Raw genomic sequence first — 72,089 nt, forward strand, 5'->3', positions numbered from 1 at the left:
TGAGGATCAGCTGGCCACCTCCAAAACTCAAATCACTGCCCTTAAGAAGAAGTTGGAAAAGGCCGAGAAGGCAAGGGAACTGGCAGAGAAAGCTTGGGATCAAGCCGAGGATACGACTTAGGAGTGGTGAAGACCAAAGAATCCCTCAAGGCTGAGGTCTCAGGGGTGTGCAGGATCTACTGTTCCTAAGTATGGGATGAAGCTCTCAACCAAGCTAGGGTTGAGGCTTCATCTGCATTTAGGAGGGCATATAGTGTGTACTACCCCCTTGCAATCCAAGAGTATGTTCCCTCTAGCTCGAGGACTGATACCACCTCCGTGGTGGGCAAGGATAGTATGGTCAATGCTCCAACTTCTTTTGACAAAGCCGCCAAGGAGGACGAGCACCCCAGGGTCACAGAAAAAGAAAAGAACGCTAACCAGGGAGTGGCCCCCGATGCTGTGAAGCCTCCAGTTGTCACCCAGGACCCTCCTACCGAGAAAGAATCTTCCAAAAAGATGGAGATCATCCTGGCCACTCTTCCCTTGCCTGCCAAGGCTGATCCAGCAAGCAAGGGCCCCAAGGCCTCAGAAGCAGCCTCCACTCAACCTATCCATGGTCCTCCTAAAGACAATATTGTAATAAAGAATAAATAATTCCTGGTGTAATTTTCTTTCTTTCTTTTGGCGTTGCTTGTACTTTCAAAGTTTGTACTTAGTGTGACCTCTTTGTATCTAATCTACCTCTTTCTGAGGCTTTATTTATTGAAAGTTATGAACATTTTCCTTATCTCTATGATTCTAACACAAGTTTTGATATAATTCCTATCTTGTTTAACACTTAGTGAATATGGAAATTAGATATAACTTCATTCATATATACAAATGGTAAGACACCTATTCGTGCCAGACTTCATATAAATCTCTTCCCATTACTAAGGTAAAAGACCTGAACATAATAATCAGACCTAAAACAGATCATGGATATACTTTCAAATGCTTTCAATGATGCTTACAAGCATGTAATTGATTATGTCACTTTAATGAAGATCTGCACCATTACTTAGGGCTAGCCCCATCAGACACTTAAATAACCAATAGGAAACGTTAACATGCTCAACAGGAAACAGATATATTGGAAGTTCTGTTTGACACCTAGATAGATATCAAGGAGCATTAATTTACCCAAAGCCGATGGTTTGAGGAACCAAACATAGCTAAGATTCTATTTAACACTTAGGAAAATAATTGGAAGTGTTAATTTACCCAACACAGGTGGTTTGAGGAACCAGACATAGTTAAGGTTCTGTTTAACACTTAAGAAAATAATTGGAAGTGTTAATTTACCCAAAGCAAGTGGTCCAAGGAAACAGACATAACTAAGGTTCTGTTTAACACTTAGGAAAATAATTGGAAGTGTTAATTACTCAAAGCAGGTGGTCCGAGGAACCAGACATAGCTAAGGTTCTGTTTAACACTTAGGAAAATAATTGGAAGTGTTAATTTACCCAAAACAAGTGGTCCGAGGAACCAAACATAGCTAAGGTTCTGTTTAATACTCAACAAAATAATTGGAAGTGTTAATAGATAATGTAATCCATGAGAAAGTGACAAAGAAGACTTTCATTAATAATAATATCTTTTGAGATTATTTATATTCTAGGGGCGTGGTACAGTCTTTTCCTCTAGATCTTCGAAATAGTACGCACCTATTTCAACCACTGATGTGATACGATATGGCCCTTCCCAGTTGGGTCCCAATTTTTCCCATGCTAGGTTCTTTGCAGTACCCAAAACATTTCTTAAGACCAAGTCTCCAATTGTCAGTAGCCTTAACTTTACGTTGGCATCATACCCCTACTTTACCTTGTGTTGATAGTAGGCCAATTGGACCATGGCATCTTCTCTTCGTTCTTCAAGTAAGTCCAAGCTCCTCTCCAATAGCCCATCATTGCTGCTTGGGGTGAAAGAACTTGTTCTCAAGGTGGGGAATCTAGTTTCTAGAGGAATAACAGCCTCGACCCCATAAGTCATTGAAAAGGACGTCTCCCCTGTGGATCTACAGGGCGTAGTTCGGTATGTCTAAAGAACATGTGGCAGTTCTTCCACCCATCTTCCCTTTGCGTCGTCCAACCTCTTTTTAAGCCCACTAACTATGACCTTGTTGACAACTTCGGCCTGCCCATTCCCCCGTGGAAATGCCGGGGTGGAATATCTGTTTGTTATGCCCAGATCACAACAATACCTCCTAAAGGTCTTGCTATCAAACTGCAATCCATTGTCTGAGATGAGTGTATGAGGGATTCTAAACAGAGTGACAATATTCTTCCAAATAAATTTCTTAGCGTCTGCATCTCTGATATTTGTCAAAGGTTCCGCTTCAACCCACTTAGTAAAGTAATCCGTGCAGACCAACAGATATCTTTTATTCCCTGCTGCTTTAGGGAAATGACCTACAATGTCCAATCCCCATTGAGAAGAAGGCCAAGGGCTGAACAATGGATTAAGGACTCCTCCCGATTGATGAATGTTTGGTGCAAATCTTTGACACTGATCACACTTCTTCACATATTCTTGTGCTTCCTTCTGCATGTTCGACCACCAATAGTCTTATGTGAGGGCCTTGTGAGACAAAGACCTGCCCCACGCGTGGCTTCCACAAATCCCTTCGTGTAATTCTTCTAGGAGAAGCTCGACTACTTCTGGGTGTATGCATAGTAGATATAGGCCAGAAAAGGATCTCTTGTACAACTTTTGGTCCTCAGACAGCCAAAACCAAGAAGCCTTCCTCCGTACCTTTTCAGCCTCGAACTTATCATCGGGTAGGACATCCTCCTTAAGGAACAATATTATAGAATCCATCCAGCTAGGTCCTACCCTAATTTGATGAATGTGAACCACATTGCTTCCTACCTCAGTAGGCTTATACAAGTCTTCCAGGTAAACTTTGTGCCAAGGAGGTTGCCAGTGTGGCAAGAGAATCGGAATGTGTATTTCTACTTCTAGGGATTTGTGATAAGTTAAAAGATTCAAATCTTGATTGTAAATGTCTAACCTGGCTCAAGTACTCTTGCATTCTAAAATCTCTAGCTTCTAACTCTCCTCGAACTTGGCCTACAACCAGTCTTGAATCAGAGAATATTTTCACTGCTTTTCCACCCATCTTCTAAACCATGGTTATCCTGGCCAACAGAGCTTCATACTCTACCTTATTGTTTGTGGCCGAGAAGCCTAATCTCAAGGATTTCTTAATTATAATCCTCTCAGGAGATATCAAAACTAGTCCCACTCTCAAGAGATATCAAAAGATTTCACCAACCGATTTTTCATCCATGTTCTGCTTTTCCATTCTCTCTTCTAACGGGGTTTCAGTAAACTCAGCCACCAGATTGGCGAGGACTTGGCCCTTGACAGAGGTGTGAGGCAAGTACTTGATATCAAAGGCTCCTAGGATCGTACCTCATTTGGCAATTCTCCCAGTGTAATCAGCACTCCGAAGTAGAGATTTGAGTGGGAGCTAGGTGAGGACAACAACCGTGTGTGATAGGAAGTAATGGGAGAGCTTACGTGTCCCATGCACCACTACCAAGATGGCTTTCTCCAGTGGTACGTAATGGACTTCAGCCTCATATAGTGACTTGCTCACATAGTAAAGTGGCCTCTGTACCCCACTATCAACCCGTACCAGCACCAAGCTCACCACGTGAGTGGCAACAGCAATGTAGGCGAACAAAACCTCGTCCACCTCGGGTCTTGACATAATGGGTGGCCGAGAAATGTATTCCTTCAGTTGCTGGAAGGCTAAGATGCACTTTTCATTCCATTCAAACCTCTTCCACTTGTTCAACAACTAAAAGAAAGGCTTACACCTGTCAAATGACAGAGAGATGAATCAGTTTAAAGCAACAGTCATTCTTGTCAGCTTTTGGATCTCCTTGGGATTCCTAGGTGGTTGTAAACTGTTAATTGTATTAATTTGGTCAGGATTAACCTCAATCCCATGGTGAGTGATCATGTAGCCCAAGAACTTTTCGGAACCAACACCAAAGGAACACTTAGAAGCGTTAAGGCGTAGCTTGTGCCTCCTCAAGACCTCAAATATATTCCTGAGGTCGTTAATGTGTTTGGAATCCATCTTACTCTACCATGTCTTCTATGTAAATCTCAATGTTTTTTCCCAGTTGAGGCTCAAACATCTTGGTCATCATCCTCTGATAGGTAGATCCCACATTCTTTAAACCGAAGGGCATCACTTTGTAGTGGTAATTCCCGATCGGAGTGACGAAAGCTGACTTTTCCTGATCTTCCAAAGCTAGTGGTATTTGGTGGTAGCATTGGAAGGTATCTAAAAAGCTCATCTGAGGATGGCCTACAGTTGCATCCACTAGTTGGTCTATCCAAGGCATAGGAAAAGGGTCTTTTGGACAAGCCTTATTTAGATCTGTGAAATCCATACAAACTCGCCATTTCTCACTCTTCTTCTTCACTACCACTGTGTTGGCCAACCACTCAGGGTAAAACACTTCTTTGATAGCCCCAGCCTACTTAAGCTTCGTCACCTCGTCTCTTACAGTATCAGAGTAGTCCTTAGACGAGTGTCGAGGCGGTTGTTTTTTGGGGATGACGGAGGGGTTGACATTCAAATGGTGACATATAAAGCTCGAATCCACCTCGAGAGCTTCGTAAGCACTCCATGCAAACACATCTATGTTCCTCCTAAGAAACGCTAATAACTCTTCCTTCTCCTGAAGGGGCAGCTGGGCCCCAACCTGAAAAAACTTCTCCGGATCATCCCCCACAGCAATCTTTTCTAAATCTTCACACTTCGCCTCCTCGGCCGGTCCATCAACAGATAAGACTGAGGTCTTTGATTGCTATGAGCCCCCCTCAGTAGAGGCCGAGGACTCAGCCCTAGGTTAACGCAAAATGGCGGCCACCAGGCACTGCCTAGCCATGGATTAACTCCTAACAAGCTCTTCGATCTGGTCCCCGGATGAGTATTTCACCTTCTGATGCAGAGTGAAGGAAACAGCCCCCAGGGTGTGAAGCCAAGGTCTTCCCACAATGGCCGTGTATGGGGAATAGGCATCCATCACAATAAAATTCACCTCCACCACTTTTGACCCTGCCTTCACGAGTAGTCTAATTTGACCCTTTGGAATGACAACTTTTCCATCAAAGCTCATCAAGGGCGAATCATAGGCTGTTAAATCCTCGGGCCTCAGGTTCAGCCCTTTGTACAAGTCGGGGTATATGATCTCTACCCCACTGCCTTGGTCCACCATCACCCTCTTCACATCATACCCTTCTATCGTGAGGGTGATCACTAGAGCATCATCGTGTGGCTGTATGGTTCCTATCTTGTCCTCATCCGAAAAGCTTAATGCTGGTCAGGCCTTCATTCTTGCCCTCTTCGGCATTTTGTTAGATTCCTCAGTGAGTAGCAGAGTTACAAACATCACCCTGGAGGGCTGCGAGCCAATTCTCCCGGGAGCAGTGAAGATGACATTGATTGTGCCTAACGGGGGCCTTGAAGAAGCATTCACTTGAGTCCCTAACCTGGATTGGTCCCCCTGCCGGTTGGGCCAGTACAAAAACTGTTGTAGCCTTCCCTCTCTGACAAGCTGCTCTAGATGATTCCACAGAGTTTTGCAGTCCTCCATGGTATGCCCCTGCTCCTAGTGATATTGGCAATGAAGGCTCTGGTTGCACCTTGAGGAGTCTCCTCCCATTTTGTTCGGCCGTTTGAAGTATGGTTGTTCTTGATCTTCTCCAAGACTTGATGCACTGGTTCTCAGAACACCACGTTAACTGCCTAAGGAGCCGTGGATCCAGACTACCCAACAAAATCCCTCCGGGGTCTGTTATGGTTGTATCAATCCGACCTGAAATCCCCCCTCTCCTGAGAGATAGCCTTACCTTTCCCCTTGCCTTGCTGTTTGTCCTCCTCGACCCTTTTACACTTATCAATCCTCTCCATGAGCTTGCGTACACTGGTGGCAGGCTTCCTAGTCAAGGACTTCCTTAACCCATGCTCAGTAGGCAGGCCGACCTTGAAGGTCCTGATGGCCACATCGTCAAAGTCACTGTCTATCTCATTGAACATTTCCCAGTATCTGTTCGAGTACGCTTTTAGAGTCTCCCCTTCTCGCATGGACATGGACAACAAGGAATCTAGGGGCTAAGGGACCCTACTGCAGGTGATGAAACGGGACCCAAAGGCTTGGGTGAGCTCTTTAAAGGAATTAATAGGACCTGCAGCTAGGCCATCAAACCAGCTCATCGCCACAAGCCCAAGACTGGAGGAGAACACCTTGCACATCAGGGCCTCATTTTGGAGTGCACAGCCATCCTCTGATTGAAGTGGCTCACGTGTTCCACAGGGTCAGTTCGACCATTGTACATGGTGAATGTGGGATGGGTGAACCGTTGAGGAAGTACCCCCTCCTCTATTCTGTGCGTGAAGGGTGACCTAAAGATCTGGTTAACCACCTTGCTCATCGCATCGTTTCCCCCGCTTTTGGAGAATGAACTCTTGTTTTTGCACTCAAGGTGGTGATCTTCGACATACGAGAAAGATTTGCTGGGAAGGGTTCTTGATCTGCGTCTATAGCTACCATCCTTTTCACTGTCAGAAGAAGAGTTAGAACTGGAAGGAGTTCGCTTTCGCCGTTCATGGCGCAGCTTTCTCTTTAGATGGTCAATCTCCAGTTGTAAGGCTCTAGTATCTTCCTCATAAGAGAGGTGGGTCTTCCCCCGGGACTGGTTCCTATTGGTCTGTGTAGTATGCACACTCCCCTCCCGGTCCCTTCTTCACTCGAGGTTGACAAAATGTTTTACACGTTGAGACTCCATAGATTCTGCCTAGTGTGGACTTGAACCTACCATATTTGAACGTTAGACTCACTATAACACCAGAAATTCCCATAGATGGTGCCAATTGTATGGATCAGATTTGTCCCTTGCCCAAAAGGTAAATGGACTTAGGCCCAAACAGTCCAAAAACAATGAATTTGCTGAGAGTGGGTTGGAAAACTGGGTTAAAATGAGTTGGATAACAAGTAAAGCGGACTCAAATGACAAGAACAGAAAGATAGATTGAATTAAACTAAGGAAAATTGTCCTCGGCTAGGTCCGATGAGATCAGTTCTTATATATTTCTTAGTGGTTTGATTACAAGTTTGATTCCTGATTGCTACAGTGTTTCTCCCTTGATTTCTCGATGCCCTTTTCATGAAGGGTCTCCTTCATTATATAGTTCTCTTTAGATGATCTTAGCCCTCCATTTGTAGACCATCCAAGTTTCTACTTGAACACTTGTCCCATCGAACACCCTCTCAGGCCCTCCATGCGTTAGGATAGCCAATGTAGCACTATTCATGGGTCTTCTCCACATTTAATGCGGTGGTAGCAGCTTTCCCTTTGACTATTTTAAGACTCCCCTTTGTCCTTTGTTTCTACAATGCTTATTCGGTTCGACAGAACTTCCTAGAACATTTCTGTGAATGGCAGACCACCTCTATGGACCTCGGCCTGGGTTGGCCGAGGAGACATTCATCCTTGGACAAAACTCCCGGGCCGTTATGATCAAAACTGACTTCTTCATTCACTAACATGGGCTCCCTTGACAATGTTTACCCCTCTTCGAGACATAATACTGAGCTCTTGGCCCAATACCCCTACAAATACAATACATGGATATGTCCTTTTGTTTACACATGAACAAAAAATCTATCAATCTAATGGGTTGGTTGTAAGTTGTAACCCATAGGCATTTTATAGTTAATGGGTAGCTATACATACAACAACAACAACAAAAATTAATAAATTGTTATATCATCCTTCATAAGTTATAACTCTTCGATTTCTTTAACATCTGTGTAAGTTGTAACCCATAGCTACTTATCTCTTAAAAAAAAAACTTTAACTTTCGTTAATAAATGATAATTGAATTATATATAACAAACTATACTATGAATTCCAATTGCAACAAAAGTATTCTCACAAAGGTATGACAACTTTAACAGATTGTTAACTTTTTTATTTATTTTTTTCCTTTTTTAAGCTATTTACTCTTTTCTTCGAATTCTATCAATCTTTTTCCTTTTTGAAGTTATTTTCCTATTTTCTTTGGCAAAGAAAATGGTTAATCTTAATGTTGATGATATACTCCATAGATAGAAAGTCTAGAGGAATTGAACAACTCTTGAAACCTAGAGAGAGAGAGAGACATGAAAACTGTGGAGTTCCACTTCTCTTAATGTTGATGGAGTTTTATCGTTGTTGATGTTCTCAGTAGATAAGCTTCCAATTGCTTTTGTTTTTCATTTTTGTTAAATAGCAAATCTAATATCATTGTTGTTATTAACTATTGATGTGCAGACCTTTTCTTTTTATTAGTTTACATTAGTTGTTAATTGAAATTGATGTGGTTTTCTCATTCTAATATTTACAATTTATGCTTTCAAAGGAGGAAAAAGACTAATCAAATTTAGTCACAAATTAAAAGAGGTCAACAAAAATTAATTTAAAAAAAAAAAAAACCCTCTTAATAATTAAAAAAAAAAAAATCTTCTAAATGAAGCATACTTTTTATAAGATATCTACTTATAATAATATTTAAAAAAAAAAAAACCCCTCTTTGTATAATAATAACTAAAAAAAAAAAAATCTTCTAAATGAAGCATACTTTTTATAAGATATCTACTTATAATATTTATGAATTGAAGAAAAAATCGGCCAATAACTAGTTTGGTTATGGCAACTCAAAGCACCCCACCTGTCTCTCTACCACGTCCCTCCAAGTCCAACAACCCAAACCCGTACCCGCTCTCCCCAACTGTCAATAACGACCGGTATCCAATACAATCACTGATCAACCAATGCAACAGTACGAAGCAGCTAAAGCAAGTCCATTCCCAAATGCTCCGTACAGGTCTGTTCTTCGACCCTTTTTCAGCCGGCAAGCTCATCACTGCCTCTGCTCTCTCACCCTTCTCTAGCCTCGACTACGCCCGCCAGGTGTTCGATCAAATTCCTCAACCAAATCTTTTTACTTGGAACACTTTCATTCGTGCTTATGCATCCAGCCGACCCCACTCAGAGCCTTCTAGTCTTTCTGCAACTGCTTCATCACTGTGAACATTTTCCTGACAAATTCACTTTTCCTTTCCTGATCAACGCGGCTTCGGAGCTCAAAGCTTTTCGGGTTGGGAGAGCGTTTCACGGGATGGTGATTAAAGTGTCGCTTAGTTCGGATGTCTATATTCTGAATTCACTCGTGCATTTTTATGGTTCGTGTGGGGATTTGGATTTGGCGTATGCGGTGTTTGTGAAAACTCCACAAAAAGATGTGGTTTCTTGGAATTCTATGATCACTGCTTTTGCACAAGGTGGTTGTCCTGAGGAGGCATTGGAGTTATTTAGGGGAATGGAGAAGGAGAATGTGAAGCCGAATGATGTGACAATGGTGGGTGTTCTTTCGGCTTGCACGAAGAAGTTGGATTTGGAGTTTGGGAGGTGGGTGTGTTCCTATATTGAAAGGAATGAGATTAATGTGAACTTGACTCTGAGTAATGCAATGCTGGATATGTATATGAAATGTGGGAGCTTTGAAGATGCAAAAAGATTGTTTGATAAGATGCAAGAGAAGGATATTTTCTCTTGGACAACTACGCTTGATGGATATGCTAAGTTAGGGGAATATGATGAGGCTCGACATGTTTTTGATGCAATGCCTAGTAAAGATATAGCTGCATGGAATGCACTGATTTCTGCTGTTGAACAAAATGGGAAGCCAAAGGAGGCTTGGCTGTTTTTCGTGAATTGCAGCTCAGTAAGGATGCAAAACCGGATGAGGTCACTCTTGTTTGTGCTCTATCAGCTTCTGCTCAGTTAGGAGCAATGGATTTAGGCAGGTGGATCGATGTGTACGTAAAGAAGCATGGGATTAAGTTAAATTGTCATCTCACAACCTCTCTTATTGACATGTATGCTAAGTGTGGGGATCTAAAGAAAGCACTTGAGGTATTTTATTCAGCAGAAAGAAAAGATGTGTTTGTTAGGAGTGCCACCATTGCTGGTCTGGCAATGCATGGCCATGGGAGGGCTGCATTAGATTTGTTCTCAAAGATGTTAGAAGCCAGGGTCAAGCCCAATTCTGTGACTTTCACCAATGTATTATGCGCCTGTAGCCACACAGGATTAGTAAACGAGGGACAAAGGTTATTCTATCAAATGGAGCCAGTTTATGGGGTTGTTCCTGGAGAGAAGCATTACGCTTGCATGGTTGATATTCTTGGCCGTTCAGGCCTTCTGCAAGAAGCTGTCAAATTGATAGAGAAAATGCCCATACTTCCTACCGCTTCTGTATGGGGGGCTCTGCTTGGGGCCTGTAGACTTCATGGGAATATTGAGCTTGCTGAGCAGGCTTGTAGCCGTTTGCTTGAGTTGGACCCTAGAAATCATGGAGCCTATGTGCTTTTGTCGAACATATATGCTAAAACAGGGAAATGGGATAGAGTTTCAGGGTTAAGGAAGATTATGAGAGATTTTGGACTAAAGAAAGAACCAGGTTGTAGTTCAATTGAGGTCAATGGAATTGTTCACAAGTTTAGTTTTTTGACTCATTTTATGTTATTAATGTAGAGATTTTTTCATTCAATAGACTCTCGAATTACTAGAGCATTGAAGACATTTCATCTAGTATAAAAGATGTCAAATTAAGGAGCATTGCCATACATTTACATGTGGATACTGGACAGAAATTGTGAAGCAAGAGGAATTTTACGGAGGATAAAAATTGCACAATCTTATACATATATGAGGTACACTTAATAGAGCAAGATACTTGGGAAAGTAAAACTTGAAAAAAGAAAAAAGAGAGAAAAGGAAAGGGGGGAGGGGGTGGGGGGTGGGGAGAACTAAAGTAGAAAGGATAAGAAAAAGCGAACATATATACATGTCTTTACTCATAAATATAACTTGGAAATGAGTTTCAATAAAATTCCAATCATTGATGCTTTTCAGAAATTTTACTTGTTGACGGAGCTTTGGATTTTCATTTCATGAGTTTCAATCGAAAGGAATTTTCCTTTAATTGAAAGCAATTCCAAGGCAACTCTTCTCATGTCTGTTCTGTCTCCTGGAGATTCTGCTGAACATGCAAGTCCAATTTTAAAGACCAATATCAAGCATTTAGTCTGTTCACATGTCCAGTCACTCCAACATGTAACTATATTCTTATTTTCTCCTGCTTTGTTGAAAACTGCTTGGTCCACAATCTCCATCGCTCGTCCTGGCAATGCCAACTTGACAAAGTTGTGAAGGTTCAAGTCATCTTTAAACAATTCGTCAATGGGTCGTCTTCCAGTGAACATTTCCAACAAGAAAATCCCAAAGCTGTATACATCCCCATTAGTTGAAAGCTGACTACCCATTCCGTACTCTGTAAAAAGGAGCACTCTCATACACTAAGAACAATTCTTACTCAATCCTATGATACTACTTATTTGGTTAGGGTGTATGTAGATATTCTATAATAGGCTTCCTTGCTTTGATTATTGATACATTCTTTTAGTAATTATAGAAGGAATTAATTGCCAAAATTTTCTCTTAAATTCCTCTTCTTCTTTTTTTCCTTATCATTGAATACTTTTAAAAATGAGTGAAATCATGACTCATTACCTGGAGCAACATATCCGATAGTTCCCTTTATTCCGGCCGAACTTAATTGATTAAGAAAAGCTTCCTTTCCAGATTTCGAAAGGAGTCTTGCCAAACCAAAATCACTTACATGAGCAGTCAAATCATCATCGAGAAGAATATTGCTTGGCTTAAGATCACAGTGAATGATAGGGGTTTGGCAATGGTGATGAAGATAAAGCAAAGTTGAAGCCACATCTATTGCAATGTTCATTCTCTGGAGAAGATTTAAATTTCTCAGTTGGCTGAGCTCATCTTCAGGATGTAACCACATCTCCAAGCTCCCATTTGGCATGAACTCATACACTAAAGCTTTAAAATCTTTGCCCCCAAAATCAATACTTGAACAAGCGGTCACAATCTTAACAAGATTCCGATGCCGGATGTTCCTCAAGGCTTCGCATTCAACAATGAAGGTCTTGGAAGCTCCTTGCTTCTGAAGGTTGAGTACCTTGTCTGCAACATTTGGTTCATCTGGACCAAGTTTTCCTTTGTAGACACTACCAAAATTACCTGAACCAATCAAATTCCTCAAAGAGAATCCATTAGTTGCATTGAGTAATTCTTCATAAGAAATCTTTTGGTAGGTGCGTCCAAAGGAGGAAATGGAAAGGCATTTCTTCTTCGACTTTCTCAACAAGGAAAGAGTAAATAAAGAGATTGATGTCAAGCAAAAAGTAGCTGCAATGCTTATTGCCAGTATCAACTTAAAAGCAACATGCCTTCTATGTTTCTTGGATCCTTGACTGGGGCATGCTTGCATATGCAGCTCTTTGATGCCCCCACAAAGAGCACTGTTACCATAGACTTCAACTGCGCTAGCATTTCTGAAGACCCCTTCTATAGGTACCTCTCCCTCAAGATTGTTGAAAGACAGGTTTAAATTTTGCAACACGGGAAAATTTACCATATAGCTTGGGATTTGGCCGAACAAGGTGTTGTGGGAAAGATCAAGATATTGAATACCTTTTAACTTTCCTAGGTCAGGAATGGTTCCTTCGAAGAAGTTGCCTTGCATGTAAAGTGTTTCTAAGGACAAACAGTCCCCTAACTGGTCTGGAATCTTATTGGAAAGTTTGTTGTATGAAACGTCTAGTGAAACAAGAAGTTTCAGGTTTCCAACTTCTGATGGTAAAGAACCTGTCAAAGAGTTATGAGTCACATTAAGGACTATAGAAAGAGATGGAAGACCAATAAGTTCCGGGGGTATGGTGCCATTTAATTTATTATGGCAAAGGAGTACATCTAGGAGGTAGCTACAATTTCCAAGACTCGAGGGTATGCTCCCTTCCAAGCTGTTATTGTACAAATGGAGGAGCAGCAAATGAGTTAAGTTGCCAAAGGAAGATGGGATCTCCCCTGTCAATTTGTTGCACCCATGGACAGAGCGTTCAAGTTTGAGAGCTTCCCAATTGAAGGTGGAAGATTTCCTGTCAATATGTTTTGTTCCAGGTAAAGTTCAGATAGATTGACAAGATTTGAAATGTACGTAGGTATGCTCCCACCAATTAAATTCCCTCCTAACCGTAGCGACGTTAATTGGATTGAAAGGTTTGTTATGGAGTTAGGCAGCTCACCTCCAAGTTGGTTGTAGCTAACATCAAGCTTCTCTAAGTGGCTGCAATTGGTCAAAGTACTCAGAAAACTCAAATCATCAACTGAATAATTTCCCAGATAATTTGAACCAAAACCAAGCTTTTGAAGGTTTTTTAGATTGCCAAAACTTGTAGGTATGGTTCCTGTGAAATAGTTATATACTGTATCAAGGTGTTGAAAGTGTGAGACATTGGATAATGAAACTGGAATGGTTCCTGTAAATTGGTTTTCTCCCATCCAAAGTATCTGGAGATTTTGAAGAGCAATGCCTAAGTCAGGGTTGAGGTTACCAGAGAAGATGTTATCAGTCAAGGCAATATATGTGAGCGATGATAAATTGTATAGGGAAGGTGGAAAGACACCAGAAAGATTATTCGTGTCTACATCAAAATATTTCAAGCTTTTCATTTGGGCTACTGTATTTGGGATTTCCCCCTCCAAATTGTTAGATGCAAACGAAAGGTTTTGAAGAGAGGACAAGTTCCCCAGAGAAGGTGGGAACCTTCCACTTAAATTATTGTTGTCAAGAATTAGTATCTCAAGTTTTGACAAAAAGCCAAGTTCTGAAGGGATTCCTTGTACTAGCTGGTTCTTCTGGAGGTCAAGATTCCGGAGGTTGGAACAGTGAGACAGATTGACTGGAATTTCCCCTCCCAACAATAGATTATAACTCAAGTTCAAATTTTGAAGTCTGGTCAAGTAACCAGCTTCCGAGGGAATTTCACCGTGGAAAGAGTTACTTGAAAGATCGAGGGATTGAAGGAAAGAAAGATTTCCAATATAAGGTGATATGTTGCCAACCAACCTTTTGTTTTTCTAGTCCAAACCGATGACTCTTTGGTGTTTGTTGCCACAGGTGACCCCAACCCACTGGCAGAAATGGAAAGACTCGTTCCAAGAAGCCAGGACACTGAGAGGGCTATCTATTATTTGGTACTTGAATTCGAGCAGTGCAAGTTTATCAGTCTCATTTGAAAGTGTGAAAGCCAAGGAAAATTTTGAGACCGATAAGGGGAGGAACAGAAGAAAGATGGCGCGGAAGGTTAGTGTGAAGAGTTGTGTTGTGGTCATAACTGGATGCTCCATCTGAGAGGAAGAAAGTAACTTCTTCAGGGAGAGGGAGTGATGCTGAGATTGGCAGGGAACTCTCACACGTATATATGAGAACAAACTTAACAACCTTTTAGATGGGTACAGCTCGTATTAATTAATCAGATTACCCATCTTCAATCTTTGACCAAGTCAAGTGGTCAAATCAAAGATTGTCATACAAATTTTTATTACGTAGTACGTATCTATCTCTTTGTATTTATGTGCAGCTGATTTGGTCATAGAAATTAATTTACTGGATCATTGTTAAGGGGAGTGCTCAATGAAATATGGAGGTCTCTCTCAGCAGTGCGGTACATTTTCAATTTGTCTTCTTTATTTTTTTTTATTTTATTTTTTTTTTCATTTTGAATTGCTGAGCTTACTCTGATTTTCAGTTTATAATACATAATTGAAAATTTTCTACGTAAGTTGTCTGCTATCATTCATTTTTTTGAGTTTCAACTCAGTATTACCTCGCTTTGTTCCACCCCACACCAGATCTATCATTTACTGTACTAGTTGAAGTTTCTAGAATAATGGGGCAAAAGAGAAAAACATGAGACATCAGAAAAAGAAGTAGGTATTTCTCTATGTTTGGATGGAGGGATTGGAAATGAGAGTAGCGGGAAAGATTGCTGGAAAATATTAAAATCAAGTAAATCCCAGCCACCTTTCCCTGTCATTTCCTCTCCTCGCCCTCTGTTCCAAATATGCCCTTAGAAAAAAGCGGGGGAGGGGGAAATTTAAACAGGAGTAGGATGCACTCATACACTATATTAAAGAAATATGAGAAGATCAATATGGAAATTAGTTATGCCCAGGGAATCATGATCTTAAGACCACCATGCCAGTAGAAAAATATGATACAACACCTTGAAGGAAAAAGCGACTTTTTCTTGGAGTGTTTGAACTTATCACCCCCACTATAATTCTCAAAAGCAAGGGAAATTTCATGTAGACAAAATGCCTATTGCTGAATTTGTGTAACCATTTTAGTGCTTCAGGCTTTGGAACCTGCTGATATCTATCATCTATGATCTGATGGAAGTAATGCAAGATTTGCCACAAGTAATCTAAAATTTCGGTCAAAAGGTACACAACAACTTGATTAATGCCACCTTTTTTTTTTCAAGGCAGTTATTTCAGTGTTCACAAATTTCTTTTGAAGTTAGAAATTGCCTAAACGTATTTGGACTTAGTTACTTATTTGTTTTGAAAGAGGATTTGATTTTGTTACATTTTTTGGGCTTCTTTTGTGTGTGTGTGAATGGAAAGACTATTCCTTGTCAAATAAATAATGTAGTACTTGTTAAGGAAATAATTAATAGTTCTTGTGTATCAAGAAATTCATTTCAATTCTTATATATAGATAGTACAGTAAACAAGTTGTCTACTCTTCAAAAAAAAAAAAAAAAAAAACAAGTTGTCTACTATAAAGAGTTTAATGACTTTAAACTAAGGGTCCTCCCTCCCATATGAGAAGAAGAGTTTGCCTAACCACATAAATTCTCATCTCCATTGTGTTTGCTAGTTGTTCTTTATTTGTGGCTACTGTTATTTGTTCCAATCCGTGAGTGCCATTGCATAACATACAAGAAGTGGTACAGGCAGAAGCACTTCCCCGGTTGCATAGCACTTGGCAAGTCTATGATTACCATTTTTTTAATGGAATTGGATTTATTGTTACTCAAATGTTTCTATTCGAGAAGCTGGACGTGCCATGAGTTCTGGTGCTAATAGCTATAACAGAGGAGTTTAGGATATGAGATAAGTCTAAATTGCATATCCATATGCTTCCATTTAACAAGATCCTCTGCTTGGGAGTGCCCTCTGAAGATTTCTTGAAATGGATCAGACCAAGTCTACAAGTACATTTTGCCTTTTCAATTCACTTGTTAATAAAATTTTACCTTCAATTGACATTGAGTGTGACATAAGCATAACAATCAAAATTATTTTATCAGAAAGTCTGTGGACACAACTTGTGTTACATATTGTCACAATCCTGAGATGTGTGATTATGAATGGTAAAAAGAAAATGATCTGAAAAAATATATGAGAAAAATTACATTTTGTCACCAATCATAATTTTACATATCATCAAATTGTAACAACAAAAATTATGGCAAAATGTGTGATCATAAAAAAAAATCTGTTATTTTATTCAAGTAAAAGTTATTGTTGTAACAACAAAAATTATGGCAAAATGTGTGATCATAAAAAAAACCTGTTATTTTATTCAAGTAAAAGTTATTGTTTTTCCCTGTCGCTTTCCCTTGCTTTTACTTTTTCACACAATTTACCATATAGTAATCATAGTGTACCTCGTACATCTGCTCTAGACCAAGTAAAAACATTGACTGTTTATTTTGTATTTTGAATTCTTAAGATTAAGAAGCTGGAACCAAGCACATCCACGGAGAAAATGACAGCCTCTTCAGATAACTCTGCTAATGTTATTGATTTATTCAAGTTGCATTATCATGACCTGAGATTTTGATAGAAATGAATCAGCTTTTGAGGATTAGGTGAAGTCTTTGAAGATTTACAAGTAAAAGTTATTGTTTTTCCCTGTCGCTTTCCCTTGCTTCTACTTTTTCACACAATTTACCATATAGTAATCATAGTGTACCTCATACATCTGCTCTAGACCAAGTAAAAACATTGATTGTTTATTTTGTATTTTGAATTCTTAAGATTAAGAAGCTGGAACCAAGCACATCCACGGAGAAAATGACAGCCTCTTCAGATAACTCTGCTAATGTTATTGATTTATTCAAGTTGCATTATCATGACCTGAGATTTTGATAGAAATGAATCAGCTTTTGAGGATTAGGTGAAGTCTTTGAAGAAGATTTACAATTAAAAGCTCGTCAAAATCTTTTACCATTTACAATTAAATCTTGCATACAGTACATTTTGACCCTTTCATAGCAGGGCATAATTGATGATCAACCCAGTAGTTGACCAACTAAGCTCAGACTCCCTTAATAATGTGACTTTGTAATAAATAAGTAGAAGAAGCAATTACCTTTGTAAGAAAGTATCACTCGCCCCTTTCTAAATATTATCCCTGACATGTTTACCTCGCATCATTAGGTCAGTGATAATGATGTGAATAAGGTCAAATTAGAAAATTAGATTGATGAACTAGCATGAGGACTACAACGAAAAGCACTGGACAATTCACAACCACTTGTACATAAGTGCAATTAGAAAATACTTTGGCACAAAATTGAAGTCCACTTAGAAACGAGTTAGGCAGGTAAATCACCCGTGCTACGCATGGGATGTGAATTCTCTAATAATTTAAGAATTTTGTCCATTAATATATTAAACTTTACAATTAATGTCTTAATAAGTTATAAGATATAAGAGAAATACTAAACTTCCATGACATAGCATGCCCATTAGATAAGTGATAACTGGAAGATGAACATGGACGGCACCAAGTGTTAATTAGGGTGGTCACATGAACACCCTGATAAAAAGAAATAAAATTAAAAAAATGAATTTTAAATTAATATGGGCCATTGACCATCTTAGGAAAAAAAAAAAAAAAAAAAAAACACTTGAACTGTTGAACACCCTTAATAAAAATTTGAGCCCATTAAAAATAAAATTCAACCTCTCCAAAATTTTGGTCCGTTGAATGTTGAACCAAAAAATTACTAGAAATGCTATGTTTACAATATTTTCGTAACAAATCTTAAGTAGGAGGTTGTTACTGGTAAACAAAAAAATAATTTCAGTGGCAAATTCAAATTAGAACCAGTAAAAACTTACCAACTAGACTTTGTTATGAAAGTATTGCAAAAATGTTTGGACATAGCACTTCTCAAAAATTGCCCAAACAAACAAATTAACCTAAAAGTCCAAATCAAACTTTTAATTGTGATTTTTTAAATTGTGTTTTCAAATGGCATATTTTAAAATCACTATTTTTTTATTAAAAAATGCACACTTTTCAAATAGCTAATTTGTCAATGCTTGCTTTAATCTTTAGTCAAATTTGATGGATTTATGTGATGCATTTTTTTCAAAAAGACAATGAATTTTGAAATATTGTTACTTATTAGGCAATATGTTGGTAATTGAATGGGAGATATGTTGGTAATTGAATGTGAGATCAGTAGTTTTTTTTTTTTTTTTTTTTTGGATAATTATAGTAAATCCACCTATGGTATGGCCCATTTTCACTTTACCTACTCGTGGTTTAAAACTTTACACTTTGCCCACCTAAACTTCAATCTGTTACCCACCTCTGTTAAAATCAGGGGTGAAAATGTATTTTATCTTCACTTTTATGTCTCTCTCTTCTAAAAACAAAAAATAACAAAAAAAAAACTCAAACAAACAAGATCAAAGAGGGGGTTTGTAGCTTGGGTTCAAGAACACACTACCTCTTGGTATGAACAATCTTGAGCCAATCAATCCAAATAAAATTTTCATATTCAAACAAATCCTAAAAAATATTTACAAAAATCCTACACTTGAAAGTGCTCTACTCTAATTTCACAAAAATCCTATTAGACACTTTCAGTCATTCACAAAAATCATACAGAGCTTCACCTTAGTTCTCTCTCAAATCTCAAGCCAAAACCAAAGCAAACCCCTCTTCAAAACCCAGACCCACCACACCTATCAACACAAACACAAACCCACTACACCCACAGCAAAGAAAATAAGATAGCAGAGAGAGAGAAGTGGATCGAAGTCGCAGTCGGAGCCAAACTCAACGTGAAGGAACCCATGGCCAAAGCTAGAACTTGCACTGCTGCAATGGTTCTTTCACAACCACCATTAACGACCACGGTTCTTTCTCTCACCTTTGCTGGAACTCATTTGAAACCCTTTGATTCTCTCCTGCTACTTCCAATTTGAGAATGAGATTAGGTTTTACGTTGGGTTTGGTTTTGGGGGTTTGTTAATTTATTGCAATTTGATTGGATTTAACTCAGTGGGCCTCATGTATTCATTATTTTATCTAACTTTCCCTTTGGTGGATGGAGATTTTTGTTTTTTTTTTTTTGCCCTTTGGCCCCTTCGTATATTAAGAATAAATATATGGGTTTGATTTCATGAGTTGTGGTTGTATAGATTACAGTAGATGTGCTTTTGGTTGCCGCTGGAATACAATTCCATGTTTGAGTTTTCTATCTAGAAATGTTAAAAGAGTGCCATAACAAGAATCGTGTTAGTGGGGTCCAATGTAGTATATTAGATTAGAATAGAGTTCTTTGATTTTGGAAGCTATCGGATTTTTTTTATTTATATTTGATTTGTATTCCTCCACTTTGTTCTTGTAGAAGTTTTTAAGCAATGGAAACCCTAGCATTTTGATTCTTGTTATATTTGTTTTTGCCTAAAAATGTGTTTTTCTAAAGGCAAACGGAGAGGTGGGTTACGGAAGGCTAACAGAAGTTACCTCAGGTAGGCAAAGTGTAAAGTTTTAAACCACAGATAGGCAAAGTGAAAATGGGTCATACCACATGTGAGCTTATTGTAATTATCCCAATAATTTTTTAATTATGATGATGGAAGGCAAAACAAACTTTCTCAAGATTCAAAAGGAAAAAGAGGTAGAAAAAGTATTCATTCTTAAATAAAATTTAATTACAAAATTTTGTACATCATCAAAGTTCATTAGAAATTGCCAATTACAAAAAGAAACTTGCTTAAAATACAGACTTTCTCACCCTATATCCAAAAAACATACTACCTCTATAAAAATTTATAAATCAAGGAAAAAAAAATGAAACAAGCAATTTTAAGACCAAATCTCAACAAAAACATGATTGAAAATTTAAGGGGGAAAAAAAACATTAAAATCCAAAATCTCTCTCCAATATTCAAGATAGAGAAAAAGGTATCTAAAAAATCTATAACAAATTTTTTTTTTTTAAATCAATTAAAATGATGTTAAAGCCATAAAATTCAATTACTCAAAGGTTAGGTTTCTCTCCAAACTAGTTTAAAAAGAAATTGTTCAAGCTCTTCCTATATCTTTTTATTAAATGTGAATTTTGAAAATTTCTCAAACCAAATTTATAAGGGAGAAGGTCTATGTTGGGGAATCAAAACACCAAAACATATCAACCAGAAGAAAGTTGCATAAAAGAATAGAATTTCATCGAAAATGTAGCTAAAATAATAATAAATAAACCAAAAGAGGGAAATCAATTAGAGAGGTAGAATAATCACTTTTGTTTATAGTAGGAATCACATGTAATGAACGGGAGAGAGGTGCAAAGAAAGTAATAGGAAATTTATAGTAAAGAAGATGGGGAGATGAAGAGTTGGTGGAAGAATAATGGTAAGGTGAGGAATTATGGGGAGAAGTGTTGGAAGAATGATGGGGACAAAAAAAGCCAATATATTGTATAGATATTATTATCTCTTTATATTTAATATTATAAAAAATGAAAAAAAAAATGTTAATAGAAAATGAGTGAATTGGTTGATGATATGACACAATAGGAACTTTGTAAAATTAAATGCAATGCCTCCAATATTAAATGAGTGAATTTAAAGCTTTGCTTAGGTGGAAAGTTAAAAGTGACATAATGGTAATTAAAAGATGATGAGGTGGAAAATTAAATGAAAGAATTCTCTTATTTATTGTGAGGTGTGGAAAATTAAATGAAAGATTTCTTTTATCTATTGTGGAATATAAATGAAAGGAAATGTTAACGAATGCCCTAAAGGTATTGGTTTAGAAAATATTTTTAGAAAAAAGTTATGGGAAAAGAAAAAAAGCAATTAATTTTTTTGATAGTTTTTTATATTTCCCATAAAAGTGATTTATTAACAATTGCCCTAAAGGAATCTCGTTAACATGACCCATAAATGAATAATAAAAATTTAATAAATTATTAAAATCTTTGCTTAGTTAGAAGGTTAAATGTGTTGGGTTCTAAATATTTAGGAATAAATGTTTAAGTTCTAATTTTATGTAAGTTGGCAAACCAAGAACAAAAACATGTCTAGTTTAAGGAGCCAAGATCTGCAAGGCTAGACCAATCGAAGATCGCATCCTGCAAAATTTTAATCAAGCCAAAAGCCCGTGAAAACATTTAGGGTTTGTGTTCAACATTGCTTGGTATAAAAGAAAAACCCTAAATACATTTCATAGGTTCTTGAAAATCTTGTGAGTTACTCTTGTGAGATTTGTGAGATTCCCTCTAACTCAACAACCATCTACTAGAAAGAAGATCTACATTCAAGAACTGGTGGATTAAGTTGCTACATACAAGATCATACATAACTGATGATTTAAAACTTTGAGCAGGGATCTCATAGTCACAAATGTGAGTGTTTATGTGCGAAAAATTTAGATAGAAGAATCCATGGATTTGGAATTGTACATGATAGTGTGAGTAAGTACTACAAGAGGTGGCTTTAGATTTAGGGTTTAAATCTATTGTAATACTTCCATTCTATCAAAGTGAATTTGTTGCTTTGAGAATAGATTAGGTTAAATCCTACCCAGATTTTTTGCCTTGAAACTATTGGTTTCATTGGTTTTCTTGGGTAATCATATCGCTTGTCTCTTTTACTTTTCTGCACTGTGTGATATGATTGTATGTGTTTAACCTAGATCTGAATAATAAACCTAAGTATCAACTTGGTTAATTAATTAGATTAAACAATCTAAGTGTACAAGGGTCTAAACAAAACAAATGAAATGGATATACATTCATTTAATGCATTGATTAGATGATTATGAGGTCAAAGGCTAAATGAAAGAGTCTTTTATGAAAGTATCACAACATTGTAACTCATGATCTCACATACGAAGTTCCACGCCGTAGTACCTTCCACTTTAATATATTACTATCTTCACAACTCAGAGGCTCTTCTATTTTTTTGATAAAATGAAACACACCTTTCTAAAATTAGAGATGGTTATTAAGAGTAAAAAAAGTTGAGGCAATCCAAAAGTCCTGGAAACCAACGTGTGAGATAGATAGTGTGTTAATTTTTAGAAAAATGATATTTGTGTGAGATATATTTAAATAGAGATAGTGTGTGCTAATTTTTTAGGAAAAAGAAGTGTCAAACATAGTTATTAGCAGTTTAACATTTTTTCCAACCGTTTATAAAAATTTAAAAAAAAAACTTTTTCCGTTAGAAACTTTTAGTGTGAAAAACTATTGGCCATTTTGTTCTGGAAATTAAAAATAAATAAAAAATGTAAATTTCAATATTAAAAAGTGAAAAGATAAAAAGAGACTAAAATTTATGATTTTCAAAGTGAGTTGTTTTGGATGGGAGTTAGAGATGTACTTTTACCGTGTTATCTTCAAGTTGTCTCTACTTTAACTTTAGGGTTTAAAAATATTTTTGAACTATGAAAAGTTTATTCTAAATACTAAATAGGGGAAGCCCCTTAATAAGAGTGTGAGTATATATCTATCTATCTATCTATTTATCTATCCATATATATATATATATATATTAGAAAAATAATAATAATATAGATATAGATTATAGAAGAAAATTACATTTTAAACCCTATAATATATTATCTAAAACAATTTAATAATTTGTATAATTTTCCCAAATGCTTATAATTAATAAGTTGGAGGTTGGAGAGTAAAGACTATTCCGCTATATTTTTCTTTTGATAATATGATCTGATAAACGGGAGTGTTTAAGCTATTTGTTAAACTAGTGCTCTTATATATCTATTAACTTTTTCCATATTATTATAAAGGTAATTTTAAAATAAAAAATTTTAATAATATAATATGTTAACGGATGCTTTTTAGAACATTTGCTAAATCCATGCAATAGGATTTGCTAAATCAATGCAATAGGACATCTATTAACTTTTCTAGCAAGGAAGCTATTGATTTTCTGGAAAAAGGAGCCATTACAAAAATGACAGTTAAGTCTGTGCACTCACCAAGAAAAAATATTGTGAATGTTCGAAACGTGGCAATTTTTTCTTGGGAAGGCATGGCATCATGATTGCAAATGGTTAGTCCATCTGTTGACTCGGTTGCCATTTGTCATAGCAGATACCAATTTTTGCTGTATAAATAATAATGGATGGTCATGAGCAGATTTTCACATAGCAATAGTTTTAGTTTCAGCAAGAGAGTAAGGCAGTGAAATAGAGGAATGGGTTTTCAAGCTCCATTGTGCTTCTTCTTCTTTTCTTCCTTTGCCGTAATATGCTTGGCTCGCAAAGTCCCTTCAGGTATACTTCTTAAAATACAAAATCGTTGAATAGACCTTAATATCTCTGTGAAAAGTCTTATAGATCAATTAGTGTATATATATATATATATCTTAAAATACAAAATCGTTGAATAGACCTTAATATCTCTGTGAAAAGTCTTATAGATCAATTAGTATATATATATATATATATATATATGTTTTGAGAGATGGCTATGGGTAGGGTATACCCATACCTGACCCAATTAAATTTATCCATGAATATCTGATTACTTTACTCAATTAGTACTCATACCCAATTATTACCCAATTTGTATATCCACGGATATCCATTCCCCACTCAAACCCGATTTCTATAAAATCATCTAATATGCTCAAAAACCACTAAAATGACCAAAATATCTTCAAAATCTCTAAAATGAGCAAAATGCGTATAAAACCTCTAAAATGGCCAAAATACTTCTGATATTTCTAAAATCACCAATTATGCTCAAAAATACTAAAATGACCAAAATATTTCAACATCTTTAAAATAAGCAACATACCCATGAAACCACAAAAATGATCAAAATACCCCTGAAATCACCAAATATGCTAAAAAAAAAAACCAACTAAAAATTACCAAAATACCCCCAAAATCTAAAAAATGACCAAAATACCTACGAAACATAGAAATTGTCCAAAATACCCCCGAAACTTAAAAATTACCAAAATATCCCCTACACCTAAAAAATGACATGAATACCCTCGAAACCTAAAATTTGATGGAAATACCCCCAAAACATAAAAATTACCAAAATATCTCCTAAACCTAAAAAATTGACTAAAATACCCCTGAAACTTAAAAATTACCAAAATACCTCCTAAACCTAAAATATGACCGAAATGCTCTAGAAATCAATAAAATAACTAAAATACCCCCTGAAACCTACAAAATGACAAAAATGCCTCTAAAACCTATATGATGATAAAAATACACCATAAACCTAGAAAATGACCGAAATATCCTCAGACCCATAAAATAACTGAAATACCCCTAAACCTTTAACACACACAGACACACACAAAAAAAAAAAAAAAAGGTTTTCTTTCTTATAATAAAGGTAAGTTTAACCATCTTTCTTTTAAAATAGTATTTGATTTAGTGTAAAAGTAATTAATACTAAAATTTTGTTAAATTGTATTTCAATATTCAATTCTAAATTAATTGGTCCTAACTTGATATGATCCATTTGACCTAGCTCACTATAAAATAAATTGTTGTGTTTGAGATGGCTCTGGAGCTTGCAAATATAAATAGGATAAGTTTGACATCGAATTCCTAAAATTTAATAGGATTTAGTGAGGGTTTTGTCTCTAAAATAATTATAAGGTTTGGATATGAAAATGTTGTTCCAATACAAACCTGATCCATTGCCATTGAAACACTATAAACTTAATGAATAAAGGTTTTTTTATATAATATGAATTTTGTTTTCATTTACAAAAATTTAGGCTCTGAGGTTTGCGATGAGTCAATGACCCTCGAGCCAACTCGAGGCATGATTCTTACCATCCTCCAACAATGGACCTTGGGGGGAGGGTTACATTTGATTTGAATTCCAATTTATGATTTAACAAATTTGCAAAAGCATGTGTAATTAACATTTTACTAGTGTTCCATCAGGGCCAGACCCAAGGCATAATCGTCGAGGCCCTCCTGCGATTGACATGTCCACATCAATTGGAAGTATGTTTAGTCATCCTCTTGTTATATGTTTCTCTTTCTCATATGATCAATTCTCAATACAAGATGTGTTATGGTAGAAAGGTCCCAGAAGTTTAATTTGCTTATAGATTGTAGTTTTGAATTTGTAAACTTTGATTTGAATTCCATTTTATGGTTTAAAAATTTTGCAAAAGCATGTGTAATGAACATTTAATTGGTCTTCTATGACAGAAAATATTGTAACAACATTGGTAACAGAGGACTACGTGAACCCGGGGCCCGACCCAAGGCATGATCCTCATCACCCTCCTGCGATTGACGTGTCCATATCACTAGGAAGTATGTCTGATCATCCTCTTGTTATATGCTCCCTTTTATCTCATAGACCACTTCTGAATATAGCATGTCTAATTATAGAAGAACCTAGAAGTTAATTTGCCTATAGACTATAGTTTTAATTTGGAAGTCCATAAAGAGTGTAACCCCTTTCTTCCTCTAGGGATAAAAGATAAAAGTGATGCTAGAGAACACATTTTTCACAACCTTTTTCCATGATTTTTTAAGGTGGTAAGCTATATATATATATATGACATTTTATGAATTTTCTCCCTTATATCATTTATATAGTTTTATAAAACGTGTGCTCTCTTCCCCACCTTAAGAAGGCCTACAAAATTTTTAGCCAATAAAAATTCACTTTAATTAAAACCTTAAAACTGTTTCATGAATAAAAATACCATAAATGAGTCAAATCATCATTGACACTCAATTTTCCCAAACGATTTGAGATTTCAACTTTCGTAAATTGTCAACATAACTCTGGGACAAAGCAGCAATAATCTCCCCATCTGAGTCTCGTATCGCCACCCCAATACCCGCGCAGCCCGAACTTTCAAACAAAGCGGCATCAAAGTTCACCTTATAGAAGCCCTCCGATGGGCGAGACCAGCACACAGGTGCAGCAGAAACACTCGGACCTGAATCAGACTGGCAAGCTTCAAAAAATTCAAGCACTAAAGCTCTCGCTCTATCCCTGTCTTCCTTCAACAGCCAGGTTGGTTGGTTTTCTCTCAAACGATTACGCCTCTGCCACAGACACCAAGAAATAGTAGAAAACAGAGCAACATGAAATCCTGACCCAGTACACATCACTTCCCCCAATAACTCCAGAAAGCTTTGATATTGCTTCCTATAGTACCTAGCAAAACAACTATCAGATTTCTGTACCGCCTGAGCATGGTCGCACAACCACAGGCAATGAATTAACGATTCCGCATGCTCATCACACAAAGAGCAAGAAGCTTCAACAGGGACGTGTTGGTGTCTGAGGTTCTGTTTGGTAGGTAGAGTCGTGTGCAGCCCGCCAAATAAAATGGCGAATTTTATTTGGTGTCTTAATTTTCCAAATCTCCTTCCACACCTTACTCATCCCATCCATTGAGGAAGAACATGGACTTAAAGGTATTGCTTTGGTCTCCAACATTAGGTTAGCACTCCGCACACTGTAATTCCCATCAAGAGTTAAGAGGCCAAATTAATTGGTCTTCCTTACCCTTCACTCACCAGAATCCATAGAATCATCTCCGCCTCCCACGGTAGAAAAATATTCTCCACTAGACCTGGATCCCATGCCCTTCTATCCGCAAAAAACTAGTCCTTCACATAAAGAGCATCAGTGGTAGTCCGCAAAGAAACAACTCGACTATTTGAAAGGTTCGGCAACCAACTATGCTCCCAGATTTTAATGGACTCTCCATCCCCCACTCTCCAAACAGCACCGTGACTAATGACATCCCTTGCCTGTAGAATACTCCTCCAAGCAAAAGAACTCCTTAGATGAACTGAAGCCTCCATAATGCTACCATTTGGAAAATATTTTGCACTAAAGACCTTATATAGTAAAGAATCTTTGTGATGCAATAGGCGCCAAACCTGTTTTCCAAGAAGAGCATTATTGAAGTTTTGAATGTCTCTAAAACCCATTCCATGCACCAATTTCAACGAACAAAGAGTGCTTCACTTAATCCAATGGATTTTTTTTTTACTCCCCTTGCCCCCACCAAAACTTTCGAATCATTGTTTTAATATCTTTACACAGGCCAACAGGCAATTTAAACACACTCATTGAGTAGGTAGGGATAGATTGTACCACCGCTTTTATCATGACTTCCTTATCAACCTTAGACAAAAGCTTCTCTTTCCACCCTTGCATTTTTGCCTAAATCCTTTCCTTAATATGGGTAAAGCAAGCTTTTTTCTCTCTACCAACAAAATAAGGCAGCCCCATATATTTCTCATAATGCTGAATGGCAATAACATTCAGAGACAACTTTATATCCTTCATGGTTTCGGCATCTGTATTCTTACTAAAAAATAGAGTAGTTTTATGCTTATTTATCATTTGCCCCAAAGCTTTTTCATAAAATCCGAGCAATTCTTGGATCTTTTCACACTCTAACAATGATGTTCTGTAAAACAATAGACAATCAACTACAAAAAAAGAGATGGGTGAGTTTTGGGCCATTCCTGCAAATATAGAAACCATGGATTTCCCCTCTCAAAGTTGCCTATCTCAATAAAGCATTTAAACCTTCAGCACAAAAGAGGAATAAGTAAGGCGATAAGGGGTCCCCTTGTCTCAAACCCCTGGAAGGTCTAAACAAACCCTTTGGCTCTCCATTAACCAATATAGAATATGACACTGTCGTAATACACTCCATTAACAAAGCCACCCAATCTTCATGGAAACCCAATTTCAGAAGGATCTGTTCAAGAAAAGGCCACTCCACCCTATCGTAAGCTTTGCTCATATCCAACTTAAGAACCAAGAAGCCCTGCTTGCCTGTATAATTATTCTTCTTACGGTGCAGAGATTCAAAAGCAATTAGAACATTATCTATGATCAACCTATTAGCAATGAAGGCATTCTAAGTTTCTGATACAATAGAGTCAAGTAAAGGTTTGAGATAGTTCGCAATAACCTTACTAACAATCTTATATATTACATTACAGAGACTAATAGGCCTACAATCAAACACCCTTTCTGGATTTTGGACTATAGGAATTAGAGTGATAAAAGTATGATTAATAGATTTCAGAATGGATCTAGAATTTAAACATGATAGAACAGCTTGAGAGATATCCATACCTACATCAGTCCAATAGGTTTGATAGAACAAAGGAGACATCCCATCCGGTCCTAGGGCCTTCAAAGGGGCCATGTCCTTGATTGCACATTCCACCTCCTCCATCACAAAGGGCTTAGCCAAAGTAATCCTCATATCTTCGATCACCACTGGCTAGATCCCCTCTAAGATCTGCTCTAAATTGCATGGGTTGTAAGAAGTAAACAAATTTGCATAGAACTTCATCAACATACCCGAAACCACCTCCTCATTATCCTGCCAAGTTCCATTCTCATCTCGCAGCCCCTTTATAAAATTTCTTTGCTTCCGTCGAGTCAATACTCCATGGAAAAATTTAGTGTTTTTATCACCACTTTGAAACCACTGAACTCGAGACCTTTGTTGCCACATTTTTTCCTCTTGCTCACATAGTTTGTTAAGCTCCTTTTTTAACCAATTCACCTCCTTTGCATCACCTGATTGGACCAAATCCTTTTCTGCCTTCCACAATTGCTCCTTTAGTTTTTTAATTTTTTTTTTTTTCAGTACATTGCCAAAGTGGTCACAGTTCCATGCAGTTAACATCTTCTTGCAATTTTTCAGTTTTTTCGTTACCACATGCATGGGAGTACCATCATGATTGACCACCCAAGCTCTAAGGATAACTCCATTGCACTCCAGATTAGTTAACCACATGGCCTCAAACCGAAAAGGCTTCTGTCTCCAACATTGGTGTTCCCCATTCGAATCAAGGGACAAAAGAATCGGATGGTGGTCTATAGTAAAACAATTTAAGTGTTTAATCCTTCTGTAGGAAACCAAGCAAGCCATTCATAGTTAGCTACTCCTTAATCCAACCGTTCCCATATCAACTCACCTCGACAACACCTATGCCAGGTAAAATCCGGACCCTAAAAGCCTAAGTCCACAAAACCACAGTGATCAAGGACATCCCTAAAAGCCTGCATGAAGTTATGTGCTCGCAACGCACCACCCTTTTTATCTTCCACTTGTAAAGGCTCATTAAAATCCCCAAAACAACACCATAGAAGCTTTGGCTTTGAACTCAACATAATTAACATATTCCATCCTTCATTATGAATATTTGTATCCAGCTAACCATAAAATCCCTAATCTCCATGTATCCTCCGTGCCACCATTAATAATAGCATCTATATGATAACTAGAAAAAATATCAACCTAGACAAAACTACTATTTTTCCACATTAGTGTCAAACCCCCACCCCTATCTTCATTAGTGACAGTGAACAACCCATCAAAATTCAACTTAATTTTAATACGTTCCATCTGCTCCTTAGTGCACCAATTTTTTGAAAAAAAAAAAAAACACGATCCCGAGATCTTTTGCTTGGACAATATCCCCAAGCTCATCAACTGCACGACAGTTCCCAAGCCCTCGGTAGTTCTATGCTAACAGATTCATTGTTGCTGGCGAAGCTGGGACCCAGCCTCCACCGTTAAATCTTTATAATCCACCCCTCTTTGCTTTTTGCTACAATCTATCTCCTCACTTTCCCCTTCAATTTCTCCAAAAGATCTTTTTAATAGAACTGGGTTCTTGCCTTCTTTTGGACTGCACAAATGGAGATCACCCTTACCCTTAGTTTGATTTCGGATGATAGACCGTGTATAACCAGTTTTAGGCTTTCCTTTTCCATCTTTCTGCATTCCTTTCTGACCTACTACAAATGTTGTTTCATTACCCATATCAACTCCGGACAGTGATGGTTGCCAAACCTTAGAAGTGAACCCCCTCTTCTAACTCCTTCAACAACACCCCCCCCCCCTCATTAGTATCAAAACAAGCTACCCGCCTATCAATTTCCTGCAACTAAACTTGAAAGTCTGGCCTTGAAGTCTCCTATCCTTGCGTATATCACTCACGGTCTGCATTACTTCCAGAGTATAATCAAGTCCCTGAGGATTATCACCACCATCCTCTATTCCTTAGTCTGAATTCCTTTTTAACCATTCTCATTCACCTCTGAACCACCCCGCAACATCTCCATCCTAATTAGATTTGGACCATCAGTTTCAGAGGAGAGTACCTCTTTTTCCTAGCTTCTGGATTTTCACATTCCACCAAGTCATTAGGCTACTCATTATTCACTGTCATCTTCCTCCAATCCAGCCACCCTGACCACAGATTTCCAAGCCAAGTTCGGTGTCGTAGCCCTCATCCATGACCCAAACTGCTGATCAACTTCCTTCAATGTGTGCTTACCCCTCACCCAAGTGGGGCATTCTCTATCCGTGTGTGTAAGTTTACCACACCAGTGGCATATGTTGGGCAATCTCTTGTACTTAAAGCTCACGCAACTTACCTGCCCACTCCTTAAAGTTATCCTTCTCCCTCGACACAACGGCTTTGTCACATCAACTCCAGCCCTTATGCGTATGAAATTACTTCCTTCATACAACTCTTCCCTAGGTGTACTCTCAATCACTGTACCCACCTCAAATACAATACTTTTCGCAATACTTGTTGGTATCCGAATAAGTAAGTTGTGCAATTGAACCTACATACTGGTAGTCTCAAACAGAAGCTTGCTCGTATCAAAGTGTTTTTGTACTCTTTTCAATGCCACAAGGTGTTTGTCAAAAGACCATGGCTCCCCTTTCATGATCTGCTCCACATCCCCTTCATCCCAAAATATAAACAAAACCATATGATTGCCCATGTCTCTAACTTCAAAATCTTTTCTTGCTCACCATAGTAACTTCAGAGTTTTTGCTATCGCCTCCATGTTCAATACCCGTCCTATGTAGAATCTTGCAGCCAGGAAAAACTCGCATTCATCTTCACTTTCCTCCACAATAAACCTCCTTCCTTCTGATTCCGATAAAGAGAAATTCTCCCACAAACCAGACAAAGCCTCCATCACACTCATTGACGATGAAAAACCTGTGAAAACAGCACACTAACTACCTCACTCCAAGGAGTAGGCACGATTTTCTCCTGGTAGGTAGGGTTGCATAAGATGCCACCCTAGGTCAGAGAAACTTTTTTCTTTTTTCTTGCTAAGTTTGTTGTTGGTCCACGTCCCCCTCGTACTTTACTATAGAAAGTTAAGTAATAGTTCTTATTATTAGAGAAGAATTATACTATAGAAATTTAAATAATATTATTTAAATTACGATCTTAGGCTATCTTAAACCTAGGGCAACATATGATATAAATTATTGGTGTTTATTATTTCACTGGGAGTGAGAAAATGTTGGGCCTAGGGTGTAGGGAAAAATGATATTTCAAGGGCAAGCATAATCTTCACCATCCTCCAACTATGGATGTGTCCAATTTTCCTTTAGATATGTTATGCTATTTATCTTTAGCCTTTTCTTGTTATATAATTTTAACCCATATCAACATTAGATACATGTTTTATGGGAGAGAAAATCCATCACACAACTTCTATGCCACAATTTTTGGGATTTTTTTTTCAAAATAACATTAATTTTCAAACAATTTTGTTAGTTAGCATGTTCTCAAAACTATTTAGGAAACTAACATCTCAAGTGCAACAAACTTGATTTTGGAGTGCTAAAATCAAGTCAATTGAACTCGGTTTCATTTAAATTGGAATCGAGCCTTACAGACTCGATTTCTCAACCATGTTCTCTCTGTCTCTCACTCTCTCACGTCCATTGGCAACAACCCAACGAAATCCAGAGAGAAACATCAAGAATCAAGAAACAAGTTCCCTCAACAAACCCAATGAAACATCAATAATCAAGAAACCCAAAGACCCAGAGAGAATCAAGAACAAGAATCAAGAAACCCACCCAATGATCCAAAGAGAAACATCAACAAACCTCGTCACTGCCACCTAGAGCCTTCACCACTTAGGTTCAATCGCCGCAGCCTCCTGGATCCTTCACTATCGCCGCCTCTCTAGTTTGTTTTTTCTGTCTTCATGGTTTAGGTTTTGTTCTTCGTGGGTTTTCGTTTGGGTTTCTGTCTTCGTTGATTTCTACTTTTTCATCATTTCTGGGTTTCAAGATTTTTGGTTATGTGAGAGAAAGTGTAACGGAAAAAGGCATGGATAAGAAATCGAGTCTGCAAGGCTCGATTTCAATTTAAATGAAATCGAGTTCTACAAACTCGATTTTTATGCCACAATCCTCAAATCAAAGTGAACTCAATTTAGCACTCCCAAAATCAAGTCTATTACACTCAAGATGTTAGTTTCCTAAATATTTTTGAAAACGTTCTAACTAACAAAATTGTTTGAAAATTAATGTTATTTTGAAAAAAAAAAATCCCAATTTTTGTCACAATTTTAACACATGCAAGGTGGAGAAAAAGTATCGGATCAATATGAAAGTGATGATAGATTACCAATCATAGTTGCATATGCCTAAATTATGGCAAAGTGTGTGGTTGTAGAAGAATTGCTTGGATGCAGAAAGTTGATTTGAATTCCATTTTATGAATCAAAAAAATTTGCAAAAGCATTTGTAATGAAATTTTAATTGCTGTTAATTGATGTTCATTCACAGACAATTTGACAACCTTGGAAACTGATGACAACAGTCCTACAGGGCCCAACTCAGGCCATACTCCTCATCATCCTCCTGTCATTGAAGTGTTTACTTCACTCAAAAGTATGTTTGATCATCCTCTTCCTATACTTCTATTCTTTCTCGTATGAGTTCTCAATATGTCTTATGGTAGAAAGAACCCAAAAGCTTAATTTGGAGGAAGGTGTTTTGAATTGCTCACAATAAATTTTATCAATAATTATAAATAAAAATTTTGCGTTCCTAAACTTATTGAAAAGATAAAGGCATGGATTGAAACTAAAAACAATCTATTTTGAATTTTTAAAAACTTAATTTAAACAATTATGGAAAGTAATGCTAAAAGACACTATTTTGACAACATTTTTCCATGATTTGTTAAGACGTTAAGTTGTATATGACAATATATAATTCCCAACCCCCCTATATCATTTGTTCTGACATAAAATACCTAGCATAGTTTTAATGAAATGTGTGCTCTCTTCCCAACCCTAAGAACCCCTTCAAAATTTTATACCAATAAAATTTTTTTAATTAAAACCTCAATCTGTTTCACAAATAAAATAAAAAAATAAAAAGAAATTTGACAAAAATCACCATAAACACTCAATTTCCCCTAACGGTTTGAGATTTCAATTTTTGTAAGTCAATCATGGTAAATTGTCATAAACCCCATAACACAACTTTTTTGTCACAACCTTTGTCACAATTTTAACATATGCAAGGTGGAGAAAAACTAATAGATCCATATAAAAATGATGATGGATCATTAATCATAATTGCATATGCCACTAAATTATGTTAACAATTGTGACAAAATGTATGGTTGTAGAAGAACTACTTGGATACGAAAAGCTGATTTGAATTCCATTCTGATGATTTAACAAATTTGCAAAAGCATGTGTAATGAACTTTTGATTGGTGTTCCTTCACAGACAATGTAACAACCTTGGAAACTGATGACTACCCTCCTCCAGGGCCCAACCCACGCCTTACTCCTCATCGTCCGCCTTACATTGAAGCATCTATTTCACTCAAAAGTATGTTTGATCATCCTCTTGTTATACGTGTATATATATACTTTTTCTCGTATGAGTTTTCAATATGTCTTATGGTAAAAAGAATCCAAAAGCTTAACTTGGCAACAAGTGTTTTGAATTGGTACTAATCATTAGAGACTTTACTAGTTGAGCTAACATCACTTTTACATAACTTTACAATTGACATCATTTTTATTATACTCCAATCACAATAAATTACATCAACAATTATAAATAAATAAATAAAATTGTGTTCCTAAACTTATTGGAATGTTTTTCTTTGAAGAAGAAGAAGAAGAAATTTATTGGAAAGATGAAGGCATGGATTGAAACAATTATGGAATTAAGGTATAGTGATGATAATTTATTTGAATTTTGAAAACGATAGTTGAACTTGCACATGGAACTCGAAATTAGTTTATGTTGAGAAGAAGAGAGGATTGGTAAGTTACTTTACTAAGCAATGAAAAATTTCTTTGTACATAGTTCCTTCTCATACTTGCATTTCTTTGTCATATTTTAGAATCTAGATGATGCACTCGTTATAGATATATTTCTCACACTGTCACACATACAAATTAGAAAATCAGTTCTTTTACAATTTTTATTTTGGAAAAATTACACTTTACTTACCTATGGTTTGCTCGAAAAACACTTTGCCAACATATAGTTTAAAAATTAGTACTTTGCCCACTTGAGGTAAGCTTCGTTTGTCTCCCATTACCCACCACTGTTAAAAATGAGTAAATTTGAATATTTGCCTTCTTTTTATGCTTCTCACCTCTCAAAACATTTATAAAAAATAATAATAATAAAAAACTAAAAAATCAAGAGAAAAGAGAATCTAAACGCTAGGTTTTGTAAAAATTAAAACCTAACTTTTAGATCTATAAATATAATTTTTATGTTAGGTTTTAAGATCTAAAACCTAACATTTAAACTTTTTGCAAGTTAGAATTTGATTTTTTTTTTTTTTTTTTTACTGATTCATTTAGATGTTAAATTATGAGACTTTACTAAGTTTTTTTTATTTTTTTCAAATCCTTTTGGGTGGACAAATTTGTAGATTTTGTAGAGAAAATACTATTAATAGTTGTATTAAAAGTACTCTATAGTGCCACTTTTTTTTTTTTTTTTTTTGAGAATCCTATAGTGCCACTTATTCAGACAAAAACAAAGGTTAATCAGACAAAAATAATTGGATTGCTAACATATTTTAGATCTTGCAATTATTATTATTATTAAAGAAACTTAATTATGAGGTTTTGCTAATAGTTGCTTACTTGATAATCTTTTTGGATGGACGAATTTGCAATTTCTGCAGAGAAAATAATCTCAATAGATGATCAACAATAAATTGTTTTCCTAATCACTCCAATTAATCATTTTTAAGAGATGATTGATATAGCATTTTGTTTGTTTGCAAAGCATATTCATATGGGTATGTTTTGATTCGGTATATATTTATGAATGTATTGAAATGAGCAATGTATTCAAGAATAGAGATCATGATCATACTTTGAATACTTCAAAAGAGAAATATTGGTTTGAGATTAAAGATAACATTAAAATAGAAAGCTACAATTTGAAGTTTTTTTAATCAACCTTTTTTCCATTCCTTCATAATTATCATGAAAAACTTAATCACACTATATTCTATCACTAGCGAATTGGCCCATAATATGAGTAGATAAAAATTTTAATATAAAAAGAAAGTAAATATATATAATATTTTATTCATAGAGAACATATAATTTTTTATTCACAGAGAACACAAAATTCCATTGATTAAAAAAGAAAGCAATATGTCATTGATTATTTTAAGAAAAACAATCATTGCCCTTTGTTGGTTTGGTAAAGGATTATATAAAAAGAACATTTATTAATTAGTAATTTAATACATCTGAAATGAAATTCTCTTATGAGAAAAACTCTTTTTTATAGAACATTTTAGACAATAAATTATATATTATGTTTCATTACAAAATAATAACATATTCTCTCACAATATGCGAGTTTGGGCCTAGTTTTCTGGCAAAAATGGCCCATTACCATCAATTTTGGAAATAATTTGCTCAGAAACACTGTTTCCGAACTATATAGCAATCTACCACTTTTTCGGGCCTATAGCGGCGTTTTCCTGAAAATTTTTTTTATAAGTCCCATAACAGGTTCAAGGGGCCCTATAGTGGCGTTTTTAAGCCCTATAGTGACGTTTTTGGGCCCTATAGCGGCGTTTTCCTACAAAAATTTTTTTATAAGTCCCCATAACAGGTTCAAGGGGCCCTATAGTGGCGTTTTTTAAGCTCTATAGTGACGTTTTCGGGCCCTATAGCGGCGTTTTCGGAAAAAGTGGTATTTCCCTAATTATTTCCGAAACAGTGCTCTATTGCTAAATATTTCAAAAATTAATGCTAATGGGCCATTTTTGCCTAGTTTTCTTAATAAAGTTAATTATTTCATTGACTTAGAAGACTCTTGACATATTTGCTATTCTTAAGAAAATATTTCAAGACATAATACACCTTTGTTAATGTGTTGTTAATTATTTAGTAGTCAAATAGTCTTGAATCATCATCGTAATAAGATGTGTTGATTAACCACATAAATTTGGTGTTGTTAGAGCTGTAGAATCCAATCATAGTCAAGGTTTAAGTCCAATCCACATAGTATATTATGTGGTTAGTTTAGTGTTTAATCTATTATAAATATTAAATACCTCAAGTTCATTGTAATTGCACAATTGAGATTATAATAAAACATAGCTTGCCAATTCTTTATTAATTAGGTGAAACCACGTAATCTATGAATTATCTCTACTCTCTCTTCACCATTTTTTATATATACTAGTAAGATGCCGTGCAATGCACGAATAATTTTGTGATATTTTATGTTAGACGGTTTTGAATAATATTGTACATATATAATATATTATAAAGAAAAGGTAAACTAAATTAGAGTAAAGAAACATATACTTTTTGAGATATTAAAAATTAATTTAGTAGTTTCACTGCATATTTGTAGCCCTCTCAAGTTAAGATTTTTTTTTTTTTTTTAAATCATGAAACCAAAGTTAAATGCAAAAGAGTAACGGGAACATGAAAATCAACTAATTTGTATTCTGTTCACATATTTCATACCATGAAATAAAAGTATGTCTAACTCTCATACCATCTTCCACTCATCAATAGTGCGACATTAAGACATGATGTGGGCAAGTGTGTATACATATGTCTTATAGATAATATAAAATTAAACCATGGTACAATATGGTTTTACATTGCGCACCAAATATTCTCTCTACTTATATACCCAAAACAAAAACTATCCAACCAAATTACCCAAAATATTTAAGCCCCTAATTTTTTTTATAAAGAAAAATTTACCCATAGGGATTTTGTCATCTTGATGGTGGTGGGAGGCTAGTATAACGGAGGTGGTGACCCTTCAAATTCCACTTTCTCTCTCTTTCAAATGTTTTATCAGTCTCAGGTCTTTTATTTTTGTAATATTTAGTGAAACAATGCGTTTTATTTAACAATCCATAACATTTTTTGTGTCTCTCTATTTCTCTCTAGGGCTTTATCTAATTAGTTATTACTATTACTCTTCAATTATTATTTAAGATACAATACCTTATATATTATACCTTAGGTTCCTCTTTTAAAATTTAGACAAGTGGGCTAGCTTAACAGAAATACTAAACAGCGTCAAAAATAATTTCCCATAGCATGAAAAAACTCAACCCATCAGCCCTTTCTCCTTCACTTCTCTTGAGCTCCAGTAGCAAAACTCTCTCAGTCCCCTGTTCTCTCTTGGCTAGAAATCAAACCCTCTTGAACAAAAATCAAACAAAGGTGAGCGAATTTAATATCCCGAAAAATAATCTCGAGGGAACCTTTGGGGTTCAAGAGCAAGATGTACATTTTGAGTCTTTTGGGTAACCCAAATCTCTGTAGCCCCACTTTGAAGCCCATGCATCCATGTTTGAAACCCAAACAACCTTTGTCTCATGTTGTTTTAGTTATGCTAGTTGTCTGGGTTGTAATCCTACTCGAGTCTCTTGTGTTATGGTGTTACAAAACCAAAGAAAAGAAATGTAAGGTAATCGCATTCCATTGAATGGGATTAAATGAGGAAGACATTTTTGCATTTCAAAGAACAGAAAACTTGATTGGATGGTTGGGTATATGAGATGAAACTCAGATGAGTCAAATATTAGCAATTAGAACTTAGAAGGCTTTGGGAAAAGAGAGAGCTGCTGCCCTTGGGTTGGGTTTCTTATGCGATGAGAAATAAATTTAACATTGTTTAGTATTTCTGTTAAAGCAGTCATGTGTCTAAATTTTATAAGCCCTTGGAGCAAGGCATGGTGTACCACTCGGCCACACATGTGTGACGAGTGGTATACCATGCCTTACTCCAAGGGCTTATAAGGCATGCGTGGGGCGCTTCTCTAACCGATGTGGGACTAAGGGTGTCAAGTCTCAAGAAGGTGAAAATCCCAAAAGACCACACTCGGGAACGAAGACAAATCCTTGCGGGCTTGGCTCCCCAAAGAGGACAATGAGCTGAGTGTGCGGGGAAAAAACCCCCCACAAATATATATATATATATATATATATATTATTTGGAAAACAATAACAAAATAAATAATTATTATAAAGAAATGAATAATGAGTTTTTAGTTGCTATGCCACATGGCCCATGCATGCATCATGAATTGAGCTACTGCTTCATATGTATCAAAATCAGTATGTTTGTTTGGAATTTCTACCGATGGTGAAGCGAAATCAAAATATGTTCACGGGGCAATCCTCTTTTTAGAAATTCAATAGTGTACAAAGCTACATAGAACACAAAATATATTTTTAATTATTTCTAAAGAAAAATATTAATTGTGATAATATTTTTTTTAATATAATTACTATAATTAACATGTAATCATGCAAAAATTGTCATTTTGAAATTTGAAGGTTTTTTATTTGATAATATTTAGTTTTTCATCATACCTGCAAGGCTACATCTCCCAAACTACTGACCTTGTATAGTGTCTTTTATCAATTGATCCAATTTTATCTTGAAGACTCTAGTCTTTATCAATATTAGGTATGTCTTCAAGGTTTTTGCTAGGTATTTCACATCTTTGTAAATTTGCAACAACATTAGCATCCTAGTTTATTGAAGTATTCATCAAGAATATTAATTTTACTTGGAAACAAATTTATTATAAAATAAATGTGCACAATTGAAGCAAATCGATACAAATTTATTATGTAAAATAAATGTATGACTATATTGATTACCTTCAATTGTTCATTGCTTATATGATCTGTTCGCTAGAATAGTGTTTCTTTGTCTTTTGTTGGCTAAATCTATAGATCTTGATAGGCATAAATTTAACAGTATGCACATTTGAAAGACAAATCAAGTGCATGTAAAGTGTAAAAAAAAATACTTGCCTGTGATGGTGGTTATGTCTTCCATGTCAAACCGTTTCTTGGAGAGGGAGTGAAAGTTTTTTTTTTTTCCTTTTCAAACCAAGAGAGAAACATAGTTTGAAAAAGAAATCAATATATAATAGCTAAGAGATTAATATTTAGAAGAGGTATTTGATACAAATAGTGTTTCAATTGTAATCAAATTATCCTCTCCTTTTTTATGCGTATTCTCCTTTTTGTTTAGGTGTCTTAGGCTTTATCAAATTAGCTTTGTTGATCCTTATAATTCATTTTAATTAGAAGTTTTTGTATTCACACTTTATCTAATTAGTTTTGGAGGTAGTATTTGACTCGAATTAGTATTTCAATTGTGATCAAATTCAAGTAGGATATAGTGATATACATAGGGCTTGATATTTATTTATTTTTTAATTTTATCTATAAATTTCTTGCAATTTGCGGCAGCCAACTTTTTTTTTAATTAAGTTTTTTTTTTTCAACTTGAACGTGTACATGTTGCTATTTTTTTTTTTTTAATGATGATTTTTTTTATAAAAGATTAGATGAAGAATTTGGATTGTAATCAAATTAAGATAGAGTTTGGATTGTAATCAAATTATGAATTTTATCAACTTAGAAATTATAAGAGAAGTTAAAATCATAAACGTGTACTATACTACTATGTTGTTGGTTTTATAAAATATATATAAATATATATATATATATATATATTATGGTTTTTATCCACTTAGAAATTATAGGAGAAGAAAAATATATCTATTTAAAAAAAAAAAAATCTACAAAAATTTCTACAATTTGGTGAAGCCACTTGGCGCAACCAAAGTTTTTAGGCTTTATCAAATTAGCTTTGTTGATCCTTGTAATTCATTTTAATTAGAAGTTTTTGTATTCACTCTTTATCTAATTAGTATTGGAGATAGTATTTGACTCGGATTAGTATTTCAATTGTGATCAAATTCAAGTAGGATATAGTGATATACATAGGGCTTAATATTTATTTATTTTTTGATTTTATCTATAAATTTCTTGCAATTTGGGGCAGCCAACTTTTTTTTAATTAAGGTTTTTTTTTTCAACTTGAACATGTACATGTTGCTGGGTTTTTTTTTTTTAATGAAGATTTTTAAAAAAAAAGATTAGATGAAGAATTTGGATTGTAATCAATTTAAGATAAAATTTGAATTGTAATCAAATTATGAATTTTATTAACTTAGAAATTATAAGAGAAACTAAAATCATAAACGTGTACTATACTACTATGTTGCTGGTTTTATTATAAAAATAAAAATAAAAATGATTTTTATCCACTTAGAAATTATAGAAGAAGAAAAATATATCTATTTTTTTATAATAAAAAAAAAATCTACAAAAATTTCTGCAATTTAATGAAGTCATTTGGCACAACCACGACTTCTAAGTCCAACTTTTACTATATAGAATATGATATTGATATTGATTTTCATAAAGTGTAACGGGTGCTATTTGCAGGTGATGGATTGGCGGGCCATAGTCCGGAAGAGGGTGGTTATAGTGGTCAAAAAGACTCAGATAGTCCATGATTGTTAATAATAATGAATGTGGGCATGCCTGTTTAAAAAAACTTGCGCAGATTATCATATCAAATAAATATTTTGTTCTATCAGATTCTCTCTTTCTTACCTTTTTCTCTCTTTATATTAATTTTATCTTGACGTTGTAGTATGGGACGGTGCTAACTTTCGATCTCTTTACACCGAAATCACCTGCGAACTAAGTAACAAATACTAAAAGATAGAATTTACGCTAATAAGTCATAAAAGAAATTCAATTGTGGATCACAAGATCTCTTTAGTCTCTACACCATAATCTTACTGTTGATTTTGGTGGTGATTCATTAGCCATGTTAATCACATGTACAATTATGTCTACAATTATTTTGGGCAAGAGTATTACAAATACTACTCATTCCATCTCAAATTATTAGATCTCTATTCTATTTTGAATTATCTAAGAGAAAGTTATTTTTGAAAAGTCAATAAATAAATTTTCTAATATATTCTTTAATTTAATTAAAAAGTCAATACTTCTCCTCTCTCTTTTACTAAGGGTCCATTTGGTTTGAGGATGTTAAAGTGAGATGATAGAAAATAGAGATGAGATGAAAAACTGAGAAGCTAATAATAAAAAATAAAAAAATTAAATTAAATTAAAATTTTTCCTTATGGTGTTTGATTTGGGAAATAAAAAAGTGGATGGATAGAAAATTCTAATTTGATTAAGAAAAAAATTGAGAGAACGGAAAATATAGTTTATATAAATTTAAAATTATATCCCTATTACATAAAACAAAATGTAACTTTTTTTATTACAAAATTTGTGCATGGACACTATTTTTTTTAAAACAAAAGCCAAAAAAAAAAAAAAAAAAAAAAACAAGTGAGAATGGAAGAAATAGGCATAAAAACGTAAAAGAAGAGAATGTCATCCAAAGCATCCCACAGCAACCTTACTTGTTTTCTCTTGCATTTTCTTTCCAATTTGCGAAGATCATGTTTTGGTGGATCTAGAGAGAAAATAACCTTGTCCCACCATTTTCTCTTCCCTTCTCCCTTTCCAACTAAAACACCCCTCCCAACTATTTTCTCCCCTATTTTTTCCTCCTCTTTTTTCATCTCTCTTAAAATCATTCTAACCAAACATACACTAAAGTTTAAATTATGAATGGTACTTTTGGAAAATGATACTGCATTAAATATTACTCTCTAAAAAAGTTTGTTAGTGAGCAGCATCAATCTCCATGACTGGGAATATAGTCCATGCCAAATACAAATACCAATGCCACCATTGATAACTTTAGCCACACACATACCACCGCACACCCTTGGTGCGGTGGTCACTCTATAAGTATAAATGCCTGTGGGGTGTGAGGGGCAAGGGTCGGGGTTCAAGTCTCTAGAAGGGAAATTCACACACATATACACTTAGATTAGGCTAGAGTAGAAATTCTATTTTGTATTAAAAAAAAAAAAAAATCAACAACAACTTTAGCCACACAGACAAACCATGTGTCAAATTGTGTCGAAATTATCATGAATACTTCGTGAAGGTTTTCCTCAATAATTTTCTTATTTGTTTCTTTCACTAGGATTAAGATCTGGTGTAATTGCAATATGTAATTGCACCATGTAATCAACCTCACTTTCTTCACAAAAATTTTTATATTCTAAACTTTTTACTTTTTTATATTTTTATTATTTAATAGTTAAGATTAAAAGTTGTTTTTTTCAACTCTCAATTTTAACTATTCATTACAATTGCATCAAGTGCATTGCACCTGATCTCAATCCCTTTCACTAACCAAGTTTAGATATCACATAGTTTCAACATGCACATATCAATGTACTTTACATTCATATGGATTGTGACTTATGTTATTTGTTAGTGTCCCTCTTCCTTTAATTGACCAATTGTATTCTCTAGGTAAGAGTTGCGAAATATTGCTCATCGAGCCATCCTTGGGTCCTTTTGACCACGGTGTTTCTGAGTCCTATTTCAACTGCATGCGCCTGAATTGATTCAAAATCAAGCCTTTAATTATAGGATGGACCACCATCTCAAACGATTGAGAGGAAAAAGTGGACTTCTACCCCACGGATTAAGATCTTCAAGAATTCTTAATGTACTCTATCACATAAAATTTTTTTAATTTTAATAATGTAAGGGTCTAAATTTGTCATGTCAACATTCCACTAATAAAACCTTTAATAAATAATGCTCACATCAGCTATTTAAAAGACAAGTCATATAACCTCATGCTACTACTAAAAAAGTTAAGTTCTTTTATAGTGGTATTCTGATTATGTAATATATTATCAGTCTGTTTAAAAAACTCTATATATTACTTTCGTGTTTGTATATTCTAATAAGTATTACTATTTCTTAAAAAAAAAAAAACATACTTTATTAATCCCAAGACTTTCCAATATTATATCTTAAATATATCTTAATAATCATTGTGTTTTCACTTAAAGCTATTTGCTCCACTTTTTATTACTACAAAACACATTGATTGATTTTTTGAGTATACACATTGATTGTTTGCACTTAAACATTGACAAGATTCAACGTCCAATCTAGACAAAGTTTCTTACTATTGTGATGTAGGATATGTACTCAATTTCCATTGTATACTTCGCAACACAATTTTGTTTCTTACTTTGATATGTTATTCCACCATATAATAACACGCAACCGCTAGTAGATTTTCTATCTTCTATATCTTCAACAGAATCTACGCCAATGTATCTTTCATCTTTAGATCACCAATGTTTTTGCACTTGGAGCTAGGGGGTGTGTAAAAAACCGAGAAACCGAAAAAATTGCTTCAAACCGACAGAACCAATGCAAAAATTTCGGTTCGGTTTCAGTTTGGTTTGGTTTCGGTTCTATTATATAAAAAACTCGAAAATTGCGGTTCAGTTTTCGGTGGCAAATTTTAATGAACCGAACCAAACCAAAATATTATTATATTTTATTTTATATTAAATATATAATATAAAATTTGTAAATATTTGAGATATGCTTTGCGTCAATGCATTGGGCCTGCCTTGGGCCTCCATCATTTTATTTTAAAACACTTCACAATTGGGCCTGTTTTTTGTTCAGTCATACTCATCAAATGATCTGGCCTACCTTTTTTTGTTCAGCTGAGCTTTTCAATGTTTTCATTTTATCTTTTTAAACGTAGCATTTTAAAACCCATTAGATTAATTACCTATAATTAAAATAAGTAAATATCTAATTAAACTATAAAATCATAAGTTAGAAGACCCTACCCTACATACTTTTCTCACAACAATGGCTTCCTTTACTTTGGTGACTCTCATGCTTCTCACCTTGCTAGCCACCTCGGCCCTCGCTCAGGCTCCAAGATCCGCACTAGCCTCATCACCAACCAAGTCTCCATCTCCGACTTCTTCTCCACCGTCTTATGCTCCTGCTCCCACCTCAAAGCCACCAACTCCCTCTTTGGCTCCAACTCCATCCACCACTCCTCCATTGCCTTCCTCTGCTCTGTCAACCTCGCCTCCGGCTCCTCCCCCACTGATCACCCCAACCCCCTCCAATGCACTAACCAGTACTCCTTCTCACAAACGACAGCACACTCCACTCTCCAGCCCCTTTCTCTCACAGTCTCTGCCTCTGCGACCACCTCCCTACAATCCCTATTGTTTGGATGGTTAGGAAATTTATCCAAAAAAACACATATAGACTATCACGCTGCTTCAATGCTTCTTCTCCGGTTTTTTTTTTTTTTTTTTTTGTGCTACTTGCTTGGTGCTAGGAAATATATATATATTTTTTATTATTTTGGTATGTTTTCTAATTATATACATTGTTAGGTTCTAAGTACTTAAGAACTAATGTATTAGAATTCTAATTTGTATTGTTGGCAAATCATGATCAAAACAGGTTTTTAGTCTTGTTTTATACTTGCTCAAAGTATGTGTTTTATGTAAAGTTGGAATCGAGCCGCTGCAGAATTCATTGTGCAATTCAGTCTGGCTCGATCGATCGAGAATTAGACTCGACCGATCGAAAGTTGGGCAGAATTTTTTTCTGCAGAATTTTCAACTCAGCCCTAAGCCCTAGGTATAAAAGGGAAACCCTAGCCACGTTTTTGAGGTGGCTCTATTTTGCTGTGTGTGTGAATCTCTTGTGAGATCTAAGAGGTGGTTGCCTTCACACATGCTTAGGATTATCAAAAAGGAGATTTCATTGAGAGCTTGATGATCATTCAATTGCTGCACTAAAGAGCTTAAAGATACGCAAGCAGGAGTACTTGTACTTGCTGGGAATCTAAGAAAGAAGGAGTCTATGGTCTCGGAGCTGTCACGTGGTCGTGGTAGTAAGTTTTCTACATGAGGTAGCAATAGGATGTTAGTGGTCTAAGTCGCTATTGTAAAACTTCGATTCTTTCATAGTGGAATCAGTTTACCTTGAGGATAACTAGGTTAAATTCTCCCCAGGTTTTTACCAGTGTGGTTTCTTGGGTCATCATATCTTTGTATTCTTTATATTCTGCACTTTACATTGATATAATTATATGATTGTGTTAACCTAGATCTGAAATTTGGACTAAGTAATCACTTGGCTAATTAACTAGATTAATCCAATTGTGTTTTAAGGGGTCTAAAAACAAATGAGTGATATCAGAGCAGGCAGCTCTCTTGTTGTAAATCTTTTGATCTCTGAGCTGATCATTGACCCCTGTTGTCATGGAACACAGACACTCTTTGGTTATTCCTCCTCACTTTGATGGAAATAATTATGCTTATTGGAAAGTAAAGATAAAAGCATTCTTGAAATCTATTGATAAGAGAGTCTGGAACTCCGTTGAGTTCAGATGGGAGAAGCCCACTACTCCTGTGAGTGAGTGGATTACTGCTCAGAAAGAAGCAGCAGCCTTCAATAGCAAAGCTATGAATGCAATCTTTAATGATGTTTCTATGGAGGAATTTAAGAGAATCTTTAATGTTGAGGTTGCTCACACTGCTTGGAATATCCTCCAGACTATGCATGAAGGCACAAAGGCTATCAAAATTAATAAGTTGCAGCAATTAACATTTAGATTTAAGAGCATTAGGATGTTTGATGATGAATCCTTTGATGAATTTTATGCTAAAATTAATGACATTGTTAATTTTGCATACAACTTGGGTGAAATCTATGATCAACCTAAAATTGTTAGGAAGATTCTTAGATCTTTAACTGAAGATTTTAGGCCCAAAGTGACTGCCATCACAGAACACTGCTTGGAATATCCTCTAAACTGTGCACAAAGGCACAAAGGCTGTCAAAATTAATAAGTTGCAGCAATTAACATTTAGATTTGAGAGCATTAGGATGTCTGATGATGAATCCTTTGATGAATTTTATGCTAAACTTAATGACATTGTTAATTCTGCATACAACTTGGGTGAAATCTATGATCAACCTAAAATTGTTAGGAAGATTCTTAGATCTTTAACTGAAGATTTTAGGCCCAAAGTGACTGCCATCACTGAAAGCAAAGATGTGAACTCCATCCCTGTTGATGAACTTGTAGGATCTCTTCAGTCCTATGAATTGGACCTACCCAAAACTAGCAAATTCAAATTAATGGCTCTTAAGTCAGTTGATGAAGTTGATGTTGGTGGATTTGATAATAAGCTTTCTGCTACAGAGATTGCTTACCTTACCAAGAACTTTAGGAATTTCCTTAGAAACAACAACAAAAGGGCAAGAGGTAAGAACACTGCTGAACCTAGAAACTTTAGGAAGAATGATCGTACTAAGGTTAACAACACTGAAAAACCTAGAGAAAAAGTAGGTCAATCTTCTAATAATTATATGGGTCCTCAATGTTTTGGATGTCAAGGGTATGGTCATATGAAATCTGAATGTCCTACATACTTGAGGTCTAAGGGTAAGGCTATGGCTGTAACTCTTAGTGATGATGAAGTTTCTGATGATGAGTCTGGTTGTGACGAGGATAGAAACTTCATTGCTTTCACTGCTACTACTGTAGTCAATGAAATTATGTCTGCTAAAGAGAACCCTTATGATGGGGAACTCTCTGAGAATGCAAATCTTCAAGAAGCCTACAATAAACTTTGCAAAGTTGCTGCAAAGGATGCTGTGAGTGTTGAATTAGGCTTAAAGAAAATTGCATCTCTTGAGCTTGACAAGAAAATTTTGCTTGTGAATTTGTTTGATGCTATTGAACTTTTGAATGATGTGAAGAATGAGAACATGCTTTTGCTTGAAAAAGTTAAGAATTTGGAACATGAACTATCTGTTGATAGAGAACAAACTGATAGGTCTGCAAGCTCCAAACTTGATCACATGCTGAATGTTCAAAAGTCTCTCTCTGACAAAACTGGCTTAGGTTTTGTAGAAAGCATCTTTGTGCCTACACCCCATTCCAATAACTTTGTTCCTTCTTCTTCTTCCGAACCCTATGTGAGTGAGGTTGTCAAACCCTCTGTGAGTGAGGCTAAATCTGTAGAAGTTACACCTCCTAGGAAGATTAAGGTTAATCTTCATGAGTCTAAACCTAAGACTCCTTACCCTCCTAAGGGCAAGACACATGATAAGCCTGTATGGGTTTGTCATTTTTGTGGAAAGTCTGGGTACTTTTGTCCAAACTATTACAAGCTGCAAGATGCTAAGCGAGTAAACAAACCAAAAGTACCTGTGCCTCAAACACAAGATCCTATGGTACTTATTAGTGAATTGGTAAAGACTCTAAACATTTATTCCAATCCTGGAGTTTGTAATCATTCTCATGTAAATAAGAACTCCGATGCTCAAGGTGCATCTAAAAAGTTTTGGATGCAAAAGGCTCAATCAAATTGAGTCTTTCTGACATGGTCATTGTGCTTCATTGCTCTAGTATTTGTGACCATTATTCTTTGGTTTTTGTTTTCTTTGTTTCTAGGATTTGCATTGCATATCATTCATGCATTTCATTCTAAGTTTTTTTTTTTGTTTTCTTTTTATAAAAATAAATTAAAAATTAAAAAAATGGAGCAAATAGTGTTTTGCATTTATTTTCTTGGCATTGAAAACAAGGTTGGTCAATTTATTTTCACATAACAAGTCTTTGTACCTTATTTAGCTTGGATGAGCTTATTTATTGCACTTTACTAGTTGAAGTTTTGTAGTGCATGTTGTGTGGGAAAGATGTTTGTAGTTTTTGATCACTTTGTCTTGATTTTGAAGTCACGTGTCTTTGACTGTCGAACTTGAACTTTTGTAGAAAGGCATAAATAACCATCTCACCACTGTTCACTAGCCAATCATGAACACCTTAGTGCATATCGTAAGATTTTGTGGTCGAGAAAGTGTAGCACATGCACAAAAAGAAAATAAGGTGTAGCCTCGGTTAAATTGCTTAAAACTGGTGTATACATTATTGGACTTAAAGTTTAATCAATCAAATAAAATTGGTGTATACATTATCCCGACTATTTTAATAAGCTTCTGCTAAATTAAAATTTGTGTATACAATATGAGGCAAATCAAGAAACTTACATGATTGCAAGCTTATGATCTAGGAGATGTGGGAGTTATATGATGTAACTCTTCAGGTGATAGTCTCTTTCAAACTCTATATGATGAATTTTGTAGACTTTGTATTTGATTTTTATTCATATATCACCTCACATATATCTCAAGTTTTTACTAGTTGCACACACTACACAAGTTACTCTTTGCTAAACTTTGTACACGTTATTGTGTGTGTTTCTGGTTTGACCAACCAAGTTTGAAAATTCCTTGAGTTTTATGCAAAACATATTTGATGTTTGAGATTTTAAGAGAATGGATTGAAAATCTTAATTTTGGGAAAGCTGGGTTCAAAACATTTGTTTTTGAAAAGCATTTCATCTCATACTCATGCATGTGATTCATAAAATTCAATGCTTTAAGAAGTTTCTGCATTATTTTGCTTTGTTTTTCAAAAAAAAAAATTTGATTTTTCCAGAATTTCAACCAATCGAAATTGCGATTAAAAATGTTTGTGAGTCTCTGTCTGTTTCAATTGGTGCTCAATTGGTGTTGGATCAATCAAAGCATTTTCGACCGATCAAATCTGTTTTCAATCGATCAAAAATCGTGTAGAGAATTTAAAAAAAAAAAATTGATTTTCACGTGTTCAAACTCACTTTTTCAAAAGTTTTTCAACTTTTTCTCTCTCTATACAACTCAGTCAAGGCTCCAATCTGATTTTTTGTCGTTTTCCACCATTCTTTTTGCAAGGTTTTTCTCTCCCAAGGCCAGTAAGACCTTTATACCCTTCCTTTTGCATTTATTTTCACCTTTCATGCATCAAATCATGCATTATTTGGGAAATTTCGAACCTACAAAATTTTTTTTTGATGAATTAAGCCTTTTCTTTCACAATTGATCAATGAGTTTTTGTTGGGGGATGTTATAAACATGATCTATGGTGTTTAATTTGATCAATTTGATGTATTGTGAGAAATTGAAAATTCTAGGGCTTGAAACTACCTAATTTGGGGATTTTGTTCAAATTAAGTTTAATTGATGAAATTGGCTTGTTGGATTTATTAATTTGATCATTACAAACTATTTTCTAACTTGCATGATGATCAATTGGTCAATTTAGTACAAATTGAACAAGTGGTTTTTCAAAATTTTGGGGTTTTTTTGTTATAAACTCTATGCTCAAGCCAATTTTGTGATTTTAAACTTAAATTGAATTTGTTATCACAGTATTAGAGCATGCATCATGACATTTATCTGTTCATGCATCATATAGATTGTTATTTCTATATTTTTTTTGTGCTAACTTGCAGTCTGCCCTTGGTGTTTTTTTTTTTTTTTTTTTTTTTCTTTCTCTTGTGTCTTTGTCCTTACCCTAGCACTATGCCTAGGAAGACTAGAGCCCATAGGACATCCTCCTCTTCTTCTGCTCCTTCCTCTGTGGGCACTTTGTTTCCAAGTGAGAAAAACCGAGAGCTTTATGAGACACTAAACCTTAAGAGAAAGATTTGGGCTGAGCATAAGGTTTTGTTAGATGAGCTAGATCCTGCCATTAGGGCAAACTTTGAGCATCGGGGTTGGTTGCCACTTTTGGATATAGATTATCCTCCTCCAGCTACCCTGATTAAAGAGTTTTACTCGAACCTCTCTATCCACGTCTATGATTCTAACACTTTAGTAAAGAGTTGGATACGAGGTGTAAAGTTCACCATTACTCCTAGTATAGTGGCTGATGCTCTTGGGGTACCTGTGGTCCAGCATCCTGTTTACCCTTATGATGAGTCTCCTCCCCTAGACAACATCATGTTATACATCACTGGTACTTCTATCGGTGGGGTTCTGCTGAGCTCACTAAGACTACCTATCTTTTCTTTAGGATAGCGTGTCATTCCTTATGACCTATCTCTCATCTAAACACCATTCCTTTGGAGTGATGTACATTTTTGTATGCTCTTGTTACGAATGCTCCTATTAGTTTTCCTCATTTGTTTCTTCGTTCTTTAAATGAAGTTCATAAGAGTTCCTCTACCGCTCATGCTCTTTTTCATCCTGTTTTCATTCATAGGATTTTGTTGTTTTAAGTTTAGATGACTTCCCTGCTTTTGAGCCCGTACACATTATTGCTCCCATAAGTGCCACTTTTCTTAGGCAGATGGCTGCTCAGATGAGAGAGAGTTCTAAACGCCCTCAAGTTAAGCCTTCTGGTACCGCACACCCTCCTTCTTTTACAGGTACTACTTCTGGTGAGGCGTCTGCTGATCTTGTTGGTGCTACTATTGCTGCTGTTCCTCCACCATCTACTTCGGATGACTTTGACATTCGTCGTACATTGGAGACTGTCATGACCGTTTAAGCGGCTCATGGTCAAATTTTGGTGGACATGCTTGATGAGCTCCATGCTTTACAAGCAGATTTGGCGCATCTTAGATGTTCGCCTTCGCCACCTCCTTTTGATGGTGGATTCGGATTGCCCTTTGGCATTCCGTCACAAAAAGGGGGAGTACATTTGGACACTTGTAGAGGATTTTTTGTAGTTAGGGGGAGAGATTTTGTTTGTTGGAGCTTGTGGAGTTTAGATTGTATCTAGGTGCTTCATTGTGTATGTATCCTTTTTGGCTCTTGATGTATTATTTTTGGGCTATTCATGTTAGGGGGAGATACATTGTTATCTATGTTTCTTGTTTCACTGCTCATTGATCTATATTTATGAGTTATTCATGATATATGTCTTTGTTTTGTGTTTTGTCAAGTTAAGAATTTACTTTTTTTTACTTGTATTTTCCACACATGCATTTATGCGTTTGTTGAGTATTTTAGGAAACATACAAGTTGATTCAGTCATGCTGCTGTCTACACTTGCAACTGATGGATAGTAGTTAGGTTGGATTATTTTGTAATGGGCATTATTTTTGTAAAGGGCTTTTACTTGTAACTTTGAGCATTGTGTTTGTGTTTTGCCACGGATTGCCAAAGGGGGAGTTTATTAGGTTCTAAGTACTTAGGAACTAATGTATTAGAACTCTAATTTGTATTGTTGGCAAACCATGATCAAAACAGGTTTTTAGTCTTGTTTTAGACTTGCTCAAAGTATGTGTTTTATGTAAAGTTGGAATCGAGCCGCTGTAGAATTCATTATGCAATTCGGTCTGGCTCGATCGATCGAGAATTAGACTCATCCAATCAAAAGTCAGGCAGAATGTTTTTTCTGCAAGATTTCTAACTCAGCCCTAAGCCCATATGACGTGTAGGGTTTTATGTTTTGCCCTAGGTATAAAAGGGAAACCCTAGCCACCTTTTTGAGGTGGCTCTATTTTGTTGTGTGTGTGAATCTCTTTGAGATCTGAGAGGTGATTGCCTTCACACATGCTTAGGATTATCAAGAAGGAGATTTCATTGAGAACTTGATGATCATTCAGTTGCTGCACTAAAGAGCTTAAAGATACGCAAGCAAGAGTGCTTGTACTTGCTAGGAATTCAAGAAAGAAGGAGTCTGTGGTCTCGGAACTATCACGTGGTCGTGGTAGTAAGTTTTCTACATGAGGTAACAATAGGATGTTAGTGGTCTAAGTCGCTATTGTAAAACTTCGATTCTTTCATAGTGAATTCAGTTTACCTTGAGGATAGCTAGGTTAAATTCTCCCCAAGTTTTTACCAGTGTGGTTTCCTAGGTCATCATATCTTTGTGTTTTTTATATTCCGCACTTTACATTGATATGATTATATGATTGTGTTAACCTAGATCTGAAATTTGGACTAAGTAATCACTTAGTTAATTAACTAGGTTAATCCAATTGTGTTTTAAGGGGTCTAAAAACAAACATACATGATTTTGACTTTTTTTTTTTTTTTTGGTTGGGTGTTTGGGTGCTGAGAAAATGTGGGAAAGTAAAGAGAAATAGGCTTTTTTTTTTTTTTTTTTGGTCTATGATCTGTTTGGTTCAAAGAAATTGGAAGCAACCGAAAACCAACCGAACCGAACCGATTGAAATCCAGTCAGTTCGGTGTCGGTGTTCCTCCCTTTCGGTTCGGTGTGGATGCCAAATTTGGTAAAACCAAAATTTCGATTCTGTGGAAAAATCGTACTTCAAACCGACCGAACTAAACCGATTACACCCCTACTTGGAGCTATTTATTTCTCTTTTTATTCATGAGATAACCAACTTATTATAACAAAACAAATTAATTGATTTGTCGAGTATACCTAATTTTTCGACCATCACTATACAAAAAAATGCTAATCTAGACCATATTGCTTACTATCTTGCCGCAGGTAATGTACTCATCTTCCATTGTATACTTCTTAACAAAACTTTGTTTCTTAAACTATTATTCTACTGAATAAAAAGATACAACCACTAGTACAATTTCTATCATCTGTATCTCCAACAAATTCAGCATCAATATATGTATCTTTTTATTTCTGGATCACCAATTCCAAAGCATAATTTTCAAAGTGCAACTTCAATCATTCAAAATCTACAAAGGGAAATTTCAACATTCAACTATCACTCCATCTTCAAATCAGATAACAAAATTAAATGTTAGTGGGGTGATATTGCGGAAGTTTGTAAAAAGCAAACACAATGCTCTCTTTGATGGACAAAAACTAAACTATTAGTTTCTGGTTAGTAAACCTCGAATCCACGAGAGGTTCCTTGAATCCACAAGGTATTAAACTGGAATCCACCAAAGAAAGAATTCAACAAAAAGTTTGTATTTTATTAATAATAGTCTGCTTTACCTCTGACGGCTACAAAACATATAAATACTAAGAAAGTAAAACCCTAGGATGATTAAGAAAAATCTAAAACCCTAATTCACACTAATTACACAATTACATGACAAAATATCAAAATTTACCAAAAGTGGCAAAATTGAGTTAAATACAAAATCATAAACTATTGATCTTAAGGGTTGTCTTAAAATAAGCGGGACCTTATTCTGACTTTTGAGCAAAAAGTTATTAAAGAAACAAAAATTACTATAAACAGCAAAATCACAGTTCTCAGGGGCTAAACGGAGGAATTCGCCAATTTCAAGGGGTACCTCCTAGCGAAGCGATGACTATTACTCAAAAGACCATTTTGCTTCAGCCTGCCAAATTTCATGTAATTCTAACTCCGAGGCCAATGATTTCTACTAGTGTCTTTTTGCCTTGCATGTGATTTCAAGCACGCGTGAGAGTCTAGAAAGGTCACGGCAGTTGGTTTTACATCATGGGGAATTCGAGAAGTGAGGTGACTATGATGAATAAGAGTTTTAGGGTGTGGAAGTCTGGGAATTTTTAGTTTAGTGTTAGCAAATCATGACAAATTGTAAGTCTCGATTTGCTCTATTAATTTTATTCTAGTCTAAGATGAAGACCTAGTTGAGCTCAAGCAAAGGGGACTTTCTGTGATCTCGACACACCTCTCAACACCCCTCAACAAACCTTACACCCCTCTCATGATCAATTGCGAATCAGTGATTTTGAAATTTGATGTGTTTTAATTTAGTTAGTTATCATATTTCAATAACCCTACGAAGCCTACTCTATAAAGACTCTTATATGCATAAATTTTGAAGAGGATAGTGAGGCAAAAACCCTAAGGTATTCAAAGAGAAAATCCTAGCCTTCATTCTATGTACCATGAGTTCAAAAGAATATCCTTCTAGTTGTTTATCATTGGCGAGATAAAAAGAAGGAGCCACAGAGTCACCATACTAGTGTTGGTGCGAAGTTAAAATATTCAAGAGCTTCTCTTAATATAGTAAATTTTCTATGAGACGGTTTCCCTTGTAATGGATTTTCCTTTGGAGTGTTTTTTGTTGTGAAACACGAGTATGTCATCCATGAAGACGTCCAAATATTTGAAGAGTTTAGATGTTCTGGGACAATAAAGGTTTCTATTGTAAGTTCATCTACAGGGTAAAGTCAAGGTATAAAGATTTTATAATATATTGTAAAGTTTCTCTCAATATTAGATTGTCTTGTATTAGAAGGTTTTCCTCGTAGTGGTTTTAATTTCCTTTGGAATGTTCTCCATCAATTTCCACTTTCACCATATCGCTTGTCTTATGCTTTATCTATTTATTGCTTTATGATATGGTGTTGTCTATTATGTGGTAGTTAATAACGATGTTATTGATTAAATAACTTGGTTATTTGGGACTTAATTGTTAAAGGGTCCGATTAATAGATGCCCTCGTAGTATTTTTTAATAGACTATTTTAAGAAAATTTTTTATACTACTTTTATTAGAAATATAAAATGTTATCAAATAATTAGTTCTTTTTCTTTTTCTCATAAAAAGTTTCTAAAAATATTTTCTAAATCAATGTCCTTAAGACATTTGTTAACTTTTCTCATTATTAAATTCAAGGCACACTACATAATACGTATTTCAATGTCTAAGAGGGGGTTTGGATACAGCGTTTACTGCGTTGCGTTTTCAGTGTTGCGTTTTCCTTTTTTTTCTTTTTTCTTTTTTTGGGCACGCGTTTAAGGAGATAGTGCAGCTACTGTTCATGAACAGTAGCCGCACTATTTGACTTTTCAACTCTTTTCAGCACATCAGTAGGTCCCGTGAACAGTGTACGGGACCCATAAATCTCACTTTTCAACAACTTTTTCATTAAAAATATGTCCCACGATACTATTCACACATTTAAAAATTATTTTGCTACAGTATTTTCAGTTTTAGCAAAATAAGTTCTATCCAAACAGACCCTAAATATTTAAATATCCTTTCAAGAAGAGAGAGTTTATTATAGGATAGAAAATTTATGAAAAGTTAGTGAGAAGAGAGTAAAGATGAGGAGTTTTGGGAGGAAGAAGAGGAGCAGAGGGTGTTGAGCAAGTGTTGAAGTCCAACTATATATGCCTTTTCCTACATTGTAAGTTTTAACTATGGTCACGTCAAAACGGTTGCCAAAAGAAAGAAGTGCCAAAAAAAAAAAAAAAAAAAGGTCCATCGTATGTCGCACAACATGATAAACCTCCATTAATGGAGTTTGTCATTGTGCGCAGTTTGTCAAAGTTTTGTAGTTCCATTTCAACAATCATTGTTTGGAAAGATGGCAAGGGTTTATGTGTCAACTAAGTAAGAAATTAATAATACAATTCGATCAAACTATTTGAAAGATATTATCATACAGTTAAAATTCTAAGACTGTTGATTAACAACGTAATCGCTAATGTAAAGAATTAAAAATTTATTTGATAGATATCATAGGATTTGCATCCACTTCATAATTATTGATCTATATAATTAGTTCAAAATATTAATAGATTTTTTTTAGTAAATAGGATTTTATTCCAAATCTCTTATTTGATTAAAAGAAACTTTATTAATAAGTTAATTTACTCATTAGAAAAAGGCTCAGGATTATAAACAAATCAAGTAAATTAAAGGTTATAAGCTTACCGGATCACCAGCTAATGTGTGTTATGAGAGAGAGAGAGAGAGAGATTACTTTATAAGGAGTTAGGTGGTGCCGTAAACCTGCAGGTTGATTCAAGAATCAAATCCCATATGTAATTTTATTTTTATATCAAATTTATGCAGTTTTTGTTGTTCTTCATAAATAAGCTTCTGCATCAGTTTGCATTCTGCTTGAGAGAGAAAAGCATGAGTTGAGGTTTCTTAACTATTCATCTATTATCTGATCTGTCACCATTGAATTGTTAAAACGATTGCATGCTAACTGCCTTTAAAACGACTGTTAGATAGAAACAGTTAGTTTTGCTTTCTTACGAAGTTTAGCGGTTGAGAAAGCTACATGGGAACAAATGAACTATACAATTCCATGCTTCAATCTTGGTGAAAATTTTCAATTCAAAATGAAATAGAAAAGCCCAAAATTATATATAGGAGGATGTTGGAAATATTGGTAAGCCTTCTTTTTTCCATCTATGACATTTCCACAATCTGGAACTTAATTGGCCATTTTCGATAAGTGATCATAAATAGACAGCCTCCTAATAATTATGAATAAAAAAAAAAACTAAAGTTGCTCTTAATTTTGAAATTAGCTATCATGTAGTATTGTTAATCAGGGTGCTACAGAAAATATATTATCACTCTAGAAGTCTATGGAATACACATCCAATGATACATGCATGCCTAAAGAATATAATTACGAAAAATTTTATATTAAAAAAAAAAATCCGAATTTCACTGTGCTTGACAGCTCGCAAAGAGATAGAGATGTAGTCTTCAGCCTCATATCTTTCCATTCCATCAATTGTTGCTAAGCATGCAAGTAGGTCAAAATAGCTTCTGCTTTATTATAAGATTGACAGAACTTCAATTCATAAGAAAATTATATTGTAGGAAGGAAAAGTTTTGACTTGAAGAGAAAGGAGGTCAAAGGAAATTGATTGTCTTTGAAACCACTCTAAAGTTCTTCTAACAACTGGCTTTCTTAAAATAGCCATTAAAATCTTTTTGTGATTCTCTTCTGTCTAAACTTGCTAAGTAAACTTCCATCACCTACTCGACCAAACTTTTTCCTCACCCCCTATCTATCTATATAAGTAGCTCCAGGATAGCTTCGAGGAACACACACTCTAGTGGTACTTTCCTTACCACAATTATAATACACTAACGTACAAGTTAGGTTCCCCACTTATACTCACATTTGAAAAACAATCAAAGAGAGACAAAAGATGGGTGTTTCTCTTCTTTCATCACCAGCATTTCCGAGAATCTTTATATTCTCATTCATTACATTGTATCTCATTCCTGAGCTTGCACTTGCAGGCATAACCAGGCACTACAAGTTTGACGTATGTATTACATGTTCAGCACCTAAACTAACGTGTTACCATTATAGAAATTTTGATTTAAGTTTATATGTTTTCTTCTTCTTTTATGTTTTAAAAGTTTGGAATTATTTTGTAGATCAAATTACAAAATGTAACACGACTTTGCCACACAAAGAGCATTGTGACTGTAAATGGACAATTTCCTGGGCCTCGCATTGTCGCTAGGGAGGGTGACCACCTTCTCATCAAAGTGGTTAACCATGTCCAAAACAATATCTCCATTCACTGGTAATATATTTCTTGTTAAAATAATGGTTAAGTTATTAAATTTATCATTTATTAGTAGTATAAATTTTTAGGACAATCAATAATTTATTATTATAGTTTAAACATATATATATTGTCTCATGTCAACCATACCTCTCATATATATATAATTTTTTTATGGACATTTCCCAATTAAAAATAAATAAAAAAATTCTCGTGAACCCTCCAGAGAGCTCATAAGTGAGGAAAAATGTTGAATAATAATTAAAGAATCAAATAACTATTTCCTAACGAATTCTACTTTTCATAAATTTAACTCTAAATCTAATTTTTCTGTTGAAACTTGTGATCTAAATGTAATTATGACAATTTGCTTAAAACAGGCATGGCATTCGACAGCTTCAAACAGGGTGGGCTGATGGGCCAGCATATATAACTCAATGTCCTATACAAACTAGCAAAAGTTATGTATACAACTTTACTATTGTTGGCCAAAGAGGCACCCTTTTCTGGCATGCTCATATATCATGGTTAAGAGCAACTGTCTATGGTCCTTTAATCATTCTTCCCAAGCGTGGGGTTCCTTACCCATTTGCCAAACCCTACGAGGAAGTTCCCATCATATTTGGTATTTATAATTAGGCACAATCCTTTTTTTAATCTTTTTGACCTTTGATAATATATGTAATAACTAATGCAAGCATTTCAATACCAAAAAAAAAAAAAAAATTTCAGGAGAGTGGTGGAATGTAGATCCTGAGTCTGTAATTAGCCAAGCCCTACAAACAGGAGGTGGCCCAAATGTCTCTGATGCTTATACTATCAATGGACTTCCAGGGCCACTCTATAACTGCTCCACCAAAGGTATCAAATGTTATATATATGTGGAACATTTTTCAATGGTACAATTTCAAGAAAGTATATATGGTGTATCAACTTAATGAACTCAATTTGATTTTGTATAAATGAAACTTGGCATGCAGACACATTCAAGCTAAAAGTGAAGCCCGGGAAGACTTATCTTCTCCGTCTCATCAATGCGGCACTCAATGACGAGCTCTTCTTCAGCATTGCAAACCACAGTCTCACAGTTGTTGAAGCTGATGCAGTTTATGTTAAACCATTTGAAACCAACACACTTCTCTTAACACCAGGACAGACCACAAATGTTGTTCTAAAGACCAAACCCCACTACCCAAATGCCTCGTTCCTAATGACCGCTAGACCATATGTGACTGGCCTAGGTACTTTTGACAACTCCACTGTTGCTGGTATCCTAGAATATGAATCTCCACTTCATTCAGCTGCCTCTATTCAAAACCTTCCACTCTTCAAACCCTCTCTCCCTCCTCTCAATGACACTTCCTTTGCAACAAACTTCACTAACAAACTTCGTAGCTTAGCAAGTGCTCAATTCCCAGCAAATGTGCCTCAAAAGGTTGATAGGCATTTTTTCTTCACAATAGGCCTTGGAACAAGCCCTTGCCAACAGAACCAAACCTGTCAGGGACCCAATGGAACAATGTTCGCAGCTTCTATTAATAACGTATCTTTTGTACAATCAACCACTGCTCTCCTCCAAGCCCACTTTTTTGGGCAATCAAATGGGGTTTACACCCCTGACTTTCCAACCACTCCTATATTTCCCTTTAACTATACGAACAACCCACCAAACAACACAATGGTGAGCAATGGGACAAAGCTAGTAGTTTTGCCTTTTAACACTAGTGTGGAGCTTGTCATGCAGGACACAAGTATTCTTGGTGCTGAGAGTCACCCTCTCCACTTGCATGGCTTTAATTTCTTTGTTGTTGGGCAAGGTTTTGGGAATTTTGATCCCAATAAGGACCCGTCAAAGTTTAATCTTGTTGACCCTAACGAAAGAAACACTGTGGGTGTACCTTCTGGGGGTTGGATTGCTATTCGGTTTCAAGCAGATAACCCAGGTATGAAATAATAACACCATATATTAATGCTAATTTGAACACACATATCTATCATATTCAAGTATTCAACTAATTTTGCTGTTAAATGTTAAGGAAAGATGACTTTAGACGTACGCTACAAATATTTGGTAGCCACATTTATGGTGGCAGGTGGCATTACATATACAAAATGACTTTTCATTTTTTATTTGCTCATACTTTATCTCTAAAAGTTAAAAAAGATTGTAATATTTCATGCATATTAACATAAAAATATTAAATTAATTGTTTGAAAGATTTAGAAGTTTAGTCTAGCTGAGTTGAAGTAGAAATAAGATATAAATAGAACCTATTTTATTGTTAAAATAGGTTCATGATGCAAAACTCTTTTAGTTTAATTATCCAGATGACTCAGAGGGCGTTTGGCTACTGTGTTTTCCTGCGTCTACGTTTCCGTTCTGCGTTTTCTTTGTTTTTTTTTTTTTTTTTTTTTCTTTTGCCCGCATATGTTGACTTTGGTGCACAAAAAATCACTGTTTTGCACTGTAGCAGTACTGTTTATGTACTGTAGTAACACTGTTCACACATTAAAAAATATTAAAAATGGGTTCCACGGTACTTTTCACACATTTAAAAATTATTTTGCTACAGTGTTTTCAGTTTTCAGTTTTCAGTTTCAGCAACAATAAGCTCAATCCAAACGGACCCTCAATATGTATTCAAAATAAAATTCCTTAAATTTTGAGAATTGAAATAAACCCTTAATCCTAATTGTATTTTTTTAAGTGTATTATTATTTTTATATTTTTATATTAGTCATCTTATTTTATATTATATATTTTTAATATAAATAAATATTTTTTTAATTCTTTATTTTTTTAATTTTATTAATAATATTTTAATCTTATTTATTAGTTTTATTTAACCCATACATAATGCAATGAGAATGAGGCTTCAGTTATATATATATATATATATATATATGCAATTCATCAATTTACCAGAACTTGTGTTTTTGCTACCACTGTTATGACAAAATAGCTAGCCCTTTAAACTAAGTTGACTCAAAACCTTCATAGAGAGATATTGAAATAACAAATTCTGGAATAAATTGTTATGAAACTAATTTGTTTTTCTTTGTTTTGACGCAAAACCTTCATAAAGAGATATTCAAATAACAGATTCTGGAATTAAATTGTTATGAAACTAATTTGTTTTTCTCTTCTTTTTTGCTGTCATTTCATGATTTGTTTGACCCCCCATTTGGTAGGGGGAAAAATAGTAGCAATTTTCAGGGTCATGCATGGTGCCAACGTTGACAACACTAATAATCTGATGATTGAAGTCCTAAACACTTTTCTTTTATATATACTGTATGCATCATACATACCTAATTTTAATTGTTCATCCATTATTAAAAAAGATACATTAAATGAGACAATATCATATATTAACCATTAAGATCAGTGGCGACTCCAGAAATTTTGTCCAGGATGTTCCTATTCTACTTTGAAAAAATTTTGGGTGTTTTGAGACGTTTCGATAAATACCGACCGAAATTCAAGATTTGTCGGCATGAAGTCTGTGCTTAAAAAAAAAAAAGTTCTTTAAACCAAAACAAAACAAATTTGCATACTGTACACCGAAAAACCTCAAAAAGAAAAAAAGTGAAAAGAAAATAAATAAACAAAGGTACCTGTACAATAAACTATAAGCTCATTTGAAATATTAATAAAATTATTAATTATTGTTGTTTAGTTGTTTTATTAATTTATTTGCCTTTTTATAAACTATAATTTGTTATATTGTTGTTTCATTAATTATAAAATTATTAATTGTTATTTAGCCTAACATAATTTAATATATTTGTCTTTTATAATTTATTGGTTAATTATACTGCTTCAATTATTGTTGTTTAATACAACAATAAACTATATTACTTTAATTTATTTGTTATTAATTATATTACTTTAATTTGTTATATTGTTTAACAATATGTGCACGTTACACTAAAAGCACTAAAAGAACCATTAATGTGCACATTATTTACACAGCCTATGACCATGTGTAGCACAATAATTAAATCACTAAAACTGTGTAACGTGCACTTGTGCAACCCGGCTCCATCCCATGTGCCCATCCACCAGCCCTGCCAATCAGAAAATTTCACAAATAACGCATAACACATTACGCTAAGAGATAATTAATATTTTACCAACACCAACACACTTCACACACCAATACCAACAGATAGACAAAGCCAAATTCAATTTTCAAAAAGTCAAAAACAGACAAAATTTAATAAAGCTACAGACTAAAGTTGGGCCAATCAAAAGAGAGAGAGAGAGAGAGAGTGAGAGTCATCATTTCAGATAGAGAGAGTCAGAGAGAGACTGAGAGACTCAGAGAGAAAAAGAGAGAGACTGAGAGAAGTTAGATTAGAAAAAAAAAAAAAATACCTTGAGGGAGGGTCGGAGGGAGCACCGGAGCAGCGGCAGCAGCCGAGCAGCGAGCAGCGAGCAGCGAGCAGCGAGGCGGGAGGCCTGAACTGGACTGGGCACGAGCGGATGAGCCGGCGGGCGAGCGATCTGCCGATCTGGCACTGGCGATCTCCGTCCTCCGATCCGATGAGCGACGACGAGCGGCGTTGGCTACTTGGCTTGGATGAGCCTCAACAAGCGGCGTTGCTCTCTGTGACCGCTGTCTGTCTTTAGGTTAGGGTTAGTTTAGTGATTTCATTTATTTTTATAAAGCCTTTAGTGAGAATCTGTGGGTTTGTCATTTGGCGCTGCGCTGCTCTGTTGGTGTTTTTTTTGGTGAGAATCTGTGGCCTGAGGGTTTGTTTGTAATCTGTTGGGCACTTGGGCTTGCCGTGGGCTTGCCTTTGTACAATTTTTTTTTGGGCTTTTTTTTTTTTTTTTCCTCTTGAAAGTAGAATAATTTTTTTTTTTTTTTTTTAATTTGAGGGTATTCCTCATTTTGTGGCTGAGGGTGTTCCTAGTGTAGAACAAATACAAATTTTTTTTTTTTATTGTATATAAATTTTTTTTTTTTTCAGGTCAGGGTGTTCCCAGGAACACCCTGACCTGTACGTGGCGTCGCCACTGATTAAGATTAGATACTGTACATATTAGCACCAAAAAAAAAATAAAAGATTAGATACTGTACATACAAAAAAGGTGACAATAATAAAATACTCCTTATTTTTTGTACCGTTTTACTTTTCTATCACTTCATTAGAATAATTACTTTTTGACTATGAAAACTTTTGTATAAACATCTAAGTTAATTCTTTAGGTATATACCCATGTAAGGTTGGTGAAGTAAATCTTGTGGCATTAAGATTTCATTAGAATTTGCATTATGATAATGACAATTATTTGGCAACAGGGGTATGGTTCATGCATTGCCACTTGGAGATCCACACTAGCTGGGGTTTAAAGATGGCTTGGGTGGTCTTAGATGGAAAGCTCCCAAATCAGAAGCTGCTTCCTCCACCGGCAGATTTTCCAAAATGTTGACAGTGTTGATCTATGACCTTCGACTCACTTCTCGATTCACTCCGACCAGAAACTTTCAACTGATATTATTTTTGTAGCCCATTTTAATCTTTTTTTCCCTTTTTCGGCATTCACCATTTGCCGATTGATCTTCAAGAGCTAGGGAAAGATTAAAGAGGGGACAATTTTTTTGTAACATTCAGATTTCAATTGTTAAAGCAAAAGGCCTCAATAATATTGTCGATACTTATCAAAAATAAATAAATAATATTGTCGATAATTACTATACTTCCATCTATCTTTTATGTATATTATAAAAAGTTAGATCCCATAATTAGTGGGTACATCCAACAATGACATATATCTTCTTGTAAAAGTTATTTACATAGTTTCATCAATAAAGATTCAATCTTTTAATCAAAACTTTCTAAAGGAAATGCCATAGACGAAACTTATTTTCCTCTTTTATCACCTTTTGTAAAAAATAGTATTTTGTTGCAATTTCAGTTTTTTTTTCCTGTAAATGCTTTTTTTTTTTTTAACTATTCAATTGGTTGTAATTTATCAAATTTTTTAGTTATTCATGGTTTTTTTTCTTTGACTTTCTAGACAATTACTAAATAATTTTCTACTAACGCTCTGTTTCACTAGAAAATCTTATATAATGATAGTTTTCCACATTTTTCAGTTTTAGATAGCACCCAAAAAAAAAAAAAAATAGTCAACAAAAAACCCTAATATAGGTTTTACTAAGGAGCTTAAGATTTTAGAGTTTGCCTTTCCTTGTTGCAAGAGATGCCTTACATAATAATAATAATAATAATAATAAAAGGACATTCTCATTTGGTTTGTGTCTTTTCTTAAAGGATAAAAATTTTCTCCAAACTAGTTTGTAAGAAAACCCTTTAAAGTTCTCCTATATCTTTGTATTATATGTGAATTTTGAAAGTCTAATAGTTGGATCATGTATTTTATGTTCTTAACACGTCTATGAAATTTTGTTCAAATCAGATATTATTTTTTATTTGATCAATAAAATTATTTTTTTATATATAATTTTAAATCATAAAAACTTGAAATTTAAGCATTTGACTTAAAACATAATTATTGATTTTTTATCTTCTTTAAATTTTGCAAGCATGGATGATATAATAAGAGTATGCAATCTAACGGTTAGATTTTCAAAATTCGCATATGATAAAAAGATAGTAGCAAAGTTTGAAAAGTTTCTCTCTAGACTAATTTGGAGAGAAACTTTTTCCTTTTTTAAATATTTAAGCTATACGCGTTTGTTAAGAAAATTGAGTGTATATGTTCTCTAAAATTATTTTTTAACAATTAATTTCTTTAAGTATTGTTTAACACGTTTCCTTTGAACAAATGCAGCAATTTATGTATGCCATTTTAATCATTGATCTGTAAGTTGTCCGCTTTTATTTTCCATATATTATGTCATTGGTAGATTAAATGAATAAATTCATCATCTGTTAACAGTTTAAACAAATAAATTATCCATCTATTAATAGTTTAAGCTTTTGAAAGAATCGTTAATTTAAAATGTTTGGTTTACCTTTAGTACTTTTTTAACTGAACATGTCTTTTTGTTTTAAATATACAATGTCAAGTGGTAGAGGGTTTTAATCTCCACATTTTACTTAATTAGTAGGTGATGTGGCAATTTCTCATTAAAACAAAAGGAGATTCATTTTTAAAAAGTACTGGAGGTAAGCCAAACTCAATTTAAAATAGTATCAGAGCAAGAGGTCCTGGATTCAATCCATTTCTTAGAGCACTCACTTCAATGTGGATATAATAGAAAAATGTATCAAAGTTACACATTTAAGCCCAAAATTTACCCACATCAGTCAATCTATATATGCGTAAATTTATAGAAATTGTAGCTTTGTAAATGCATATTTTATTAATTCTTTAGTTCACCCTGTGAGGAAGAGAGAGAGATATCTATAAATGCGTAAATTTTTTTATTGTTATCTCAAATCATATATATGATTCAAGATAACAATAAAAAAATTGGTATGGGAATAGTATTTTAATGAAATATAATGTAAAATAAATAATTTGATGTGAAGTGTTCTCAAAATTGAGTATGTAAAATAGAAAAAATAGGTTCTTATGCTAAAATAAATAGAAATGTTTGCACAAGCTTATGCGAACGTTCTTAGGTGGCCTACACATAGATTAAGCTTTTAAGGAAATCGATAATTTTTCACTTATGATCATATTAGTAAATTTATAGTAATAGCAAAAATAATAATAAGTAGGTTTATAGAAGAAAATTGGGAATTTTAATATATTAGCTCATTTTGTATATTGTAAAACTCAGTCAATCTATAAATGTATAAATTTTTTTTATTGTTATCTCAAATCATATATATGATTTGAGATAACGATAAAAAAAAATTGGTAAGGAAATAGTATTTTAATGAAATATAATGTAAAATAAATAATTTGATGTAAGGTATTTTCAAAATTATGTAAAATAGAAAAAGTAAATTCTTATGTTAAAATAAAAAAGAAATGTTTGCACAAGCTTATGCGAATGTTCTTAGGTGGCCCACATGTAGATTAAGCTTTTAAGAAAATCAATAATTGGTCACTTATGATCATATAAGTTGTGAGGTCCCGATTTGTGGCCCAAACCCAAAGTATATGGGATCTCAACCCAATAAGCCCAATACAATATATTTGTAAAGAGTGGGTCAAAGAACTAGACCCTAATGATTTGAACAACGGCTAATATAGAATTAAATGACAATCAGGCACAAACAAGATGTATTGATATCAATAGACTTTCAGTCCAAGGAGACCGTAATTATGTATATTGATCAGAGTGGAATACAAAAACAATTTTAATTACTACAGTATTCTCTTTCTCGTTCTTTTTTTATCCCCTCTTTATGAAGAATCCTTCACACTATATATCCTCCTCCGGACCATCCTCATCCTACACCTGTTGATCATCCGAGCTTTTACTTGAGTACCTGTCCCATCAGACACCCTTTCTAGTTCTCTGTGAATTGTAGTAGCCAAAGTAGCACTGTTCAGAGGACTTCTCCATATAAATACGGCCAGAAAAGTAGTTGTAGTGCATTTAATGCGGTGGTGGCAGCTTTCCCTTAGATATTTTTAGGTCTCCTTCCTTCTCATATGTTCATGAGATACATCTATACCATTGAAGCTTCTTGAAAGGTCACTTTAATTGCTAGATTACATACATTGAACCATATTCATCAAGTCTGAGAAGGAGCTACTCCTCGGATAACCTTTTAATTTGCTCCCTACTTATGGGACCTCGTCTGAGAATATCTAATAGTTATTTGCACCTCCTCGGACCTATCTATATCTCGAATAAAGCCCAAGGCCCAATATACGATCTTGGGCCCTTGCTCCTACAATAGCCCCTCAAACCCCCGGTTTTTTCCCATTCGAGGAGAAAAGTGAGGTTTCGATTTTTTAAGAGCTAACACCATTTGATTTTATTGCTCGCACGTGTGGAAGTTCCATTTTCTGTGCCTTATGGTTATCTCTGACATTTCGCAGCCCACGAAGCATCATTAATTGCTCCAAGTGGCGTGTTGTTCTCCAGATCCAATGGCGAAGCTCAGATCCAACGGTTGAGCATTTTCTTGAAAATTTGAGCGGGATAACTCTCAATAATTTCCATTTTCTATATAAAGCCTCGAGGGAACTTGTTTTCCTTTTACTTTACCAATCTTCAAGCTCTCTAGTGATTTCCAGCGCTCCAACTCACAGAACTCTCCAAATTACAAAGCTTCCCAAACTTTTTCTTCAAGATTTCTTTGAAAATATTTTAAAAACAATAGAGATAAACATACTCATTCTCATAAATTCTTATTTCTTTATATTCTCCCTTTTATTCTTGGCCGTCCTCCTTGGCCTTCTTTCTTTTGTTTTAGAAACTTCTTCCTATGTCATTTTTGTTCATTCAAATGAGTAGATTCAAGTATTTGGTAGACTCTCCGGCTAGTACCATATCCCCCCAGGAGTAGGCCTACAATACTGTCCCCCAGACTATGTACTCATGGATAGAAAAGAAGGCGAAGTTGTCATTCCAATGATCGCCTTTATAAAAGGAGGAATGACGCTTCCTATGGGAAGGATAATTAGGGACTATCTACTCAACCATAGGTTATGCCCACATCAGTGCGCCGCCAATATGTTTAGAGTCTTAGGATGTGTAGATGAGCTAAACAACCAAATGTACCTCGGTCTTACATGGCACGACATTGCTCATTTGTACGAGTGTCACTCCCTTTCAAGGGGTTATTACCTCAAATCTTGATCCGACGAGGTGAGACTAATATCCTGCCTCCCTAAGTCCAACAAAGGCTTGAAGGACGATTATCTAGTTGTTTCTGAGGGATGGCATGATGGTCTTCACTGCCCAGTTAGGGCAGGAACACCAGGTGGGGTAACCTAAGATCAAGTCTGTCGGCCGAGACCTTAGTTTTTTGAGCTCTCTCTTTATTCATTTTTGGTAATCTGTCTTCTTGGATAATGTTCATTATTGGATTAACAATAATTACCTTCTCAGATTTTTTTGCAGATAAAGATCACGCCTCTCCAAAGCTCAGTTTGGTCAACGTTCCCAGGCTCAACTTCTTGCTAAGGCCAGAGATATTCGTGAGCGAGGATAATCAGTTGCGAGCTGCTCACCTCATCCTAGGTTACGAGCCCTTGTCGCACATATACCAGGACGCGGGCCAAGCGTTAAGAGCAAGTAACCCCTGGCTCGCTCGGATAGACATTTCCAAACCGGGGTTCCTAGCGAGGCAGGATCTCCCTCCTGTGGTATTGTCTACTCAACAAAACCCTCCACAGTTTGTGATACCGCTCCAACAAGTTTCGTTCGTAGTGGTAGCAGCAGCAGAAGAGATATCCTCATCCTCACGTTTGTCACTTAAGGAGGAGATATATAGATTTCATTTTGCAGAGGAAGAGAGAACACCCGAGAGGCCTGTGGAGCTTTCAAATTCTGAGACCAACTCCAACAGGCTTTCCACAGCTCATCAGCCAGGACAGACCATTGCTCTAGGTGAAACAAGTTCTGAAGAAACAAAGATCATGGACCTTGAAAAGAGGCCGAGCTTGAGGGGTTTGATTGCTAATAGGAACAAGGGAGCAACTCCACCCGAAGCTCCCAAGTCCCAGACTTCTGCTAACCTTCCTCTTCCCCCTCCTCCTCCTCCAGCTGATCTAGGTCTGCGCATCAATCTTGATCTGAAAAAGAAGAGACCACCTCAGGAGCTGGAAGAAGGGGAGATGCTTCCGCAGAGGGGCACCAAACAACAAAAGACCAAAGACCCTCGAGACAAGAGGACTAAATCCGTGGATAGTCAAGACGACGCTGAGTTACGCCGACAGCAGTGTACATAGGCACCCGTAATAGAGATGGACGGAGCCCCTATCCCTTATGATTCTACCATAAGGGAATCTAGCAAAAGGCATTCTACGCATCTAGCCCAAGCCCTAGAGCAGCCTCTCCTCCTTCTGAAGGATATGGAAGCCTTTAGGCGAATAAGGCAACCTGACTTGTTTATGTCTCTAAAGAGAAACCTTGCAATGGTGAGCCGAATCTAGCCAACTGAGCTGAATCTAGCCACAAAGAAGGCGATGGTCTTAAGTCTGAAGGCCAAACTGCAAAAGGTCAAAGCAAAAACCCAGGCGATCTAAGAAGCTGCTAAAGCCGCAAAGATAGCAGCCTATGAGTAGGGGATGCTCGAAACGGAGTAAAGGCTGGCCGAGGAGGTTGCCAAAGTGTGTAGGGACTACTGCACTGTAACCTAGAATGAGGCCCTTAACAGTGCAGGGGTCTCAGTAGACTCCGAGCTGAGGAAGGCGGAGAATGTGTACTTTCCATAACACATAAGAGAGATTCCAACCGATCCTTCTTCAACCACTTTGCCCTTACCCCCTCCTAAACAGGTTCTCAGTACTCAAGATCTTACTATTAATACTAGGACTTCTATCGAAGTAGGTATGGGTAAAGAAGGCCTTCCTCCAGCCAGTGATGCTCAATCTGAGGACACCCTCACTATTAGGGATGTGGTCTCCCAAGCTAAGGTAGCTGAAAAATCTAAAGATGGGGATGTTAGGTCCAAAACTGCCACTATTAAGGAGGATCCCCAGCCGAAGAAAAAGTAGTTGTAGGATTTTCACTTTCTTTTGTTTTCTCTTCCTGAGATTTATTTCGTTGCTTGTAATACACCTTCTTTGAAATTAATGAATGAACTTTTCCTTCTATTCTCTAAATCTTTACTTTTGCGCTTTCATGCTTATTATTATCATCGCTAACAAGTTTAAACTGTTGTTGCTCCATTTCCAACATATTCTAACAATAAATCATTATTGATATTTCCAGAAATCTATCTAAGTATTAGCAATAGAGAGTTATTATCCACTTATATCGTGAACTAACCCTTATACAATGAGTATTGAATCTAAAGGGGATAAGTAATATATCTTGTATTTTGAGCTTTGTTTAACATCTATAAGGATACCTTTGAATGTTAATTTCACCTAAACATGTGGTCCGAGAGACCTGACATATCTTAGGATCTATTTAAACACTTATGTATATGCCTTTGAGTATTAATTTTCCTTTAGCCTGTGGTCCGAGGAGCCATGTAGGATTTAAATTCTATTTAACACTTGAATAGATGCCAAAAGTAGTTAATTTCCCTAAGCCTGTGGTCTGGGGAGCCATGTAGGACTTAAGTTCTGTTTAACACTTGGATAAATGCCAAAAGTAGTTAATTTCCCCTAAGCTTGTGGTCCGAGGAGCCATGCAGGACTTAAGTTCTGTTTAATATTTGGATAGATGACAGAAGTAGTTAATTTCCCCTAAGCATGTGGTCCGAGGAGCCATGCAGGACCTAAGTTCTGTTTAATACTTGAATAGATGCCATAAATAGTTAATTTCTCCTAAACTTGTGGTCCGAGGAGCCATACAGGACTTAAGTTCTATTTAATACTTAGATAGATGTTAGAAGTAGTTAATTTCCCCTAAGCCTGTGGTCTGAGAAATCATGCAGGACTTAAGTTATGTTTAATACTTGAATAGATTAAGTAATATGAAGCACGATACTTTTTCACAACAAAAGAATTTAATGATAAAGGAAACTTTCATTAATAATAATACATTTTCAGGTTGTTGTGGTATTACATGTTCATCTAAATCTTCAAGGAAATAGGCCCCTATACCAGCCACAGAGGTGATGCGATATAGTCCTTCCCAATTAGGTCCTAGCTTTCCCCATGTTGGGTTCTTTGCAGTACCCAGAACCTTCCTCAACACCAAGTCACTAGGCACTAATGGCCTTAGCTTTACTTTGGCATCATAACCTTGTTTAAGTTTGTGTTGGTAGTATGCCAATTGGACCATTGCACTTTCTCTTCTTTCTTCAATAAGATCCAAGCTCCTTTCTAGCAACTCACTATGACTACTTGGACTGAATGAGCTGGTCTTTAATGTTAGGAAGCCTGTCTCTAAGGGAATAACAGCATCGGCTCCATAAGTCATCAAAAAAGGGGTCTCCCTCATTGATCTGCGAGGCGTGGTTCGATAAGTCCATAAGACATGTGGCAGTTCTTCCACCCATTTTCCCTTCACATCATCCAACCTTTTCTTGAGTCCCTTTACTATGACCTTATTAACAGTCTCGGCTTGTCCATTTCCCTAAGGATAAATTGGGGTAGAATATCTCTTCGTAATTCCCAATTCACAACAATATCTCCTAAAGAACTTACTGTCAAACTGAAGACCATTATCTGAGATGAGGGAATGAGGGACCCCGAGCCGGGTAATAATGTTTTTCCAAATAAACTTCTTAGCATCCACATCTCTGATATTAGCTAAAGGTTCAACTTCAACCCATTTAGTGAAATAGTCAATACCGACTAGCAAATACCTCTTGTTCCCTGCTACTTTGGGGAAAGGGCCAGCAAAAGGCCAGAGGCTAGACAGGGGGTTTAGAACTGCTCTTGGCTGATGTATGTTTGGTGCAAATCTCTGACACTGATCACACTTCTTCGCATACTCTTGTACTTCTTTCTGCATATTTGGCCACCAGTAACCCTGAGTGATGGCTTTGTGAGATAAAGATCTGCCTCCTGTGTGACTTCCACAAATTCCTTCATCCAACTCCTCAAGAAGTAGCTCTGTTGCTTCGGGGTGAACACAGAGTAGATATAGCCCAGAAAAAGAGCGCTTATACAATTTTTGGTCTTCGGATAGCCAGAAACGAGGCGTTTTTCTCCTTATCTTTTGAACCTCTGATTTGTCTTCTGGCAAGATGTCTTTTCTCAGATATAGTACTATAGAATCTATCCAATTGGGCCCTGCCCTGATTTGGTGAACACGAACCGCTGGTCCCTTGACCTATGTGGGTTTACACAAGTCTTTTATAAGGATAACCCGAGGTAGGCTCTCCGCCGAAGAGGTAGCCAGCGTGGCTAGAGAATCGATGTGTGTGTTTCCACCCCTGGGGACGTGCAAAAGAGTGAAGGATTCAAATCCTGATTGCAAATGTCTAACTTGACTTAAATACCCTTGCATCCTCTCATCTCTTACTTCTAGCTTGCCCTTCACCTAGCTGACGATCAACCTCTAGTCTAAGAACATCTTTACCGCCTTTCCTCCTATCCTTTGAACCATGGACATTCCGCAAGGCTTTGTATTCAGCTTCGTTATTCGTGGCCGAGAAGCCCAATCTTAGTGACTTTTCTATAGTGAGCTCCTCGAACAAGATCAGAACTAGCCCCACTCCAAAGCCCCTTTGGTTTGCCACACCATCAATGTATACCTTCCAGCACGAAGGTTCTTACAGGGATACTGTGCCAACTGATTTTCCATCCATGTTATATGTTGTTGATATTTCTTCTAACGGGGCTTTAGTGAATTCGGCCACGAGGTCTACCAGTACCTGACCTTTGACAAAGGTACGAGGCATGTATTTGATGTCAAAAACCCCTAGAACTGTGCCCCACTTTGCAATCCTCCATGTGTAATCGATGGCCTTAAGTGGAAGTTGAGTTAGGATGACGACTGTATGCACTTGGAAATAATGGAGAAGCTTTCTTATACCATGCACCACTACCAGGATAGCCTTCTCTAGCGATAGATAGCGAATCTTGGCCTC

General features: G+C 35.5%; 3 protein-coding genes and 1 pseudogene across 4 annotated transcripts; 3 read left to right on the top strand and 1 right to left on the bottom strand.

Annotated features, from left to right (window-relative positions):
- Window positions 1-8,723: 8,723 nt before the first annotated feature.
- On the top strand, window positions 8,724-10,730 carry LOC115989485 (annotated as a pseudogene). Its single transcript, XR_004091959.1, has one exon. The product of XR_004091959.1 is annotated as a pentatricopeptide repeat-containing protein At2g29760, chloroplastic-like (transcript).
- Window positions 10,731-10,993: 263 nt separating this feature from the next.
- On the bottom strand, window positions 10,994-14,364 carry LOC115953498 (putative receptor-like protein kinase At3g47110). Its single transcript, XM_031071186.1, is given in 4 exon segments — window positions 10,994-11,180; window positions 11,214-11,425; window positions 11,665-13,059; window positions 13,062-14,364. Coding segments are annotated over 4 exon segments (3,078 nt in total). The 3' UTR covers window positions 10,994-11,012.
- A 9,083-nt stretch (window positions 14,365-23,447) lies between these two features.
- LOC115953508 lies at window positions 23,448-40,995 on the top strand. The gene is made up of 6 exons (XM_031071200.1): window positions 23,448-23,578; window positions 25,226-25,288; window positions 25,499-25,606; window positions 32,914-33,018; window positions 33,870-33,974; window positions 40,925-40,995. The coding sequence occupies exons 1-6, from the start codon at window positions 23,500-23,502 to the stop codon at window positions 40,993-40,995; spliced, it is 531 nt and encodes a 176-aa protein (XP_030927060.1). The 5' UTR covers window positions 23,448-23,499.
- Window positions 40,996-57,026: 16,031 nt separating this feature from the next.
- Window positions 57,027-63,248, top strand: LOC115989493 (laccase-17-like). The gene is made up of 6 exons (XM_031113187.1): window positions 57,027-57,236; window positions 57,352-57,503; window positions 57,866-58,110; window positions 58,218-58,346; window positions 58,466-59,428; window positions 62,798-63,248. The coding sequence occupies exons 1-6, from the start codon at window positions 57,117-57,119 to the stop codon at window positions 62,926-62,928; spliced, it is 1,740 nt and encodes a 579-aa protein (XP_030969047.1). The 5' UTR covers window positions 57,027-57,116; the 3' UTR covers window positions 62,929-63,248.
- The last annotated feature ends 8,841 nt before the right edge of the window (window positions 63,249-72,089 follow it).

The sequence above is a fragment of the Quercus lobata genome, chromosome 1, assembly GCF_001633185.2.
Source record: "Quercus lobata isolate SW786 chromosome 1, ValleyOak3.0 Primary Assembly, whole genome shotgun sequence".
Taxonomy (NCBI): Eukaryota; Viridiplantae; Streptophyta; class Magnoliopsida; order Fagales; family Fagaceae; genus Quercus; species Quercus lobata.

Coding starts and splice junctions, on each gene's coding strand:
- LOC115953508 (XM_031071200.1), top strand. CDS start 23,500: ATGGGTTTTCAAGCTCCATTGTGCTTCTTCTTCTTTTCTTCCTTTGCC. Junction 23,579..25,225: donor GGCTCGCAAAGTCCCTTCAG/GTATACTTCTTA, acceptor GTGTTCCATCAG/GGCCAGACCCAAGGCATAAT. Junction 25,289..25,498: donor CATGTCCACATCAATTGGAA/GTATGTTTAGTC, acceptor CTTCTATGACAG/AAAATATTGTAACAACATTG.
- LOC115989493 (XM_031113187.1), top strand. CDS start 57,117: ATGGGTGTTTCTCTTCTTTCATCACCAGCATTTCCGAGAATCTTTATA. Junction 58,111..58,217: donor GGAAGTTCCCATCATATTTG/GTATTTATAATT, acceptor AAAAAATTTCAG/GAGAGTGGTGGAATGTAGAT. Junction 59,429..62,797: donor GTTTCAAGCAGATAACCCAG/GTATGAAATAAT, acceptor ATTTGGCAACAG/GGGTATGGTTCATGCATTGC.